We start from the raw sequence: 72,089 nt of genomic DNA, 5'->3' as shown, positions 1-72,089 counted from the left end.
TTTACGGATTTGAAGACCGATGTTACTTCGAGGGGGAGTTTGGTCTTGATTGTGCGTGCTTGTTGGATATTGAAGTCGGACATCCAATCCTAACTTTGAGGGGCAGAATGTTAGGGTGCAAAGTCACTCTTGGATGTATTTGTGTTTTACTCCTTTGTATGTGTATAATGAGTTGTCTTTCTTTTATAAAGAAGTGAGTGACACTCATTTTATGTAATGATCAATTTGGAGTGTTAGTCTAGAGAGAGAAATTTGTTCAAACTGATTGTATATCCTTTCTAGATCTAATATGAGCTTACACAGATTTATTTACTCCTTGTGTTATTGAGTTTACATGATGATTCATTAGATCTTTTCTAATTCGACATATGCCATCATAATAAACACCACTACAATATTTTTGAATTATCAATATAATATACTTTCAATAATAATTTAAATATCATGTTAAATTCAAAATATAATTCAAAGTATAAAATAAACGTAAAAATATCGGAAGACTATTTTTCGAATTATTTTTAAAGATTTAAATGTTATAAATGTAAACAAAATCAACATGCCAAATTAAGTAAAATATATCCAAAAATATTTTTTTATAATAATTTAAAATTCTCCAAACAAATGGTTTTTAAACTAATTAACAATAATAATAAAATAATACAAATTTATAAATTACATTACGTTAACTTACAAAAAAATATCAAATAAATAATTTTAAAACTAATTAATAATAACGTTAAAAGTAACATAAAATCAACCCTAGAAACTTCAGCCGGGTATGAAGTAATCGGTTCTAGGGTGTTATTCGATTCGTCCTTTTTACGTCTTCCCTAAAAGGGTTCCACCTCTATACCACCGTCGGTTTCAGTTGATTTCGTCTGCCTCGCCGAACACCACAACTCCTAGCTATTGAATATATAGTGTTTTAGATGGCGTCTTGATCGACAACTTTGTCCCTGCTCTCACCGATAAACCTTCCTGATCCTTCCATCATCACTAACCATCCCACCCCCATTGATGTAAGGAGCTTTATCCACTAATCTTTCTTTCACTTTCTTCTTTATCAGATTGATTATTTTTCGTCTTCCTCCTCTATATGAACCCACACACCGGCGAAATCGTTCCAGGTATGCATTTATAAGGGTATCATCAAATTTTCTTTGTCTGATTTCTTACGTTACTTATACACTTAGGGTTTCTCAAATTAGTTACAGTAGATTAAGCATTTCAGCATATCTTTTTATGTCAAGTAAAAAGAATTCCTTTACTTTGTAAAGTATATAATTCTATACATTTTCCTTACTGTAACAGCTTTTGAAGAATTGCATGCTTAATCGGACTTTCACCTTGATACATGTTGTCTAAGTTACTGTTTTTGGATTCTATATCTTCATCTGCAGTTATATAATTGACATAATCATTAAAATCTGGAAGGCAGGAGATTGGTTTGGAAGAAATACTCAGTTATCTTAGAAGCTTCGTGATGGATTTCAGAATGAGGACCTAGAAAATGTAGACTAGCCATTGACTTTTCTGAAAGTCTAATGTGAAGTACTTATGCGTTCTCACCTCCTTACTATAACAGCAAGCTGGCAGTCACTAATTAGTAAATTATAAGTAAAGAACTTTATTTTATGATTGTAAGCATACTATAATAAAGAATTGTGGTTTCTATTGTTTGTTTATATAAATTATTTTTGCATAATGTCATACTGTTGACATCTTTTGCATTCAGGGTTGCATATGATGTTAGCCTCTCTGATGATGGCTGGTCTCCTGAGATATTCGACATTATCTCAAGGAACACTTCAACCTCTTGGGAAAAGCTTGATGTGTATGTATCATATTCTAATAATTTGATTTGATAATCTCCTCCTCTTGAATTCAACAATCTCATATAATACATGTTATATTGTCAGTGGTTCTCCTCTGTGACACTCATTTGAGATAGAATCCAGAACAAATTCTGCCTTTTACAGCACACCTACTGTTATTACATTATGTGTCCCCACAAAGGCTCCACTACAGGTTAGAGTCACAGAAATATGAAGTTATTTAGTGTTATAAGAATAGTATTTTTTTTTTTTAGTTTTACAATCTTTTTGACTGTTGCAGGAGGCGTATTCAATCCCACTTCTGCCCCTTGAAATCCTATCAGATAAGCCACGCAAAATAATTTTTCAGCTTTAAAAATTATTCATTTTCACTTAATGATTTTTTCATATGGTTGATGCAGAATGTGAGGTTTCTTGCTTACTTTATAACCAAGGCTGGAGTGAGTGGTCAATTGGTACCCACAATAGGAATTCTATTATCCATACGACCACTCACTTATGAAAGGCGGTGCCATTAAAATTGCTAATATGAATTACGGTGGAAAAGTGATATCCTCACGGATTAATTAAAGAATATGTAAAGTCAAGATATAGCAATATACTTTTTCTGTTAACTCTGTTGAAATTTACTGTGTGTTGTATGCTATTTTGGAGAACTACACATAGCAATATACTTTTTCTATCAATAACGTACACGAAGTGACAAAAATGATCGGAGCTGTCTAAGTCTATCCCCGCAACGCGGGGCTTCTCATTTTGTATAACAAATTAGTAGAAAATTTTATTTTCGTAGTTAATATTAAGAACATAATTATTTTTTTAGATATACTTACAAAATTATAAGTATATATTTTTATTCTGTGCAACATACAAACATTCGCACCGTGTATAAGGGCTGGTTTAGGCTTGAGAAAAAAAAAGTTGGCAAGTCTGTTATGAGGTTTAAAAAAAATTGATAGCCGTTATATGATCTTCAAGAAATAGTCGATGACGAGGCTTCTCTATTGGGCTTTACTAGTTGGCTGAAATAATCAATTTATTTGGGCTGGTATAAAGGTTTACAAGAAATTGATTAATAAGCCCCATAGAGTTAACTATTATTCCGCTTTAGGAAAAAAAAGATAAAGTCTAGGCTTATTATTATTATTATTATTATTATTATTATTATTATTATTATTATTAAACAGTTAGCTAACCTACTATTAAATACCACACATGTCTGGTAAAAAAGTTGAATTCATGACTTCTCATTTAAAAAAAAAACACTAATCACTAGGCCTTGAGGCCATTATTTATATTTAGAAAAAGTGTTATGCAATTAATATAAAGTTTAAGAAGATCGGTGATTGGGAATCTCGTCTATGATAAAGAAGACTGACAGTTGATTCGATAAAATCCGCCAAAAATAACCTATTAGGGCTCATGAAAAAAAATCATGTAGTTTCTAGTTCTAATTGAGTAAATATAAAATTAATGTTACGGGAGTTCAACCAACATTACTTTCAAGTTATCTGTATTAATTTTTTTCATCATAAAAAAATAAACTCCGCATATTTTGTTTTAAAAGATTCTTATTTAAAAATTTAACAAACCAACATGTTCTTAATCATCAACAGTGCTATGACCTACCATTTCTCCATTTTCTTCTCCGCTACAACTCTCCCTCTCGATCGAAACCACTGTCACTTAGGGATGGTAAAAAGCCTCATATCCAATGGGGAACCTGAAACCCGCACCCGTTTTGACTGGGGAATCCCCAGGTTGACCGGGGATGGGGAATACCCGAATAAAAAAAGTGGGGATGGGGATGGGGATGGGATACCCATAATCCCCGACCCTGGACCCGCCCCTGACATATATTAATATATAAAAATAAATACAGAGCATATATTTATAGTATAGTTTATAATACATAAAATTTGATCTAAGTAACCTAACTCATTAGTAATTACTTGGTTGAGATTATATTTTTTGCTTTTTCTTTTATCTAATTTAAACTCGTGTATATATATATATATATATATATATATATATATATATATATATATATATATATATATATATATATATATTCTCTTTGGTTGATCTATTTTACCTTAAATATCAATATGATAATTTTTTTTCTACTTGATTTTTTATGTATGTATTTAAATTTGGTAGAAAATTTATTTATATTTTTTATGCAATTTATGGGTACTTATATATTTTATAAAATCTTTAAACTTATGCTGGTAAAACTAAAATATAGAGTTTTTTCTTACGTAAAAGCTTGCATGTTAAAAGAGAAAAAGAAATCCCCGTTTCCCCGTTGGGGATCCCCAGTCCCCACTGGGGGTGGGGATGGGGTTTATTTATATTCCCCGATGGGGATGGGGATTAGAATGAGGATTCGGGGATGGGGATGGGGATTGGGTCCCCTGTGTTCCCCGCCCCCGTTGCCATCTCTACTATCACTAATTGCATTACCGATGAAAAACAATCTGATTTAAGAGCACGACAAACCAAGCAAGCCTAGGGTTCGATACACAAGACCATGGGGTCAATTTCAATCAACAAAGCATTTTAATCGTCTAGTCGGAAAGAAGTTCAATCCAACACGAAAGACACTTATTTTGTACCTAGTTAACTGGTCGGTGTTCCAAACCCAAAATCGGTGTTATAGTCCTCTTCCCTTGATTAGCTTTCTAAATCGTCGTTCCTATCTTCCTTCAATTCAAATCAAGGTATGATCAGAGCAATTTTGAAATCGGTGAATATTCTGATCTCTGTCGCATTCCACAAGTGTTTGGTAACATAATCAACAATAACTTTGGTCCATCATCATCTGAGACATAAATACTATGCTTTTCTGGTGGGTAGTCACATGCGATCATGGATAACACCGTGTTTATCGCCATTAACGGTGGTTCTATTATTGGGTATATGTTGTATAGATAAATATTTCAACACCAAGAAGCACGCTTTCATACCTGAAAACACAAGTGACTGGATTCTAATGAACCAACTAGGTTTTGAGCCGGTAGAGGGTGATCCATAACTCATCCATGAAATACCCAATCCATAAATATCTTCCGATTTTGTCCTTTTCGGGTGTGTGGGTTTTTCTATAAACGCATCTCAAACACATAACCATCATCACTGATGTTTTATAAACCTAGAATAAGGTTCGTCCCTTAGCTACGGTGGTTTCAAATAAAGGAAAGTGGTATGCTTCTCTTATCTTTAATTTGCTTCGTGTGTATATGTTTTCACTACTAGAAACATGGGTTTTAGAGACGGAAGAATCCGTCGCTAAATGTTGTTTGCGATGGATCAGCGACGGATTCACTCCATAGGTAATTAAAACGTTGCTAATTTCTCAGCGAGGGTTTAGCGACGACTAGGTTTTTCCTTGCGACAAAGGTAGCGACAGCATATCCGTCGCTAAATGTCACTCAATACATTCCGTCGCTGTTCTGTCGCAAATTTCCGTGATCAGTTTTTTTTTTTTTTCGTAGCTAATCCCTTGCAAAATTCATATACTATTTTTTTTTCCATCGCTGATCTGTCGCAAACTTAGACACGATTTTTTTCCATAGCTAATCCCTTGCAAAATTCATACATTAAAATTTTTTTCTTCCGTCGCTGATCCGTCGCAAACTTTAGACATGATTTTTTTTCCGTAGCTAATCCCTCGCAAAATTCATGCATTAAAATACTTTTTTTTTCTCACCACGAACTTGTAATATCATTTTTTTATTATGATTCTAAAAGAAAAAATACTACAATCATCATATTATTATACTAAAGAACATCAAATAATGATACAACCAAACATTACAATACCAAAACTATCAAAGTTTACCAAAGTATCATTCAAAAAACATCCAAAAACAAAACTATCCACATAACATCAAACTCCCAACAGGTTAACTTCAAAATAACATTTTAACACCAAGAAATCCAAAGTATGCAAAAGAGATACAAACAAAAAAAAGTTTAACCTTCAAAATAAGCATCGGGAAATGAGTTTTCACAAAATAACATTTTAGCTGCTCTCTTCATTTCATGTCCATCCAATCATCTTCAGTTCTCATTCCTATAAAACATTATTCAAAACAATCAAAAACATTAACTACAAAAGGTTAACAAGTCGATCAAAAACATCAAATACTAATGGTTAACATCATATGACCTCTAATTTTCAATTTCCCATCATATTTTGCAAGGCTGCATACATTTTCTCCATTGCTTCACATTTTGCATCAATTTGTTGTTATTTGGCATCTATTGGTGTAGCTTTGGCATCCATTTCCTCACGCATTTGTTGATGTTTAGCTTCCATTTCTGCAGCTTTAGCATCGATTTCCCGATGCATCTCGTTTCGTACACATTCATAGATAACCTAAAGTACAATACCATGATATGAAACTTTGTAAGTACAATGCTATGATAGGAAACTTTGTAAGTACAATGCCATGATAGGAAACTTTGTAAGTACAATGCTATGATAGGAAATTTTTAAAAAGTACAAAATTAAACGAACCTCTTGGGATGTTATTCTACTAGATGTTCCTTCCAAAAAGCTCACTGGATCAGACACATATCTGAATCCATATATTCTTCCTTGCTTGACTCCTCCCGAAACATCACACCATGTTTCATTATCCAATAATTAATACTCAAACTTAGCCACCATAGCACTTTTATAAGCCTCCTATTATAGCAAAAAAAAATGAAAAAACAGAAAGATGAAATAAGGAATGGAATGGTTCATTCCATTCCATTAATTTCATAATCAAGGAATGGAATGAACCACTTCATAAGCCTCGTATTAATTAATACTTAAACCTTGCATAAAGTTGATTACTACTTACAAAACACTTAATTACAACTAGGCAGAGGATCAAACTTTTAGAGATAACAAAGTCATTAACAAAAGGATTGAAATACCTTAACTTTAGCTACCCTTGGTGTAATGTACTCTTGAGTAGACCGTTTTGTGTGCAACCTTGCATAAAGTTCAACTCCTGTAGGAGGGCGTTTAAGTGTTGCTTGCTATAAAATCCATTAGTAATACATTAAAAAACAAAACAAAAACTCAATAGTCTAAGTGGAAACTAAGGTGAGATGAAAACATCTTACCATTCTTTTCTTTTGTTGACGAATAGATATAGAACCCCCGGTATGATTGTGTAGAAAATGGAAAATACAGTAAAAAAAGAACTATGTGAATCTTTCTGAAATCATGTTACCAAAACAGAGCAAAGATCCATGCATTGGTGTCACTTGAAATGTTAAAAGATGTTCTAGAAAAGTCACTTGAAATGTTTTGAAAAAGTTACTTGAAATGTTAAAAGATGTTCTGAAAAAGTCAAACAGTAAAAAAAATGTTTTGAAAAAGTCAAACACAGTGAAAAAAAGGTTGTTTTGAAAAAGTCACTTGAAATGTTTTTTAATTTGTTTATTGTCATTTGTGCAGGATACGATTGGCTTATGATCGATGCATTGATGTCCAGGGGTAAAACAGTTAAAACTGAGAAAAGCAAACCAGGGCAAACAAAATAACATCAAATACATTTCAATTTTGATCAGAATGAAAAATATTAAAATTCTTTGAATTACAGATAATAATTCTTTGAATTACAGGTTCTTATTTCATGTCCCTTGATATTATTTTTTATATTAACAAACAACAACTTATTAATATTAAAAAAATTAGATTTCAGAATGGAAAGAGGCCATTATTACAGCTTCTTTACCCAAACTGCTCACGTTATCTCAGTCCAGATGATTTATCTTTATTAGATTCATCTATACCTTCTTTGCTTATAAAGGTAACTTTTTTATTCCTTTTTTGCCCCTGGTTGGAGTTTTTTTACAATTTTGTCCTATTAACATCTTTGTGGGTGGGACAAAAGGTGGCAACTTTTGTTCCATGTGTCTCAGTCAATAAGAGGGTATTTTCGTCTTTTTTATTTTTTACTTTTTGTATTTCTTTTTTTTTTTACTATAAATTGCAACTCAAAACTTTATCTGATTATGTCACTATGTATTATTTATGTCGTGTGTGAGTTGACTTTAAACTTGTACTACAATTAGTGTATTTTTATGTTATTAAATGTCTATTCTTATACATTCAATGAACATTTTTATGGTTAAGTATGACGTGCAAAAGCTGCAATTTTTAGTCAATTTAATAAGATATAAATAACGAAAAACATTTTTGAGCTAGGGATTATGAAAAAAAAAAGTTGAAAATGTAATTTTATAATCAGAAAACGAAAAACATGTTTGAATTGAGGACTTAAGTGTTGAAAACAAGAATTGTCAACTTATGTCACTGGAGTTTTAGTTAAATTACGGACAATTTCTTAATTAGAAATAATTTTTAGTATCATTTTTTTGTTCTTTTTTTTTTCCTGTAACGAGAGCCTACAGGAACTAGACTAAGAGTTAAGAGCCTTGCAAACTTTTAAATTCTTGTCCTGTAGTAAACTTTTAAAATTTTAAACTAAACTTAGAGTTAGTTGATATTGTTACTTTGGTAACTTATATGTTTTAGAAAATTACAAAAGCAGAAGACTAAGCAAACTTTTAAATTGTTGTCCTATAGAAAACTAAAACATCTTTTTCCTGTATTTTTACAAGAGCATAGATAAATTATATAGAATAAGCATGCAGGAACTTATAAACCAATCAAACAACTAAAATATACAACAAATCTAAAACCAAATAAATATTTGACCAAACTATTATAAAACTTAAGTGTAGAATGTGAAGAAGGGACATGTAAGAGGATAAAAAACAATCACACTTGATGTAGAAAGAAGAAAATAGAGGAGAACAGAACAGTTGCTTCTCTCTTGAGCTCTGGGTAAAGCAGGACTGGAACTTCTTCACTCCCACCTATTATTTAATAAATATGAAGAAACAAAATAATGTAAGGCACATAAAACATAGAAAAAGAAGCAAAATATTCTGATATGCAAGGGTTGTTTATCAATCATTGACAGTGTTTGACATTGAAATGTAAATAAGTTACGATTTTAGCCTTTCTTAGTGTATAATGTTTTACATTTGGCTAACATTTTGGGGCTCTTAATCAGATGGAAAATGGTGAGAACTCTTGATCCCAACTGTGAACATGGGAGAGTTTGAGCCAAACATTCAAGAGTTCATTGCCATCAATATGGTATTAGTATAATGTAAACTGTTAGCTGATATACAAGTTCTTTTTGTCGTTTGTTTGTTTATAACAAGTCTGGAATACCCGATTCCGATGTGAATCAGAATTGGAAAACTGGAGAAGATGATGGTGGGACAGATTCCTGGTTTTCTTTTTCTTTATGGGCATTTGATCTTATTCCTAGGTTTTGTAGAATCAGCAATGCTGATGGTGATGTTACTCATGTAAATAGAAGGGTAAAAAGGTCATCGAGACCAAAGGGTATTTTATATTTTTTCTGTTCTTGGAGTGTTGTTTGCTATATTATGTGTATTTTTAGGGGCATCTATCGAGTTACTAGCAAGATGCATATTGTGAAACAGTCATATGGTTTGGATGAAGGTGTAGTATGTAAATGTGTATAAGAAAACACAAGTAGAACATTAGTTGATAAACAACCCTTGCATATCAGAATGCATCGGCTCCATATTGCTTGAGATGCTAATTGAACTAGTAGTGACCATTACATCAGAAGAGCTTCTTGAACAATGGCATAAGATTGTCTCCTCCAAGTTGATAACTTACTTTATTGACAACTTACTTTTTTGATGAAGCATTTCGTCCTCCAAGTCGCAGAGCCTCTGGATGCATGTACAGAGATGAAAAAGATGACAGGAGAGCTTCAGGTTGAAGCTTTGATTCACAAAACTTATGCCGCTAGGATTATATATGACTAAAGCAACCAATCAAGCCCCAAATTAAGTTCTAATTCTAAGTATCAATTCTAATATAGATGCAATTGATATAAGCCTAAGAAATGGCGAAATTAAACCCTAGCATAATATATTGTGCAACTGAACCAAACCTAACCTAATATATGACTAAAGCAAAAAAATCAAGAGATGTACCTGAATCGGAAGTTAACGAAGAATAATTTCAGATTTTAAGAATGTAGAGGTTGTAGGAATCGAAAGCTGCAATGGTCCATGGTGTCGTCATCTGTTTGAACGAAGATAGTGAGATTAGGTTAAGCTGCAACTCGAGAGTATGCGTGTTCAATTGGAGTGATAAAGCAAATTTGGGAGGGAAGAGGGAAGGAAACTTACACAAACATCGTGAAACTGGAATTGGATTGCACCAATTTCAGCGAGAGATCGTCAATTGAAAAAACATAATGTGAGTATGCTCCGTCGGCATTCTCTCGCTAAACAAGAACAAGATGGCAAAAAGTAGACAAATTTTTTTCCCTCGTTGAACCCTCGCCAAATCCCTTCGTTTTCCACCGATTACCGAGGAATAATGGTACGTCGATAAATACTTTGTGAGATCCATAGTCGATCCCTCGCTAAACCCTCTCTAATATGCTATGTGTTAAATAAATAAAAGAATTGTCTAAACCATCGTAGATCTCTCGTAATTCACTCTCTATAGGCGTAAATTTTGCTACAGAATAAATCCCTCTCTAAATCCGTAGTTGAAAGTCAAGTTTTTAGTAGTGTTTAGTGTTCTATTTGGTGGTTTTGGCATGCAACTATGCAATACATTTGATCTATTCCATATAGAAAGGATTGGAATTTCTTGAAAACACTCTAATTTGATATATATATATATATATATATATATATATATATATATATATATATATATATATATATCAAATGTAATCCCCATGATAAATTTAGCCAAATACACTAATTACTTTGTGGAAAATAGCCAAAAAAAACCAAAATTGCATTTTTAGCCACAAAAATCGCAGATGGATTTAATCCATGCGCGATTTCGTCATGCCATCTATGAATGTACAAGTGGCTAAAGCACAAACGTGCTCTAGTCACTTGTACATTCGCATGTGTTTTTTTCGCTGTATATATATGTTGTTTCCAGGCTAAAATCGCAAATGAACAATGTCCATCTGCGATTTCCTCTCGTTTTCACCTACGATTTTGTGATTTTTTGATTTTTTTTTATTTTGATTACGAAATTGATAGTGTTTGGCTATGAATCAACCTTATTATATATAAACTTTTTCAAAAAACTTATCATTTTTGTTGTTATTTCATTGGAAAATTTGTTTAAAACCTCTCTAAAAAAATAAATGAATATTTGGTTTGTGCTGTAACTGGTGGGAGGTGGAAAAATTTTGAAACAAATCTTGAATACGTATGTCCATATGGAGGTATTTCTGAATTCGGTTTGAGATTTTATGAGTATATTAGTTATAGTGAGTTTGTATCTTTTGTGAGAAGGAAAACCCGTTTGTTAGACGAATATAAAATTAGTCTTCGTTTCCATCATCTTGAATTGAATCATAATATAGCTATGGTTGAAGACATGGATGTTATAATGTTAATCAATGTAATCAAATCGAGTGGAGGAAGGGTTGTGAAAGTGTTTGTGGTGGCTGATGAAGGTGATGCGGTTACGAAGGGTGGTGAGAGTGGAAATGAGCTAGTTTCTAATTTATACAACGATAAAGGGAGCAATAATCCAATAGGTACTTTCATGACTTTTAGTGTACTTCAATTTCATAGTTTTGCCGAAAATGCTAATGTGAGGTATTCACCTATTCACTATATGTGTGATAACTCAAATTTTATATATATATATATATATATATATATATATATATATATATATAATTAGATTATCATACATCATACATACTTATAAAGCTAGCATTTTTTCTTGAATCTCATGCATTTGAAACCCCCATTCTTTTTTCCTTTCACCACATTCATTTGAAACTCTCATGACTTTTCAATTTCATTATAATAATAATTATAATTTGGTAATTAGGTTAAATAAATATCAAATCTAAAGTGTATTCATATATAAACTAAATTTCAATATTAAAATAATATCTTTAATTCTACTTATAAAATTATGTTTTTTTAACTGTTAACATATTATACTTAATTTATTAGTTTTAATATATTATTGGATGTAAACTATTATCATTTTAAAGGTATAATTTTTGAACAATTTGTATAAAATACTTAAATTATTAATTAAAATATAACATTATAGGCTCAACTTAAATATAAATTTTATTTAACTTAAACAACCCAAAGATTATTTTATAAATAGTTAAAAGTGATAAATTATAATGTCTTTCTAATAATGAGTGTAAGTTAGTTAATAAGGTAAAATAAATATCAAACCTAAAGTGTAATCATAAATAGACTAAATTTCAATTTTAAAATAATATATTTACCTATATTTATAAAGTTATGTCTTTAAATTTTAACACATTATACTTAATTTATTAGATTTACAATGTTATTGCATGTAAACCATTATCAGTTTAAAACTACAATTTTTGAACAGTTTGGACAAAATACTTAAATTGTTAATTTAAATATAACATTATTGTGTCAACTAAAATATAAATTTCAGTTCCACTAAAAAAGCCAAATAATATTTTGTAAATAGTTAAAAGTGATAAATTATAGTGATAAATGCAAAAAACTAAATTGTAATATCAGCTTAACTAAAATATTTCCTAAATATATTTATATAATCATTAAAAACTTTCAAATAAGTAGCCTAAATTAACTTATAATAACAATAGTTAAAAATAACTCTATATAAATGATTATATTGTTACCTTTAAAATCAAAAAATAATGTTTGATGTTTTAAATAATTAAAATGATAGAAATTAAAACATTAAGAAAATAAAATTTAAAAAAATAGTTAAAAATAACAACTATAAATAATATTAAACCATATATAATATTTAATTTTATTGATGTGTAACTCGCGAGTAGAAGTCATTCAAAAGATTGAGATTATGATGTTATAATAGATTTATATATTATCATATAATTCAAAATAATCAATATATTATATCAAATTAATATACAAATTATTATATCAAATTTAACAATAACGTTAGTGTTATATTTTAAAAAAATATATATTTGTAAAGACTTCAGCTATATAGGTGTTTCTGTGCATTACAATGTCAACTCAAATATAAATTTCAGTTTCATTTAAAAAAACTAAAGAATATTTTATAAATAGTTAAAAGTGATAAATTATAGTGATAAAAGCAAAACTTAAATTGTAATCTCAATTTAACTAAAATATTTCTTAAATATATTTTTATAATCGTTAAAAGTTTCCAAATAAGTAGCTTAAAATAACTTACAATAACAATAGTTAAATACAACTCTATATAAATGATTATATTGTTAACTTTAAAAAAAAATGTTTGATGTTTTAAATAATTATAATGATACAAATTAAAACATTAAGCAAATAAATTTTAAAAAAAATAATTAACAATAAAAACAATTATAAATAACATCAAATCATATATTATATTTAATTTTATTCATGTGTAACTCGCGGATAGAAGTCATTCAAACGATTGAGATTATGAAGTTATAATAAATGTATATATTATCGTATAATTCAAAATAAACATTATATTATATCAATTTAGTATATACAAATTATTATATCAAATTTAACAACAACGTTATTTTTATATTTAAAAAATCATATATTTGTAAAGACTTCAACTATATAGGTGTTTCTGCGCAACGCACGGACATTTGCCTAACGTCGTTATGATAAAATAATTAGTTCAATGATTAATGAGTTAATTAGTAGATAGTTATGAGGTTTAATGTCCAAACCCGTCACCTTCTTTGGGGAAGTAAAATTCGAGCAAATGAAGGGGTTTCATCACTTATAAACTTTGGCATTATATATAGCTTGAGAAATCCAGTGAAACCCCTATTGGAATTGCAAGAAACGACTGAGATTCGAGGGAGAATTCGGGGGTAGAAGGTTGCGAAGACTTTCGAAATTTCTCTAGAAATTAAGGTACGATTCTTCGTTTTCAGCTTGTTATAATTGTTAGAATAGGTATATATGGTCGTACTACGTGTTTTGGTTCCATCTATTGTCTCTGTTCGAGCCACTAATAAGTTAATTGTTGAAATTTTGAAATACTAAAGTTTTGGTATAAAAATCTGGAATACATCAAATTTGAAGTTTATTTGCGATAATTGACTGTGGATACTTATTAATAAGAAGCAGAGAAAGTCGTTGGACATTTTATCTATATTTTTGGTCTTATTGTGAGTAAATTGAAAAGTACATAAGAATGACAGAAAAAAGAAAAAAAACTGAAAAAGGGAACGTTTGGGTTAAGAAGAAAACTATTTGGGTTTTTTTAACGTCTGGGTAAGTTATTTGGGCTAAAGTAATGTGATAATCTGATTGGCTATTAGAATTTACACGTAGGGCAAAAGCTAGTTTTTTTTTTTTTTTTTTTTTTTTTTTTTTTTTTTTTTTTAAACTAGGTGTAAGACCCATGTATTACATGGGTTAATTAAAAAAATTAAATATAAAAGTCTAAATATTTAAGAACTTTGGAATTATAAGAAAATAAGAAAATAATTAATTATTTAAATTGATTTTTTTATATTTTAAATTTAAACAAATAAACAAAATAAATTAATGAGTTTTAATTTGGTTATTTTGAAATAAGAAGGTAAGTACATTAATGAAATGAATATTCATTTATTACTACATTTATTGTAATTATTACATTAAAATATTATGTGAAATTTATTAAAATAGAAAAACCATAAAATAACATGTGGAAAAGAAATTGATTCAAAATAACCACAAAATGACATTTGACAAATTGAATGAGAATGTGATATGTGACAAAAAAAATCTTAATATTTATTAGAGTAGATTGAAAGTAACTTACAGTTTAAACCCTTAAAGTTTTATAATTCTGCTGATTATTTTAAGCTTATATAATTCAGACTAATTTCAGTTTACACCATACAGTTTTTTGAATCACATTTTCTTCCTAAGTTAAAAAAATTCATATACATATAACATATGTTTGCGTTGGATACTTTCTTTTCAACAACTCATAAAATACGGTGTTAACCCTTGTAATTTTGATTAATTGTACTTCTTCCCTTTTGTTTATGATGGAACGATTTTCGTGAAAAACTTTGGTAACTATATATTACCTTATAATTATGAAAACTTGGTTAGGGGGGAAATCGATAGATTTTTATTTTTATTTACGGTAACTATTTTTTTTAGTATATCAAATTTACAGGTGAAATATTAAATATGAATATGTAATTAATAAGATAGCTATTATTGTTGGTTGAACGAGACATATATGTGTTGCAACCGAAACTGATGTGTAGGATATTATTCTAGGATTATAGTCTTAAAAATATTTATTGGTGTAATGTAAGGTGTGGGTAGTGTGACAAGTTTCAGTTAAAACCTAAACCCAACAAGGTGAATTTTTCGTGTTATGTGGTTGCTCGCACATAAATGTTTATCATGTGGTTTATATGCGGTTTTTCAATTATTTATTCATAGTATATTTTATGACAAGTATGGTTGTGTGCAAATGTTATTTTGAATTGTTTACCTATTGTGCGTTTTTTTTATTGGGTGACATGTTTAGTGGGAACGGGTAGGGTGTTTAATCGTCGTGAGCATGACGGATGTGTGTGATCGGCAGTGATGAGAATTGAGAGTCATATTCATTTCCTTGGATATTTAAAATACTTGAGTACAATGGATGATAAGTTGTCTCAAGGAGAAAGGAAATGAATCTTTGGTTCGTTCTATGGATAATTAATCGTTCCCCTAAATTACGTCATCGGGTGATATATTTTGTTGTATGATTTGTTGAAACTATATGATAAAACTATTTTTTCAAAGTGATGGATATGTATGTGCAACACGAACTCACTAGGCCCTAGACTTACCCATTTAGAAACTTTAAATGTGCACAACCCATGAAACTATTTAGCTAGTGTAGAGAAAATCCAAGGAGGAGGATTGATCCAGAAGACTACAAAGGAATTCGGAAAATACATAACACCCGAAGTTGTACAATTGAAGACTTTATTTTATTTCATTTGCTTCCGCTGTATTTTAGTCTATAATTAAGTTCATAATTGATATTGGGAGATGTTGGAACGATTATTAGTTACATAATCTATATATGAAAATTGGGGTGTTACAATATGGATCCTGAGAATTATAAGTATGTTGGTGATGATGATGTTGGTATATATCTTAATGACGTGGGTGGTCGTTGTGTCAATGTTCCCGAACAAGAAGTTAAAGTTATGATTAGGCGTGTAGTAGATAAAAGTAAAAAAACAAAAAAAGTTATGATCCAGAAAGATGAAAATGTACATGCTTACGGGGATTATGTTGATGTTGTTGATGTAGCTTTAGATATAACTGACTTAGAAAGCAATTCTGATGGAGATGAGTTGGGTGATGAAGTTAAAGCTAAGTTTCCCGATAACCTTTTTTACGGTATGCCCCCTGTACCAGCATGTCCAGTTGATGTTAATGAAGATATCTCAACACAGATGATAGATATCAATGTTCAAAAGATTGAATGTCTTAGTATATTTAATAACAAAGAACTCCTAAGACGGGCGATTGGTAAAAAATGTCTTCGAGAAGGTTTTCAGACGAGGAAAAGTAGATCGACCAAATCAAGGTATGAGGTTGTGTGTGTTGGGAAAAATTATTCTTGGTTACTAAGAGAAAATGGAATTAAAAATTCTGGCGGACTTTTCTGTGACATCCCCATTTTTCACTGCCAGAAAAGACCGATTTGTTTATGCTCTGTTTCAAAATCAGAGTAATCGTTTAAAGAAAATAGTTGCGGAATTTGTTCCCAAACAAAATATGATAAAAATTTATCAAAACATTTCTCAAAGAGAATGTACTTTTCATTAATAATAAAACCTCAGGATGTCATGTTCCGATACAGACCAAAAGCATAAACAGTACAATTCGACCTTATAACAGTTATTTACAACTACTGGTCTATTATCCAAAATCTCTCGTCAAGTCCACCAACTTATACTCTTGTGTCATTACCTGTAGTACACTGAAAATTGAGTGGGTCAGGCTTGGGAGCCTGGTAAGCATAGAGGGTTTTCAACCTACAATGTTATATCATATATATATATATTAGAACTCACAAACATATACAATTTCACTCTATACAAGCAACTCTTATCCATACTCCCGGATCTAAAACTAACCTCTGTACCAAATCCACACTCCCGGATCTAAAACTAACCTCTCTACCAAATCCATACTCCCGGATCTACAACTAACCTCTCTACCAAATCCATACTTTCGGGTCTGGTATATCCGATCCATACTCCCGGATCTAAATTAACCTCTTGATCTAATCCATACTCCCGGATCAATAATTGTGCCCAATCCATACTCCCGGAATAGAGACAATTAACTATATCTAAATCTTGATCTGATCCATACTCCTGGATCAATAATTGTGCCCAATCCATACTCCTGGAATAGAGACAATTAACTATACCTAAATCCTAACCTGATCCATACTCCCGGATCAAAAACTGTGCCCAACACATACTCCCGGAATATGGACAATTAACTATACCTTAATCCGTAGCTACCAAAGTTCTTCTCTAACATGTGCTAGGTCCATAACTATCGATGTCTACTCATACCATCTTTCATCTCTCATCGTTCATCTACCCATGTTCTACCCAACATATTTTTAGATACACAATACATATACAGTTTAGCTCATTTAAAAACTATATAAAGCATCCATTCCACACCCATCTCATATAAACAAACAATATATAACACACAACACGTATTTCATAGCAAATACTTCATATTTATGTGTTAGAAGAAAGTGACTAAACACTCACTCATATCATATATCTAATACGTTCATCAATACTTGTATTATAATCGTGTATATGAAGTTTACTATGCACTCACTTGATCAGAAGATGATCGGAAAGTACTACGACTCTAAGAGTAGTATTCTTCGGTGAAACTAGAATATCTTCAAAGATCGGGCTTCTCGGAGGCAGAGTTTCGGCTCGGGAACTATTTTCTTCTCGGGATCTTCAGAACTTCGGGACTCGCTTCGGTCTCGGGATGATACTGGGGCTTGGGGGCACTTCTTTGCACGTAAAACGATGTAATACGGGAGAGAGGAAAGGAATTGAGCAACAAATCTCGGCTGGCCTTCAACTTCTATTTATAGGGCCATTTCTGTACTCACGTTGTGAGCTCACTAGGTCACTGCGTTCGTCATTCTTCCACTTGCGCTGGAGGGTGTCCAGTCTGTGCTCACGTCGTGAGCATTGTGCTCACCTCGTGAGCTCTGACACAACCTCGAAGTTTGCATTCTGAACTTCAGAAATGCATATCTCTCGCATACGAGCTCCGTTTTCGACGTTCCTTATATGCATGCGTAGGTGAGATTATGCTCTACGACTCTAGTTTAGACTCCGTCGGCTAATTTTGACTTTAACTTTTATTATTTTATTTTAGTAGGTCGGGACAGGAAAACTCCGTTAGAAAATCATATCTTCTTCATCGAACATCCGTTTTCGTCTGTCTTTTCACCGTTGGGCTACTATCGATGAGATCTTCGATTCTCGTTTAGATCGTTTCGGCTACAAATAACTCGATCTCATATTCGAACTTCGGGCTGCATACTGCTAAGCTGAAACTTAAAAAAATCATAACTTCCTCATACGAAGTCATACTTAGACGTTCTTTTTATGTACGCTCTCAGTTTAACGTATTCTACGAATTTCATTTAGATAGCTATGGCCAAATATCTCTCTAACTTAAATTCACTATTTACGTCGCGCTGTGTCGTGCCGGTTCTGTCGCGAAACTTCGACAGGTCATAACTTCTTCGTTATAACTCGAATTTCGGCGTTCTTTATATGTACGAAATCCTTGTAACATATAATACAACTTAGTTAAGATTAATACTTCTAAATAATCTTCCATAAAAAGTCATTTTTGATGTTTGTTGTCTCTAAATTGAATAGCCTGGATCTAGGGGCGTTACAATTATCTCCCCCTTAGGATGATTATGTCCCGGAATCATCAACGAAATAGGACTTGTATAATGATTCCATATGTTATCTTTCCATCCTAACTAATAACCGTAACTTCTATGTTTCCTCGAAAGAGTATATAACTCTAGGCTTCTTGACTGTAGACGATGCTCAATCTTGCATCTACTCTTCGTACTATGTTAGACTTTCAATCATAACCTTTAAGTTACAAAATAAGTCCTTATTATGGACTCCTTCTTCTTCTTAGGATAAATACTTCTCTTTATCTATTGTAACAGATCGATGGGTCATGTTCTAATGACCTCTCATCGTATGATGTAACGCTTTAACTCAAGTCTCTTAGAGTCAAATTCCAAAAATGGAATATACCTTCCTTCATATTCTAATGTGATATAATCACATTTTAACATGTATCATCTCTAGCTACTAACGAGCGAGATGCTATTGGTCGCACTGATTTCAATCTTCTGACTTAAGCCAGATGCTACCTCGAACTTGGTTCTCCGAACCACGTAACAAACTCATCGTAGTTGGACTCAATTCGATATGACCACTAGGGTCGGAATAACAACCATCTTACTAGTTATTATCGAAACAATGGTAATGACATACTTGAATAAAACGGAATCAATTACTAGCTTCTTGGTAACCTTGTGACTTTCCCTGATCCAAGCGTGAGTCCTGTGCTTCTAGTAGTATAGATCTCTACTACTATTCACACCTACTCATACTCATCCCAAGTATTGTCTCTGTAACACTCGTTTATTTATTAATTAAATAAATAAATTAATGGACGAATGGTAGCCTAATATAAATAATTATATATGAAGGGTGTTGGGTTCGAGGTAATTACTTGAATTTAATTTTAAAGTAAATGAGGTGGAAGGGCAGAATATGTCATAATTAAGATATTGGGGGCTGTTCGGTAACTTTTTTGTACCTAACTTGTAAGGGATTTCTCGGATTGGGGTTGAAATGGTAAAATAAGGACCGAGTTTGAAAAGAGATTGGGAAGGAGGACCGCTTATGTCGTTATGACGTAATGTTTAGTAACCATGGGTATAAAACCTTGCTTCACCGGTTAGCAAACCCTAAAACCCCCTTATGTGCAGCCATCACCCCACATCCCTCCAGCCGCCATCATTCATCTCCTTCTTCATTTCCGGCAACTCACCGCCACTGTTGAGACCGTGAACCACCGAAGCTACCCCCACGAATCTGTTGCTGCCTTTATCCTCAGTCCAACGCCACCACAAGCCGTCACTAGTAAACCGAGGAAACGGAAGAACGACGTCGGGGTTAGTGTGACTTCCTTTCCCAGCTAACGACATTGCTGCCGGAGTGTGCCGACAACCTCCCATCACCGTTGCTACCGCAGTTACCGACAAGGACGCAAGCAGGCGTCTTCTTTTCGTCCTGCCGCTAATGTTATCGTCAGGGGAGGGTTTTGTCATCGTCTCTGCCTCGCTGCTAATTCCTTCCATCAAGGGTTGCGCCTACCACCACCTTTTCGCCTCCTCTTTAGTCTCGTCTTCAGCCGCGACACGCCGCCGCAAGATGTCGCTGTCAAAACGTCGCTGTCGCCTCTCCGGGTTGCTGTCGTCGCCAACTGCCACCGAAGGGTGGCTGGGTCCTGGTGCAGTTAAGGAATGTGTGTGGGGGTGTTGTAGGGGTGTTAGTTGGCCGGAAGACGAAGAAGACGACCACCATGGCCGCCAGCCATGGTGGCTGCCGCCATACGCCACCGCTGGCCACCACTAGGTGGTTATGTGTGTATGTTTAGATTAGTTAGTGTGTGTATATGTGTGTTGCTTTGGTGTTTTCATTGTAAATTGTAACACACAAATGGAATAATGGAAAGAAATTGAAAACCACCACCTTAGGGTGGTGGCTTCCGCCTCCTGCCGCCATCGGCCGCCGTGTCGGGTGGCGGTGTGCTTATCTTGTGAGTTGACTCGATTAGGGATGCTTGAAACCCTAATGGGCCCAAAGAAACTCAAATGGGCCCAATGAAGCTTAATGGACTCTAATGTACCCTAATAAAACCCTAATTTGGGAAGTAATCGGGATACGCGGAGAACTATTTAATAACTTGAGGTATTAAATAATAATCATTGGCAAGAAAATTAATCCAAGCAATATTGGATTTAATTGATTAAGTCCTTAGAGGATTAAGTCCTTAATGGGTTAAGTAGGAAACTTAACCCTAATTGTCATTTTATGTGAAACCCTAATTTCACTTGGGTTTATTATTGGGCCTTTCTATTGGGCCTAAACGACTGAGATAATAATGGACCATCCAAGAACAAGCAATTGAACTAGGATAATTTAATGGGCCTGGGGTAAGGCCCATGTAAGGGATTTGAGCCCAATTTGGAATATTAGGCCATAGATGGGCGATATTTTGGGCCTTAACGATTATATAATGTTGGGCCTTAGAAGAAGACCATATATATGCTTGGGCCCAATTTGGAAAATTGGGCCATATGTGGGGTGTTGATTCCTAGTTGACTTTGAGCCTACGGATTGGGCCTTGGGCTTGAATAAGCCAAGCTTGGGGTAATGTAGCAATTAACCAAAGTAAGTGTTTATGGTTATGTAGGGGGACCCAATTATTAATTGGGTTATGTTTTGATATTGACAGATCATGAATCTGTCTGCTAGCAGCTGGGGTCGAGTCTGCGGGACTTCAGCAATTGTGGGATTGAGTCTTCGGGACTTCAGCAGTGTGAGGTGAGTTACCTTCCAGTAGTGGTGGGTCTACAGCCACAATGCCGGCCCACCAGTAGGAGTTGTATGTTAGATGATTGTCTTTGTGATATCATCTAGGTTTGCTATTATCTGATATGTTATATGGGATAGTATTAGAGTTCAGTTGTTAGGGCCGAAGGGTAGGTCAGACACCCCAGATATGTCTGACAATATGTGATGATATGTTTATATGCTGGCATGATATGTTATATGTGATTGTGGTAGTAGGAGGGGAATAGTCCCCAAGTTCGGTTGTTAGGACCGAAGGGTAGTTCAGACACCCTAGGTATGTCTGATAGCATGTTTGTGTTATGATATATGTGATAGTAGCTGAGTGTGGGCGAGGCCCGTACCTCAGAGATAGTGGAGTGTGGGCGAGGCCCGTATCTCCTAGCTAGCGGATTGTGGGCGAGGCTCGTATCTCCATGAGTGTGGGTGAGGCCCGTATCTCCTAGCTGTTCATTATATGATTTTATGGTATGTGGTATGATGGGGGAACTCACTAAACTCTATGCTTACGGTTTTCAGTTTTGGTTTCAGGTACTTCGTTTTCAAAGGAAATGAGTCGGCTCGATCACAGCGCATCACACTATGTTTTCCGCACATGAGATCCTTGGGGATTACGCTCTGATATGGTTTTATGATACTATGTTTTGAATTACTGACACCTGGGTTTTGACATGAGACATTATTATCAATGTTTTTATACTGATGGTTTTATGTTATAACATAATTAAAACGAAATTTTTGGCTTGAAAATTGGGATGTTACAGTCTCGCAGTCCCCAAGTCCTAAGATCACAAAACAATTTAACACATATGATTGTGTCCAATTAATCATACAAATTTTCCTAGACTCTACTAGGACTTCTTCCATGCGCATCTTCACTCATCAATTCTACCCCAACTCTGTTGGTGATGGAAATTCTAGATGATGGGACAACTTCAAGAATTACATCAATCGTTCCATCATCCTGTTAATCGAAGGTGTACTTCAGACGTACCGTACTCCTCTAAACGTTCCGTTAATTTATCAGACATATTCTAAAGGAAAGATACCACTCGTACGATATCTTTCGATAGGTGTCATTCACTATCATAAGCCTCTCATTTCATCCATTTACTAAATTCTCTACAAGTCTTCACCATGACCTTTTGTACACCCAAGCAGACATTCGATGTACCGGGCGAGAATTTAAGATAATAAAGCTTTATTTACGATAGACGTATAAATCTCCTTATCACTCTGAAACGTTTACATGCTAGTTCTAATATCGTAGTCATATGCTTAGAATCCTAAACACATAAGGTTTCCAGACCCGGTCGACAACAGACCATAGATCCGAACAAATAATATCATATATGGAAAACATATAACATTTAGCACATAAAAGCATTTTAGGCATCTTTCCTAAAATATACTAGTGCTCGTGTCTTAAAATATGGTAGACACTCATCTCACAATCATCGCTTATCATTCTAAGTTTAAGTCTAGAAATCCTACAAATTCCTAATTCGCTTAAATTAATGCTATGATACCAACTATGACACCCCCATTTTTCTCGGCCAGAAAATACCAATTTGTTTATGCTTTGTTTTAAATCAGAGTAATCGTTTAAAAATAACAGTTGCGAAATTTGTTCCCAAACAAAATATGATAAAACTTTATCAAAGCATTTCTCAAAGAGAATGTACTTTTCATTAATAATAAAACCTCGGGATGTCATGTTCCGATACAGACCAAAGGCATAAACAGTACAATTCGACCTTACAACAGTTATTTACAACTACTGGTCTATTACCCAAAATCTCTCGTCAAGTCCACCAACTTATAATCTTGTGCCATTACCTGTAATACAAAGAAAATTGAATGGGTCAGACTTAGGAGTCTGGTGATCATATAGGGTTTTCAACCCACAATGTTATATCATATATATATATATATATATATATATATATATATATATATTAGAACTCACAAACATATACAATTTCACTATATACAAGCAACTCTTATCCCACCCCATCGATCTTCACAACGAAACGATCCATACTCTCGTATCACAATTTACCTCCTTACCCAATCCATACCCACGGATCTAAAACTAACCTCACTACCAAATCCATACTCACGGATCTAAAACTAACCTCTTTACCAAATCCATACTACCGGATCTAAAACTAACCTCTCTACCAAATCAATACTCCCGGATCTGGTATATCTGATCCATACTCCCGAATCTAAATTAACGTCTTGATCTGATCCATACTCCAGGATCAATAATTGTGCCAAATCCATAGTCCCGGAATAGAGACAATTAACTATACCTAAATCCTGATCTGATCCATACTCCCGGATCAATAATTGTGCCCAATCCATACTCCCGGAATAGAGGCAATTAACTATACCTAAATGCTGATCTGATCTATACTCCCGAAACAATAACTATGTCCAACCCATACTCCCGGAATAGGGACAATTAACTATACCTTAATCCGTAGCTATTAAAGTTCTTCTCTAACAGGTGCTTGGTCGATAACTATCGATGTTTACTCATACCATCTTTCATCTCTCATCGTTCATGTACCCAACATATTTTTAGATACAAAATACATATACAGTTTAGCTCATTTAAAAATTATATAAAACATCCATTCCACACCCATCTCATATAAACAAACAATATATAACACATAACACGTATTTCATAGCAAATACTTCGTATTTAAGCTTTAGAAGAAAGTGACTACATACTCACTTATATCATACATCTAATACGTTCATCAATACTTGTATTATAATCGTGTATATGAAAGGGACTATGCACTTACTTGATTAGAAGATGATCAGACAGTACTACGGCTCTAAGAGTAGTATTCTTCGGTGAAACTGGAATATCTTCAAAGACCGGGCTTCTTGGAGGCAGTGTTTTAGCTCACGAACTCTTTTCTTCTTAGGATCTTGGGGCTTCGGGACTCGCTTCGGGTCTCGGGATGATACCGGGGCTTCGGGGTTACTTCTTTGCACGTAAAAGGATGTAATAAGGGAGAGAGGAAAGGAATTGAGCAACAAAACTCGGCTGGCCTTCGACTTCTATTTATAGGGCCATTTTATGTACTCACATCGTGAGATTTTAGTGCTCACATCGTGAGCTCAATAGGTCACTGCGTTCATCATTCGTCCACTTGCTATGGAGGGTATCCAGTCTGTGCTCATGTCGTGAGCACTGTGCTCACCTCTTGAGCTCTGACACAGCCTCAAAGTTTGCGTTCCGAACTTCAGAAATTCATATCTCTCGCATACGAGCTCCGTTTTCGATGTTATTTATATGCACGCGTAGGTGAGATTATGATCTACGACTCTCGTTTAGACTCTGTCGGCTAATTTTGATTTAACTTTTATTATATTATTTTAGTAGGCTGGGACAGGAAAACTCCATTAGAAAATCATATCTTCTTCATCGGACATTCGTTTTCATCTGTCTTTTCACCGTTGGGCTACTATCGATGAGATCTTTGATTCTCATTTAGATCGTTTCAGATAGAAATCACTCGATCTCATATTCGAACTTCGGGCTGCATACTGCTAAGCTGAAACTTAGAAAAATCACAACTTCCTCATACGAAGTCAGACTCGGACGTTGTTTTTATGCACACTCTCGGTTTAACGTATTCTGTGACTTTCATGTAGATCGCTAAGGCCAAATATCGCTCTAACGTAAATTCACTATTTACGTCGCGCTCTGTCGTGTCGGTTCTGTCGCGAAACTTCGACAGGTCATAACTTCTTCATAATAACTCGGATTTCGGCATTCTTTATATGTACGAAATCCTTGTAACATATACTATAACTTAGGTAAGATTACTCCTTCTAAATAATTTTCCATCAAAAAGTCATTTTTGATGCTTATCGTCTCTAAATTGACTAGCCCGGATCTACGGGCGTTACATGCATTTTCCAAGTAAAAAAAATTATTAACGTACACATATGTTCTTCAACAATTTTCCAACCTAATCATCGACAAGCAAACAAATATGTTTTGGGTGAATATCTTGTTGATGTTTTGGCTGAAGATTATAGTAGAGTATATCGGGGACAAGATATTATTAATGATATGAATGCTCAATTGAAAATCAATATCTCATACCATTAGGCTTGTCGAGCGAAGTAATATGCACTATTGTTGTTAAGGGGTATGAAATAGGATTCTTTTACCAAACTTCCAACTTATTTCCACAATTTGGTCAAACATAATCCGAGTACTGTGACTCATATTCAAATAGATGGTGATGATCGGTTTGAGTTCTTGTGTGTCGTACTTGGTTGCTTGGTTAGTATTATTATATATTTTTTTATTTTTTTTATTTTGGTGTATTTGAATAGATATACAATGTATTGTAGGTACACGCTTTTGTCAATTTTTGTAAGCTGACCCTTGTAGTAATTGGAGCCTACCTAAAGGGCGAGTTCAAAGGTACCATCTTAATTGCAGTTACTAAGGATGGAGAAAACCAAATATTATTGGTTGCATATGGTATATGCAAAAATGAGTGTACAGATTCTTGGACATGGTTTTTTCAAACACTACGTGATTGCATAGGCAATATGGAGGAGCTTACAATTATATCTGATAGGTCTCCATCTATAGTGACATCTGTTGCCAGCATTTTTCCTCACACTCATCATAGAATATGTGGTGTCAATTTGTATTTCAACATAGTAGGTAGATACGGGAAGAGTAATACAGTTAAAGGAATTTTTTGGGAGGCTTGTAGAGCATATACAATTGATTGTTTTGATGTTGCCATTGACCTTATGAAAAAGACAAAAGAACCGGTATGAGAATACTTAAAAAGTATTAATCCTTAAACTTGGTCTAGGGAACATTTTAGAGGGAATAGATACAATCTTGTGTCATCCAACAGTGTATAGTCTATAAATGCATTATCTAGACATGCACGTAAGGTGCCGATATTGATGTTGATCGACTTTTTTCGTGCAAATAATGCAACAGTGGTGGTTTCAAAGACGTAACTTTGTAGGTACTAAGTTTTAATATTAATGTTTTTATTAAATGTTATTGATCTCAATTGTATAATTTTGTCTATTTTTTAAGCGGAAGCAACAACAATACTCACCCCTTGGGCTAATGATATTGTAAAAGAAAATAAAAATTATTTTAGTAATTGGGATGTTTTCATGATCTCAAGTAACATATGCGAGGTAAAAATGGGGGCGCAAAACGTGATTGTTGATTTCCATCAAAAGACATGTACATGTAGGCATTGGCAACTTGGCGGCATACCTTGTGGTCATGTCATAAGAGCGTTAACAGTCAACAATTACCAAGACTGCTCGATCTTTGCATTAAATGCTTGCCTTACCGAAACATTGAGGAAAACATATGTGGAATCAGTAAAACCTTTGCCAAAGCCATCCGAATGGCAGATCCCCGATGATTTGATGATTGTTAAGCCACCTATAATGGATAAACGTCAGCCAGGCAGGCCAAAAAACACAGACCGCATTCTATCCCAAGGCGAGGGGTCTAATTAGAAAAGAGTGTTCTACATGCGGTCTAGCAGGACACGAGAAACAATTGGTCTGGAAGGGTGTCTGGTAGTGGAGCACGTCGCACGAGAATTCCTACTACGGAAACAACATTTAATATGGTGCTTCTGTGAGTTGCTCACAATCCTATCACGCCGATTTTGATATAAGACAACCTTAAATTGAGTATAGTCATCCCTAACTCTCATTTTATCTTCCAAACGATCCTTTTGCACCTTATGATGTATCATCTATGCGTACTTGTCAGCAAGCCATTTTCAGTCATTTTGATTGTCTTCTTAATCTTTTTTATCCATTCTTCATGCTCTTTGATTTTCTTTTTATTGAGGTCTGTCTATTCTTGAGCTTGTTTGCATTCCGATGCATTAACTTTACGATGTTGACTAAGAAGTCGGGATGCCTCTTTATCCTGTTTTTGTTGTTCTTCAGCCCTTTTCAATTCTTGAAAATTTTCATCCGACATATATGGGCTGCTGAAGAGGGTGTAAAAAAAGGGGTCGACTGGATCACAATAGTAACAATCTACTTCGTTGCATGAGCAAATTTCGAACTTTGGGGATGAACTCAAAATAAAGTCGAGATTATATATATTATTTTTAATTAGAAAAGAGTGTTACATGTCGTATTTATACATCCTTGTAATCTGTAAATCATAGTCCAAATTCAACCATTTCATAGTCAGAGTTGGAATTCATAGTCAAACTTTGAAACGATACACATAAATGACAAGTCACTATAGTACTTGCAAATCGTAGTCAAACTTCGAAAGGACAACACATAAATAATACACAGAGATTCCACTACACTTGTCAAGTCCATATTAACTCTCATTTTATGATTATTATAAATAGACGTGTAATCTATACGAAACAAACACCCATACCATCTATACGAAACGAACACGCATATTCAAAAATGTCATCGAATGTAGCAACTTCTTCGAATGCACTACCAGGTTCCAATTCTCCACGACCATGGACAACAAACGAGGTGTTGGTTGTAACACGATGTTGGCTTAGTGTTAAGGAGGGTGTAACGCCACTGGCTCCCCCGCATTGCCTAGTTGGTGATGAATGGACACGCATAACAACTTTGTTCAATCGTGAGACGGGAGAAGGACAACACCGACTACAATCAGATATTGTCAGTAAATGGATGGATGTAAAGGGAGAAGTCACATGGTTCAATCAAGCATGTAATTATGCGAAAATTACGAAAACTCGTTATGCAGACGAAAAAGAGTTTTTGGAAATTGTTAAAGATTTTTACATTTTGGAGGGTGAAGGTAAAGACTTCGAGTATGAGGACGTTTGGAAGCTTGTTAAGAATAATCAATATTTCATGTAGACGACTCTATTATTATGAAAATTTCATATGTGTAATGTTTTAAGTGTAATGCTTCATCGAATTGTTATTTGTAATGTATTGTAATGTATCGTTAAAAATAATCCAATGATTTTTCATAAATAACATTAAACGGAGGAGATAAATATAATACAGAAAAAATACATTTAAATAACCCAGTAAAAACATAATAGATAGAAATAGATATTAAATAAATGGGACATATTTCAACATATTCCAAGAGGCTTCATATTGGAATTCCAACCCATCACATAATGATTTGTATTCCTCCTTCGCGGCTTCCAAGATGACCTCCTCAGTAGCATTTAAACGGGCGTCGTCAATTTTGGTATAAAGTTCGTTAAATAATAGAATTTCAGTTTTCATTTCATACCATTTTGCTGCGATATCTAATTTGTCACGACCGTTTGCTGTAGTTGTTCGAGTTTCAACGTTGAAGATATTGGTTAAACGAGTCCAAGACATTGGATCGTTCAACTTGTTGGTCTCATATACATAAATAGATGCACGACTAAGAACCAAGTACTATTCATCGGTCCATGGAATTTGAAGTCATTTTTAGTGAAATAAAGAGAATAAATTTCCATGAAGAACTAATATATTGTTAAGTAAATTTTTATTTACTGCAAGTAATTTTATAGTAGTTTCTACACAAAATCGCAGTCAAATTTTTTAATTGGTCCGCATTTCATAGTCCAACTTAAGTAAAGAACTCAGTGTACGTGTTGACAACAGAAGAGATGACTGTTTGAGTTGACAAGCCATTGCACTGGCTGACAACAGAAAAAAAAAATACCGTTTGACTTTACAAAATAGTTTCAATTACAATAAGGGGCCACTATAAATAATTATTCATATCCATTTTAATTGTATCACATTACAACTTGTAACTGTGGAATCATCTATACCATTTAGATGGAGCAACGAAGAGGAGGTCGCTTTGGTTCAAGCTTGGATCGTAACTTTAGAGGAGGATTTTTCACCAGGTCCGCCTGAAGTTCACGCTGGATCATTTTGGTCTCGTGTCTGTCATTTGTTTCACCATCAAATGGTTCGTACTCAATATCGAAGAAGAAGAGATGTCAAAGCCAAGTTTCTTGATTTGAAAAAAAAGGTCAAGCATTTTCAACGTATTTACAACGAGCTGGATAATGAACATGTGAATATGGATGAAGACATTCTCATATAGGTGGCTATGGAGGTATACCATTTTGAATATGATGGTAGGGAGTTTACGCATGGGTAGGCATGGAATCTTTTAAAGAATGTCCCTCACTTTTAATATGCATGTTAGTTAAATAAGATTAGATGTAGAATGTTCGTTAGTTACGTTGTTTACTTTTTACGTGTGTTTTGTTACTCCTTCAATGAGAGTTGTTTCGTTAATGACAATTAAACATAAATTAAGAAAACACATCCATTTTCATTTTATTAAAACATTAACCCATAACTAGTACATAATAGAACATAAAATGCAACGGGGTACATGAATAACTACTACATAATAGGACATAAAATGAAAAGGGGTACATGGATAACTACTTCTATTTGGGACGTAACAGGACCACCCTTTCATTTGGTATTTCCCATTGCACATGTGATGGTATAGAATTCACCGTCTTAGATTCGAATGCAGCTCGATACACGGCAACAATCAACTTATAATATTCAACCATTTCGTGAATGGCTTAAGACGTATGGGTTCTTAGAGATGTTATAGTGTTCCCACAAGGTATACCGCTTTTTTTCCATTTCACACAACTACATACCCTACGTTCAAGTTGTACTTTGCTGGTGTCGAAATTGTCATCGACTTCAAATGTATCCCCAGAAATACGTCTTGCCTCCCAATTATAAGACATGGTCACATGCTTTTGAACCTTATTCTCAGCATAAGGGGTCACACCAACATAAATCCGCCTTGCAATATTTGTTAATTTATAAATAATAACACAAGAAAAAACAAACTATAACTATAAAGTTACCTGCTATTTCATCCCTTTCAACACTACTAGAAAAACAGCCTTTTACGACGCGCAATGCGTGTCGTAAAACACTCAGACGACGCGCAAATGCGTGTCAAGGAAGGCCCTGTCATAACGAGAGGCGACACGCTTTTGCGCGTTGTCTATAGACGACACGCTTTTGCGCGTTGTCTATAGACGACGCGCATTTATGATGCGCATTTACGATGCGCATTTACGACACACATTTACGACGCTCATTTACAACATGCAATGCGTATCAAGGAAGGCCCTGTCATAAAGGAAGACGACACACATTTGTGTGTCGTAACCTTACGAAGTGCATTTAGGACACGCATTGCGTATCATTATAGCTCCTGTTATAAATGAAGATAACACGCATTTGTGTGTCATAAACTTTAGCAACCATTTATAATATGCATATACGACGTGCCTTTACGATACTCTTTTATGCATAATACAAAAATATAGGGAAAAAATATATACCAAAACAATCAATTTCATGCAATAACATCATGTCAAAAAATTGTAATACATTGATATTAAAGGGATCTGATTGTACATTGTTATTAAAAGGTTTTCCCTAACTATATAACCTAATACTACGTTGTTATAAAGAGGCACCTTCATGTTTCATTAACTCATCATTAAGTTGTCTAAAGAAGCTCTGAAACCCTTCATGTATCCAACCAATCATCATGTCTCCGAGCTTCAATATCAATCCCAACTCTTGATAAAAAAAACAACACGGAAATCCTACACAATAATCATGTCAGTTGCACAATATCAATATCAATGAATTAATAATACACATGGTATGTATGAGAATGGCCTCAAGGGCAGCTCCCAAAGGATACTCCTTGCCTGTGCCATCTTCCTTTTGAATTGGCAGGAGAGTGTCTGGTTGTTCAAATCAGAAAAGAAAACCAACCAAACCATTACATTGCTGTGATTTGCATTTATCCCTACAATTTAACTTTAATGGCATTAAAAAAAATATGGATGAAATAAGTTATTATTTCACCCGATCAACCAACAGACCACTATGTTGCCTCACTTTGTCAACCACTTCCTGAGCTGCAGCCATCCTCAAATTGCATATTGACTTACACACAACAAGTAGAGGGTACATAAGAGCCTGAAATGGATTTTGAAACAGGTAAGTCTACGGTGTTTTATGTTCTAAAAGGGTAAAAAAGGAAAAACAGAAGAGACCTGTGGATAGCTTTGTCCTATGCAAACAAGAAGAGATTTTATCAACTCTCTCACAACATAATTATTTGAGTGGATTCTTACAATGATTTGTTTTTGAGGTAGCTCAATATAGCTTTGGTTCCTCGATCAAGAGGGGTAAAATGAATTTTTTTTAAATGAGGTAGTAGAAAGTAATATTACAATAGATAAATGAAAATATTCCGCTAGAATCGATTAAATGGAATTTTGACTCATATCAAGAATCCTTAATTTAGGTAAACTTTTTATGTCCACTCTCACTTCTGAAATATGCATCCTCCTGTTCAACAGAAAGTAAAACTTAATAAAACAAAAAGTCATTCTAATTAAAATAATATTAAAAAAAAAACTCACCTCGGATATAGGTCCTTGTAACTGCAGCAATGAAGAAAATGCAGTGTATTCAGGTAAACAATCTGCATTACCACTTAAATCTAATATATGAAGCTTGGAAGCAACTTCAAACCCACCTGATGGAATCTACAAATGAAGGAGAATGAGATAACAACATACAAAAAATGACCAATATACCCTTTAAAAAGTTCAACTTACCTGGTTAAGTGGAATATTGCCAAGTTTTAAACACACGAGATGTTGAAGTGACTTCAAGATTGCACTTGGCCACATTTTAATCTTGTTCCTTGATAAAATAAAAGTCTGCAAGAGAAAATAACCATTTAATAATTAATTACCAAAATGCCACTGATATTTTCAAATTTGGATTTAAAAGTGGACGATTTTAACCTCGAGGGAAGCACATGAAGAAAGTTCAACAGGTAGATCTTCAATTGTGTTTTTTGAAAGATCAACTTTTGTTATATCACTTGTTTCCCATACCACAACACTCAACCCATGCCCTCCAAAAGAAAGTTCCTGAAAATGATTTTTTTTTTAATTATATTTTCACATTTTGTACAAAATTATTCAAATTCTTTAATAATAATAATAATAATAATCTATTTGGATGAAAGAAGTAAGAAAATATATAACCTTTGAAGCAAGAGATAAACGAGAGGCCATAACAATAACTTTTTCTTTGCTCTCAGATGTTGTTCCACTTTCTGCATCGTTTTTAATTATATTAAATATTTTTTGACAAATTTAACTCACAACCATTTATTACAAAAACTTTATTAATTATATCATGAAACAATTATATCATAAATTAATATCATTTGATTTATAACAAAGTATCACAAGTAACAAATATTACTGTCAAAATATCATTATACAATCAACAAACTAAATATACATATCATTCAAACTTATAAAAGGACCAAATCTATAAATTAAAAAAAAGTGCAAATGAATATTGGGTACCTTCTCTTTCCTCTTCTAGAACATCATGTTTTACTGAACAACCCATAAGAGGTACTCCTTTAGGGACTTGATGAGGCTTAGATGGAACAGTATCTCCATATTCTTCATTCATTTTTGCTCCAAGTGTTTGTGTGATAACACAACAGTAAATAAAGAGATAAAAAATAAATAATAAATAGATATAAATATAGATATATTGTTATATACCCCGTATCCTAGTATAGTAGTCTCTGAAGCAACATGTTCTGCTTCCAAAGCCATTGCAACCCTATTTATCTTTGCCTTCTCAAGCTTGGGCAACATTGCAGAAGCTCAAAATTTGCATTTTTCTATGAATTTATGTTGTTTCAAGTGAAGTGTGTATATTACAAACAAAAGGGTATATTGTCATTTATATAATGTATAAGATAAAGCTACAGCAACATACCTTTAACAACTCAGTAGCAGTGGGACGTATACGAGGGTCTTTTGTAAGGAATTTTGCAATGAAATCATGGAACACAAGAGACCTGGAACATGAAACATTATTAAAAATATATATAAAAAACCAAAAATGCAAACACAAACACAAAATTAAAATTAGAATTGAAGATATTTAAACAAGAGAAAAGGACAAACCATTTCTCTTTATCTTCAAGCATAGGAGCTGGTTCAATGGAAATTATAAATAACACCTATTGCAGGTTAATTTTCTGAAACTGAATTATTTAAACATCAGAAATACAAATATGAAAATACAAAAAATATATAAGCACTATTACTAACCCTCATTGGACGCACATTTTATCTTGGAGGAAGGCCCTGAAAAAAAAATTATTAAATGAGAAAACATTTGATATTGAAAACCATGGTCTGAATTTTTTTTATGAAAAACATCAGTGAATACCTCAGCCATTTCTATTGCAGACACCCCAAGGGCCCATGCATCTACCTGGAAAAAGAAAGTACATTATACAAATGTCATAATGTTTAACAAGCTACTTTTGGAAACTTATATTCCCCATGTCAAATCATATAAAGGGTTTGATGTATAATTCTATATAACTATAAGTACAAATTCCATTATCACAAAATGGAGTGCTTGATCATGTTAACAGATTTTAAACAATAGCTATATACGAAAGACGAACACAATGAGTCACAAATAGATATAGGTAGCTAAAAAAATGTAAAATTTACCTTCCCATCATATCTGCTTTCCTGGATGATGTAACAGCCCGAAATCTCAGGTATTGTTAAATTATGTTTTTGGGGTGATTTAAGAGGGGACTCGGCGAGTTGGAGCCTAGACTCGCCGAGTAGGATCGCAGACTTGGTCGCGGGTTCGCGACTGGACTCGGCGAGTCGACGCTGTTCAGCAGAAACCCTAGCCGTTTGGTTTTGGAACGTATATAATGCACTTATAGGCCGTCATTGTCCGTCTTTAGTCGACTGAGAAGAACCCTAAACGGCTATGGGCATCTAGAGCAAGATTGAAGGATATTAGGGCTTTGAAGAAATTGTTGTGCAAGGAGGAGAAGAGTTTTGGCTAAAGGAACAGCAAGGGATTCGAGTTCTGCGGTTTGGGGACACAAAGAGTGCGTTATTCAGGTAATATTTCGGATCCTTTCTGTATTGTTGATGTGTGCATGGATTTAGGGTTTATGGAACCCATTTGGTGATTAGATGAATTAGTACCTTGTTACCCAAACGACTATAACCCTGTATTAGGAACTTTAGAGGTCCAGAAGGTCCCATGCTTGTGTATTTCGGGACAAAACTTATCTCAGGAAGCAGTTGATCGACTGCATGGCATGGACTCGCCGAGTCCGATGAACAGACTCGGCGAGTAGCTTGGAGATTCACTGGAACTCGTCGAGCTGTTCTTCAGACTCGGCGAGTGGAGTCGGGGTGGCCCCGCGATTCTTCCACGAGTAGAAAGGGAACATCAGGGGAAGTTGGGGAGGACGTCTAGACTCGCCGAGTCGTCATGGCACTCGCCGAGTCCGGTCGAGTTGACCGTTGACCGTTGACCAGAGTTGACCTAAGTCTGACTTCTTAGGAATAGTCACACTTAGAAGATATAAGTGTTAATGAGGGATATGTGATGTTATAGGGAGGTTGTAGCTCGTCGGATTGTGCACGAGTGATTTTAGGATTTGCTAGCTTTCAGCATTCACGAGGTGAGTCTTCTCACTATACTGTACCCGGAAGGGTTTGATTGTGTGACCGGAAGGTCGGATATGATATGTGATATGTATGCTATATGTGGTAAGTTATTTGTTATATGTTCTATGTATGTCATGGGCCGGAAGGCGATTATGTTATGGGCCGGAAGGCGATATGTTGTGTGATGGACCGGAAGATCGGCGTGGGTAGGACCGGAAGGTTTACCCAGCAGGGACGGAAGTCCCCTGAGACACATGGACCGGAAGGTTAGGGCCTGGAAAGGCGTATGTGCGTAAGTTGTATATTGGGGAACTCACTAAGCATTTATGCTTACAGTTGTTATGTATGTGTTTCAGGTACTAGTGAGGACCGTGGGAAGGCGCCGGCGTGATCGATACACACTGAAGGATGCTTTTATGATCTTGGGATTTAGACAGTTTGTATTTGACATGACACTTAAATTATTTATGCCTTGTTTTGAATGAAAATACTCTATTTTAAAATGAAAAAAAAAATTGTTTGAAAATTGCGTTGTTACAATTGGTATCAGAGCCTTGGTTTGAGGGATTCGGGTGCACCTTCGGGCGTAACTGAACTCAAACCGAGGATTTGAGGAAAACTTTTTAAATAAAGGCATAAACTTTTGTAAATGGTTTTGTGGTAAGCAAGAAAGAAGCAGTGTGTACGATCAGTCAGCGCCCGAACGGTAAAGATCCCCAAAATACCTTACAATATTATATGATATGAATTGTTATGCATGCTAGAAGACTAGGTATTCATGATAGGACTAGAGTGGCCTGATTTGTGATGCCTTAGTCTAGGGAAGTTTGCCGATATGAGATGCTTTGTTAGTGTGCGAGTAGATAGTGCATTACAGAAGTAGAGTACTCACTATCCGGGGTTTGGGGAGGAAGATTTGGGATGAATGCTGATGCGGTGTGGTCGGTAGTATTGGGCCCGTACTACCGAAGACACCGGGTCAGTGGGAGGCCCAAGTAAGAATCCCTGGATATCGGAGACTGAGTAGGGTTGCGTTATCGAGTGCGATTACACTCGATGGAGTCTCTGATAGTTTTATGTTGTATTTCAGAGACATCATGGTTAGACCACGCCACGGAGCGAGTTCGAGCGGTGTGAGTGACGAGGAGATTCGTCAGATGATTCACGAGGAGGTAGCGACGGCGATCCGAACTGAGATCCCGGAGATGTTTGGGTCTATTAAGACCACCCTGATGGAGACGTTTGACGAGCGGTACGCCGCATTGACTGAAGCTGTAGCCGCTGCAGCTACCGCAACTGTGGCCGCTGCCAAGCCACAGGGGGGTGACTCGTTGCTGTTCCGGGAGTTCAGCAACACGAAGCCACCTGAGTTCGATGGGACGCAGGATCCGATTGCTGCGATGAGGTGGATCGCGGATATAGAGGGGTGCTTCTACACTTGTTCATGCCCGGAGCACCTGAGAGTACGGTTCGCTTTGAACCAGCTCCGTCTGGGAGCGAAGGACTGGTGGAAGTTCGTGACGGCGAACTTCACTCTGGCAGAGATTACAGCAGTGACATGGGAGGGGTTTACTGCTATGTTCAGGGACGAGTACGTTCCCCCGGTGGAGAGGGAACGATTGGTTCAGGAGTTCTTAACCCTCAAGCAGGGTACTGATTCTGTTGCGGTGATCACGCGGAAGTTTCATGAGAGGGCGATGTTCTGCCCCGAGCTGGTATCCACTGATCAGACTCGGATGAGCCGGTACTTGGGTGTGTTGAGGAGGGATATCCGGGAGTTTGTGTCAAACTCCACCTACCATACTTTTGCTGAGCTTCAGGCAAATGCCAGGAAGCGCGAGATCGAGTTGGAGACCCAGGCCAGGGAGGAGGCCGAGTCTCAGCGGGTGGACCGGCGACCGGTTCAGTTCCAGCCGGCAGCCAAGCGGATAAAGTCCGCCGATTCGAGGACAGGAGGTTCGAAGGGCCACACTTGCGGGAAGTGCGGCAAGAGTCATGATGGGGTATGTCGATCTGGTGCTTGCTACAAGTGTGGCAAGGAGGGGCACATTCCTAGGGAGTGCCCCAAGGGGTTTACGGTTTGCTTTCATTGCAACCAGACAGGCCATCGGAAGGCCGAGTGCCCTCAGCTTCGTCAAGGATCTGCACCTACTGCCGGGACTACTGAGACTCGACCGGTAAAGGTCGAGGCCCCGAGGGCTCGTGGGAGAGCCTTTCAGCTGACTGTGGAGGAGGTCCGCGCTGCGGCCGATGTTGTGGCAGGTATGCTGTAATTCATGTATTCATTTTTTTTATGTTGAGATGTTATGCTTATGTTATTATATGCGTAGATACTTTCCTTGTGAACTCTATGCCTGCCTTAGTGTTATTTGACTCGGGTGCGAGTAGGTCCTTTGTATCTTTAGCCTTTAGTCAGCATATCAGCGTTAGTCGTGAGTCGTTCGACCTTTGAGAGTTTCTATAGCTGACGAGAAAGTGATTTATGCCACGGAGGTTCTTCGGGGATGCGTGCTAGAGATTTTCGGGGTTGAATTCCCGATAGACCTGATTCCTATTGCGATGGGTGACGTCTGTGTCATCGTGGGCATGGACTGGTTGAGCCGATTCGGCGCTGTCATCGACTGTGAGCGTCAGCTGGTGACTATACGAGACCATAGTGAGGGAGTTCTTTCGGTGTACGGCGAGGGTACCCGTTCGGGATCTGCTTTTTGTTCGGCCGCTAGGGCGAGGCAGTGTATACAGCAGGGCTGTAAGGGTTTTGTGGCGTATGTGATGGATACGCGGGAAGTTTCCGAGAGACCGAAGTCAGTGGAGGAGGTCCCAGTGGTGCGTGAGTTTCCAGATGTTTTCCCCGAGGAACTGCCGGGAGTACCTCCTGTGAGACAAGTAGAGTTTGGTATTGACCTGGTTCCGGGGGCCGCGCCTATTGCTAAGGTGCCTTATCGTCTTGCACCTCCAGAGATGCAAGAGTTGTCCTCGCAGCTCCAGGAGTTGTTGGGGAAGGGATTCATTCGGCCGAGCAGCTCGCCATGGGGAGCACCCATTCTGTTCGTCAAGAAGAAGGATGGTTCACACCGGATGTGCATTGATTACCGGGAGTTGAACAAGTTGACGGTCAAGAACCGTTACCCGTTACCGAGGATCGATGATTTATTCGATCAGTTGCAGGGAGCATCTTGGTTTTCCAAGATCGATCTGAGGTCAGGGTACCATCAGGTGAGAGTGCGGGATGAGGATGTCCAGAAGACAACGTTTAGGACGCGTTATGGGCATTATGAGTTTGTGGTGATGCCTTTCGGGCTCACCAATGCCCCGGCGGTGTTCATGGATCTCATGAACAGGGTATGCAGGCCGATGTTGGATCGGTCAGTGATTGTATTTATCGACGACATTCTGGTGTATTTGAGATCTAGAGAGCAGCATGAGGAGCATTTGAGGGAGGTCCTTGAGGTGTTAAGGTCGGAGAAGCTTTATGCAAAGTTCTCCAAATGTGACTTCTGGTTGCGGGAGGTCCAATTTTTAGGACATGTTGTTAATCAGAAAGGGATATTGGTCGATCCGGCCAAGGTTGAGGCGGTGATGAGTTGGGAGGTGCCGAAGTCACCCTCTGAGATCAGAAGCTTCCTTGGGTTGGCAGGGTATTATCGGAGATTCATTAAGGATTTCTCCAAGATCGCAATGCTGCTCACCAGATTGACCCGGAAGGGTGTTGCATTCTCATGGGGACCCGAGCAGCAGACCTCCTTTGAGACACTTCGCCAGAGGTTGTGCGAAGCCCCGGTATTAACTCTCCCGGAAGGAATGGAAGATTTTGTAGTATATTGTGACGCATCGATTTCGGGACTGGGTGCAGTGTTGATGCAGAGGGGTCATGTGATAGCGTATGCGTCGAGGCAGCTGAAGCCTCATGAAGTGAGATATCCCACGCATGATTTAGAGTTGGGGGCAGTAGTATTCGCTCTCAAGATTTGGCGTCACTACCTGTATGGGGTTCGATGTACGATATACATGGACCATAAGAGCTTGAAATATTTGATGGATCAGCCCAACCTAAATATGCGTCAGAGGAGGTGGTTGGATGTGGTCAAGGATTATGATTGTGAGATCCTGTACCACCCAGGCAAGGCTAATGTGGTAGCCGACGCATTGAGCCGCAAGGCGGAGAGCACTCCATTGCGAGATGTATGCTTGAGACTGACTGTGATGACTCCAGTATTGGACGCTATTCGTGGGGCACAGGTCGAGGCTGTGCGGCCAGAAATGCAGAAGAAAGAGCGGATTGTGGGGTTAATTTCAGAGTTCGTTAAGGATGGGCGAGGGCTTATGACGTTTCAGGGTCGGATCTGGGTACCGTTCGTGGGCGGTACGCGTATTACTTTGATGGAAGAGGCTCATAGATCGAAATTCTCGATCCATCCCGGTGCTACAAAGATGTATTTGGATTTGAGGAAGGAGTATTGGTGGCCCTGTATGAAGAGGGACATGGCATGGTTCGTTGAGAGGTGCTTGACCTGCCGTAGGGTTAAGGCCGAGCACCAGAGATCGCATGGCAAGTTACAGCCATTGGAGATTCCTGAGTGGAAGTGGGAACAAATCACTATGGACTTCATCACCAAATTGCCGAGAACTGCCAGGGGAGTTGATGCAATTTGGGTGATTGTGGATAAGTTGACGAAGAGTGCACACTTCCTTGCCATCAGCGAGAGTTCTTCAGCGGAGAAGTTGGCGGAGATATATGTGAGAGAAGTAGTATCTCGGCATGGAGTGCCGATCTCGATTGTTTCAGACCGTGATGTGCGCTTCACTTCCAGATTCTGGAAGAAATTCCATGAGGAGCTGGGTACTAAATTGCATTTTAGTACCGCATACCATCCCCAGACAGACGGTCAGAGCGAGCGGACGATTCAGACGCTGGAGGACATGCTTCGAGCGTGTGTGTTAGACTTCGGGGGTAGCTGGGATGCGTATTTACCCTTAGCAGAGTTTTCCTACAACAACAGCCATCATTCGAGCATTGGTATGCCGCCTTTTGAGTTGTTGTATGGTAGGAGGTGTCGGACCCCCATTTGTTGGGGAGAGGTGGGACAGAGAGTGATGGGCAGCACAGAGCTCGTGCTTCAAATGATAGAGCAGATTCAGCAAGTTAGACAAAGGTTATTGACCGCCCAGAGCCGACAGAAGAGTTATGCAGATAGGCGCCGATCCGAGCTTGAGTTTCAAGTCGGCGACTTCGTTCTCCTGAAGGTCTCTCCTTGGAAGGGAGTGATTCGATTCAGGAAGAGGGGCAAGTTGGGGCCCCGGTATATTGGGCCATTTCGTGTGATTGCAAGGATAGGCCGGGTAGCCTATCGGTTGGAGTTGCCAGCGGAGTTGGGACAGATCCACGACACCTTCCATGTGTCGCAATTGAGGAAGTGCATAGCCGATGAGTCGACAGTGGTTCCATTAGAGGACATTCAGGTGGATGCGAGCCTGAATTATGCCGAGAGACCAGTGGCCATCAGGGATCGGAAGATCAAGGTTCTGAGGAACAAAGAGGTACCTCTGGTGTTGGTCCAGTGGCAACACCGGAAAGGTTCGGAAATGACTTGGGAGCCGGAACGTGAGATGCGGGAGCAGCATCCGGAGCTATTTTCAGAGTGAGACTTCGAGGGCGAAGTCTAATCCTAGTGGGGGAGAGTTGTAACAGCTCGGAATCTCAGGTATTGTTAAATTATATTTTTGGGGTGATTTAAGAGGGGACTCGGCGAGTTGGAGCCTAGACTCGCCGAGTAGGATCGCAGACTTGGTCGCGGGTTCGTGACTGGACTCGACGAGTCCAGATATGGACTCGGCGAGTCGACGCTGTTCAGCAAAAACCCTAGCCGTTTGGTTTTGGAACGTATATAATGCACTTATAGGCCGTCATTGTCCGTCTTTAGTCGACTGAGAAGAACCCTAAACGGCTGTGGGCATCTAGAGCAAGATTGAAGGATATTAGGGCTTTGAAGAAATTGTTGTGCAAGGAGGAGAAGAGTTTTGGCTAAAGGAACAGCAAGGGATTCGAGTTCTGCGGTTTGGGGACACAAAGAGTGCGTTATTCAGGTAATATTTCGGATCCTTTCTGTATTGTTGATGTGTGCATGGATTTAGGGTTTATGGAACCCATTTGGTGATTAGATGAATTAGTACCTTGTTACCCAAACGACTATAACCCTGTATTAGGACCTTTAGAGGTCCAGAAGGTCCCATGCTTGTGTATTTCGGGACAAAACTTATCTCAGGAAGCAGTTGATCGACTGCATGGCATGGACTCGCCGAGTCCGATGAACAGACTCGGCGAGTAGCTTGGAGATTCACTGGAACTCGTCGAGCTGTTCTTCAGACTCGGCGAGTGGAGTCGGGGTGGCCCCGCGATTCTTCCACGAGGATCTCGTCGAGCCAAGAGGGATACCCGACGAGTAGAAAGGGAACATCAGGGGAAGTTGGGGAGGACGTCTAGACTCGCCGAGTCGTCATGGCACTCGCCGAGTCCGGTCGAGTTGACCGTTGACCGTTGACCAGAGTTGACCTAAGTCTGACTTCTTAGGAATAGTCACACTTAGAAGATATAAGTGTTAATGAGGGATATGTGATGTTATAGGGAGGTTGTAGCTCGTCGGATTGTGCACGAGTGATTTTAGGATTTGCTAGCTTTCAGCATTCACGAGGTGAGTCTTCTCACTATACTGTACCCGGAAGGGTTTGACTGTGTGACCGGAAGGTCGGATATGATATGTGATATGTATGCTATATGTGGTAAGTTATTTGTTATATGTGCTGTGTATGTCATGGGCCGGAAGGCGATTATGTTATGGGCCGGAAGGCGATATGTTGTGTGATGGACCGGAAGATCGGCGTGGGTAGGACCGGAAGGTTTACCCAGCAGGGACGGAAGTCCCCTGAGACACATGGACCGGAAGGTCAGGGCCTGGAAAGGAGTATGTGCGTAAGTTGTATATTGGGGAACTCACTAAGCATTTATGCTTACAGTTGTTATGTATGTGTTTCAGGTACTAGTGAGGACCGTGGGAAGGCGCCGGCGTGATCGATACACACTGAAGGATGCTTTTATGATCTTGGGATTTAGACAGTTTGTATTTGACATGACACTTAAATTATTTATGCCTTGTTTTGAATGAAAATACTCTATTTTAAAATGAAAAAAAAAATTTGTTTGAAAATTGCGTTGTTACAGATTACCTCTGGAGCCATCCAATGGGGAGTACCAATAAACTGAAAAACAAAATATGGCAATAAATTAATTTACTCTTGAAATATAAATGTTAATACTTAATAGTGCTATTTGGACTTTGGAGAAGTCAACTCACCTAATCATCATCAAAAGATGAAGAATACATGAGACTAATTTAACTAACAAGGACGAGTTTATGAAAAGATGAAAACAGAAAAATTAACCAAAACGTAGCAATCTAAGAGTTATTTAAAGCTATTATTACCATATTAAGTTTGGACCATAGTTACACGGAAACGGGATCGTTCCGGTACGTGGAACGAAAACGGGACCGAGGATCGGTAATCTATAAAATTCGGTACGAGGGGGGTAGTCTTCTCCGGAAGACTATTTCGGTAAGTGGAGCGGTGTACCATGTAATGTAGTATTATGTAGGATCGATAATCTAAAGAAATTGTTGAGGAACTTCAACACTTTCTGCATCGCATAGAACTCCATCTTCATTATCAAAACCAGTCTAGGAATAAAGAACTTAAAGAATGGAGGAGTAGAGGACTGAATGTTTGAAGATGTCGAATAGGATCGTGAATATGAAAGAGGGTGACAGAAATTAATGGGTCGACGGGATTATTCTCACCTGCTGATTTTTTTTGTTTAATATGCAATTTTGTCATCACACTCCAGAAATTAATGGATCGTCGTTCCAGAAATTGATGTGCCCACGAATTTAGTAGATTGAAATCACGTTCCATCCTGTAACAGGATCGACATTTCAAGCAATTCGGGGTCGGTGGATTTTATGATTGGGTCGCGATCTAGGAGGCAACTGGATGGCAATTGGTCCCATTTTTGGATCGTCCGATCCGGAACGGAAAACATAAGGGGGGAAGCGATCCTAGTAACTATGGTTTGGACATTGTTCTTGTTAGTTGTGCAGCAACACCAAAATCACCTGTTGATGATGTGAAAAGTGAAAACAATTTACTAAATATAAGAACTTACCAAACTTCACCTCTCTTTGTTAGTTTTAACCTGAGTAATGATGGCAGTACAAGGACCTGCAAAAGCTGCAAGAATCAAATTTGCTTTTGTTCCAATTGACTTTGTGTTGTATTTAATCTGATACAATCTTTTAAAGTAGCTGTATCCATAAAAGTATACAAATTGTGCTATAAAAGATTGTAAGTTCTTTGTTCCAAGGCCTTGATATAATGATAAAACTCGACCACTAGATACTGCTTCTAACAACACATCTGATGGTTTCCTGTAGGTAAAAAAATTATGGAAGAATCCTTAAACATTCTTGTTAAGGATTTGTTTCTTCAACCTGAGTCAAAACTCATTATAATATTAGTTTTCTGATTATTTAGGGTCAAAATAGTTAGATTTGTAGAAGCAGATTAGGAGTTCTTGCAAGAAAACTGATTATGGATATACATGTAAATTCCCTTAACTATCCTTAGCACTTACCACAATATCAAATACAAGATTATTAAGAAATCTCCCAAGATGATATAGTAATCTTCTAGTGTAACATGGTTTCCATCTTCTACTTTTGTAGAAAACCCAATCTACCATCAATTTCATATATTTTAAAAGCATTTTTTTACAAATCAAATGCAAAAATAAACTAATAAGTTCAACATAAAAGGTGCTAAATTTAGAAAAATACTAAGATCAATTTTGATCTTGCATGGCTGTGAAAAATCAAATCACGAAATTCAATTATTCAATAGATCACGAACACCCATATGAAAGTAATCAACAAGATAACCATATAGAAATCAATCAATCAAGGTCAACAACATAACAAGAATCAGATCACTCAAAGTAGATGAATTTAGGGAAGTTCAAGAACGAAAATTACTTGTATTTCTGTCGGACATGAGAGCGAACCTCGGCCTGATACTTAGCTTTACAGGTGTCAAGAGGGTACAAGATGGTTGTGCTCAAACAACTCCAATAGCTCCTGATGTTGCCTCCAAGATAGATTCCAGATCAATCGAAGACATCTTTAATCACAACTTCTCCTCAACTCCGATTACATGAAAAATATTTATAATTAAGGAAACAAACAAGAAGATGATGAATTGATTGTGGTATCAAGCAATCAGAGAAGTGAAGAAGTAAAATTGAGTTTGGTAGAGGTGATCTTGTTTTGCGTTGTCAATACAAGCATACAGTGGGTACACCAATTTTGACAATCAGTAGGGGATCTAGAATTTCAATATGTTGGGGGCTCCAAAGTATCAAACAAAGGGTCAGGTCAAAATTATTTTAAACAAGATTTCATGATTGGGTTCTTTTCTTTGAACCAAAGAATTGATATTGAAAATAAATAGTTTTTGAAGCTTGTAAAGACTCTAAAGATAATCTAACATTAATAAGCATTATATCTAAAACTCCAAAATAGAAGCTATTAAGCTAAGGTGATAAATGGGAAAGGAAAGCATTATTTCATTCAAATCAAAATATATTGCATTGTTGATAAACTGGTAAAGAAAGAATCATGAACAGAGGAATGTCATTCCATTAACTAGCATGTTTTTCATTCCATGTCTCCAAGGAATGAGAGTTCCCATTTTACCCTTTACAAATTACACCATTTTACCCTTTATAAAGTACACAAGCTTGTCATCAATCTACCAAAATAACCTTCCAAATCACTTTTATGCATCTATTTAAAACAGATTTGATAATCGATATTAATGACCTAATCAATTTCAAGCGCATTGGAGAATTGATGATTTTTTTACAGTAAGTCATAATTTCTAACCTAGTATTCTTCAACCATTCCTCAACATTAATACATTAACAATTCATAAAGAAAACCTCAATCGGAAATTATATTAAACATTTTTATGAAGCCTCAATCATATGACCAACCTGATCTCTCGAAGCTTGATTTTGAGTTGTAGCCTGTAGGTCGAATCATGCGCTTCAATTTCAAGTTTCTTCCTTTCGATTTTTCATATTTTATGGTTTTCTTGAGTAGTTGAAGGGAGATTGAAAACTGATTACATTCTAGGGTTTTAAGTCTTTATGGTTTGACAAAACTAAAAAGGAACGACATAAAAGAGTAGAAGATGTTGTTGAAAGTTAACAATTAAACCCCAAAGTGGGCTTAATTTGTTTTCAACTTAAGTCTGGTGCCCCCGACTCTCAAAGTCCAATAGCTTTAGCCTGATTTTTTTGGGGGCATGCTGTATCAAGAAGAACAAATAACTAGAATTTAAGACTACTCTAATAGAAGAAATTTCAAACCGTTGGGTCCACCTCGGTTGACAACAACAAGAACAGATTAAAGAGTAGGGGAAATATTGAATGAAAAAGTTACCTTGAGAAGCTCATAAATGTAATACTATCAGTCTCTTGATTACCATGGTGTTAGATATATCCGAATGACAAAAATCTTCCTTCACAACTGTACCCATCTTCTTCTCTTCATCCCTGCAAAAAAAACATATGGAATGAACCAGAATTCACAATCGACCAACAACATCTTTTTTAGTGATATGTGTGTGTGTGTATAAGAGAGAGAGAGAGAGAGAGAAAGAAAAGAGATGAAGAAATAGAGAAAGACCATTATCACAGACCTTTAATTACATAACTTAAACTTTGACTGTTTTCTGAGTACATCCACGATATGATTGCCAAGACTTGCTACTCAATCGTTATAGTGTGCACACAAGGTATACCGCTTTTTTTCCATTTCACACAACTACATACCCTACGTTCAAGTTGTACTTTGCTGGTGTCGAAATTGTCATCGACTTCAAATGTATCCCCATAAATACATCTTGCCTCCCAATTATAAGACATGGTCACACGCTTTTGAACCTTATTCTCAGCATAAAGGGTCACACCAACATAAATCCTCCTTGCAATATTTGTTAATTTATAAATAATAACACAAGAAAAAACAAACTATAACTATAAAGTTACCTGCAATTTCATCCCTTTCAACATACGCCAGTTGTATCGACTGATTGATTAACTCAATTATTGTTGTTATAGGTAACTCATGTGTGGAGATGGATATATTTTTTACAATTTGAGGAATATCAATCAATTTAACATTGTAACTTACTTTATGGAAAAATGCTCGTGCCCGTTTTGAAATTGCTATATTGTCAAGCCAGAAAATTGGACTCCTAAGGAAGGTGCAAAAAGGTGGATTCCTACATGCACTTTGCAAGCTTTCCAAACACAAGTAAAATTCATGAACACTATATGCATTACATGACTTCCAAAACAACGTTTCGACTTCTTTATCATTATGTCCGACAGAATCTCGTATTTTTCGAGTTATATATTTAAGAGAATACCCATGATACAAATCTGGGTAGACTCTCTCAACAACAAACTATTTTATCACATAGGTTTCTTATGAAACCAACCTCTGTATCATCACCTAAAAATTATTTTAACTTCATCATGAACCATTCCCAAGATTCCTCACACTCTAAGGTTCCTAAACCAAATGCTAAGAGTATGGGTTCATGGTTTCCGTCCAAAGCCACCGCAAAGTACATTATTGTCAGATAGTTGCCAAGTAGGGGTAAATAACCCAAATATGTTAACGGTATCATGCACCTAAGGAAGGTACGGATCTGCATAAAAACATATTTATATTAGTGACAAGTAAAATCTAAACGAGGTACATTACCTACAACTATTAACTAACTCAATAAAATAAAGATGTCATACCACACAACCTAAAGCCACGAAAAAAAATTCAAAGCGGTTAGTATCTGTTTTCTTGTTGGCTGTAAAGGTATTAGTATTTATTCTTTCAAGATTATGAAAGAATATTTATTGATGACAAAAGCTTCTTTCAGTGTAAGTACTCATTTTCACAAGCAATGAAAATGTTTTACAATCATCACACGAATCAAATTATAAATATACACAAGTTGGTGCTTGTCTGCACTTCATAGAAAAAATTGAAGGATTAATAGTCAAACCATATGATTTCATAGTCAAACTTTACTAATTTAAAAGACAAGACAGTGTACTTTTCTGCACTTCATAGTTCAACTTGAAGGATTCATAGTCAAACAAGATAATTTCATAGTCAAACTTTACTGATTAACAAGACAAGGCAGTGTACTTGTCTGCACTTCATAGTTCAACTTGAAGGATTCATAGTCAAACCAAATGATTTTATAGTCAAATTTTACTGATCCACAAGACACGACATTGTACTTGTCTATAGTTCATAGTTCAACTTTTTGGATTCATAGTCAAACTTTAATGATTGACAAGACAAGGTAGTGTACTTGTCTGCAATAAAAATTCTTGTATAAATGGATAATACTCACTCCATGAAAATAATCTGTGAAGTTAGTCATATTTGATCAAATTAATAAGGCGAATGATATACTGAAATTGAGGAGGTGAACGTATCATTAGGATACCGGGTACAGCTAAAAACCCAAGAAGATTATTTTACGCTTGCCCATATATGGTATCATGATCTTTAGTTCTTTAATATTTATGCCCTCATATTTATATGATAACTATTGTTCTTATCTATCTTTAAATTTATAGGGACCAAAATACGGGTTTATTAGTTGGGTTGATGAAGAGAATGACCAATCTTCTATGGTAATAACTAAGGTAGCTAAGTCTAATAAACATTTCCAATCAGAAAATAAGAAGTTGAAGATAGCCTTCGTTTATAGTTGGGTGTTGTTTTTGGCAATTATTGCTTACATGTTGTAAGCTTTTTAATTTTTTTGATAAGTTTGAAGTTGTAACGTCACCGAACTATTTGTATGGTTCGGAAATAGACGTTCCGGGAATAAACATCTTTTTTTACTACTAACTTTTTTTTTCTGAGACTTTTTTCCCAATCATCTTGGGATACACACCAAAATTAAACCCGGTTATCAAATAAAACTCTTCTGGGCCATAAACCATTTTCGTATCCCTCAGTCTAAAATATAACCGTTTTATGCCATCTGGAGATAAAACGGCGTCCGACCGTAGCTAATGAAGAAACATTTTATGGAATATCAACCCATCCCCTTATAACTGAGGAACGTCTAACAAGTAACCAAACACGGTATGTCTAAAACTTTCGCATTGTGCACCATGTAGCGCCTCCAACACTTCCCAAATGTTGCACCCCGATCCTTTTAGGTTGACAATATCTTTAACATTTAAGTTTCTATAATCATACTGAAAAACAACAACATATTAGAAAACTAAACAACTATTTTCTTTTAAAATATTCGTATATTAAATGGAATAAATAAATGAGCATTCAAATTACAACCATAATAATGCGTAAACCAACATTCAAATTTATATAATCATGTTGAAAAACAATAATATATTGTAACCATTTTTTCATAGCAACGACAAGTAAACAAACACTAATTAATTTAAAAAAAACTAAACCGCATGTGGACTAAAAAATGCAAATATAATACCACATCAATCAAGAAGAATCATTATCTTATTAAAAAAAGTCATTTCACTAAACTTATTAACAAAAAATTACCAAATGTACAACAACCCAATGTACACTTTACGCATTGCATACTTTTACATTCATACAATCACTAATCAAATAGCATCAAAACTCCAAGACTACTAATAAATACTACTATATCTATCAAATACAACAAAATTACCCAATAACACACAATATAGTTTGTATTTTTTTTCAAAAACTAATATAATAAATCCTAAATAAACAAAACCTACACTTAATAAATGTTGATTAAAACAAAAAATGTGTTAAGATCTTACCATATTTTCGGGATTGTTGAAGAAATCGTCAACGACGGCTCTAAGGAAATCGTAGAGAGAGAGAGAGAGAGAGAGAGTTTCTCAAAGAAAGAGAGTGAAAAATGAAGTAAAAAAACGTTTTTATACTAATCCATTACAAAATCGCAGATGGACCGAAGGAAATTGCAGATGGACTGTTCCATTGCGAACGTACAAATGCCTAAAGCATATCTGTTCTTTAGGCACTTGTACATTTGTAGATGGAAATGCGAAATCACAGATGAGCTTAATCCATCTGTGATTTTAAGGGTTATTTTTGTAATTTGGATTTTTTTGGCTATTTTCCACAAAGTAATTAGGGTTTTTGGCTAAATTTGTAATTTTCTTTAAGAAAATTTGTAACACATATTTTAGAGGTGACGATTGCTATTTATAAAACTACTAAAGAATCGATAACCATTTTATTTTAAAAAATGGGTTTGTTTTATTTTTACTGAAATAGTCAAAGTGCATTTTAAAACATGAACAAGGAGTCGAAAATAGAAAGCATGTGACTTTTGTAGTGGGTTTGAATTTTCTGTATTTACTGAATGATTTACATGTTATAGTATAACATAGTTGGTTTTGATTTTGTTAATATGGGAGTGGATATGAGAATTAAAGGATATGTTTTGGGCGTCACAGCTAGCTGATAAACTAGCTTATTTTGCAAGCTTTTTTATGTTGTCGTGTTTGGTAAGCCAAAAAATGGCTTATAAGCTAGCTTTTTGAAAAGCTACCTGGACTAGTTTTTTAGGAGCTTTTTTAAAATTTTCTAAATACACCCTTTAATTAATTATAAAAACACATATTTTTACATGTCATTTTATGTAATTTTATATATTTCAGCTAGTTTTACTAAACATTGATTTTAGTTTTACTAAACATTGATTTTTATCAGCTAGTCTCGGCTAATACGCCAAACATAACCAAAGTCTTGACAAATTCTATTCATTAGTCAATAGGTACACAGGTAGTTTACACATGGCCTCCGTAACGCCACATATACATGAATTGGTAGTGGAAATGGGTTAAAATGAGTCTTAGGTTCTTAATAATAGGTTAAAACGGATTTCATGCCCTTAGAATGTGAAAAAACGTGAACAAACTTTTTAAAATAGAAAATGATAGTTGTTTGGGGTACAATGAGATTAACCCTAAATAAATCACACACGTCCGTCTTGCGTGCCCTATTTTAACTCCCTATTTTACAATAAGTAAAATGTAAGGAAAAAAGAAAAAGGAAATCAATGTGTTCAAGAGTTATATGTGTGGAATTGAACGAGCTTTAAGTCTGTTTTGGTTCAACAGTTGCTTCAGCGTGAGCAAATTCTATTTGAGTAGTACTCTTTGGTATATCATCTTCACTTGCACTAACCATTCCAATACTAGTAGTCGTCGACACCATTTCTGTCTTTAATAGTTCATCATCTTCTTTTTTGTACTTGTACTTTATGGCTGAAAGCAAGTAAATTGCAAAATTTATCAAGCTCAACACAGCCAACAACCAATAAAACAAATTCAAATTGTTGTTGTCCAAAATAATCCCATGAATCCATCCTCGTTTGCTTGGTGACACTCTCTTTGTAACAGAATTTACAATATTCACTAACACCGTACTTAGGAAGTACCCAAGAGACATAGATATCCATGTGAAGGAAGTCGCTAGTGATCTCATCCCTACAGGAGCCTCTTTATAGAAAAACTCAAGCAAACCCACAAATGAAAACATATCGGCAATCCCAAAAATACCATATTGGAAAGAGAGCCAGAAGAGGCTAATGGGCTCAAGTGGGTTGATTCTTGATTGGTTTCTCCTTTTTACCTCTACGATTCCTGCCACTCCCATAGAGATTGCAGAGAGAACAAGCCCCACCCCAACTCTTTGTAGTTGAGTAATTCCTTGAGGATGTTTGGTGAACTTTTTTGCAAAGGGTACAAAGAAGTATTCATAAATAGGAAGGAGAGCTGACATAAAAACAAGCGGAATTACAGGAATTGACCCTGCAGGGAAGTCAACGCTTCCAAGTTTTTTGTTCATGAAGTTTCCTTGGGCTTGTGAAAATGTTTGTAGTTGGGCTAAGCATGTATTCATGACAACAGTGCTTAGTATTATAGGAAGCATTCTTATGAGGATCTTTACTTCTTCGGCTTGTGTCACAGTGCATATCTCCCATGGTGCAAGTTCACTTGGTTTTGAATCATTCGGAATAATTGCTGCCTTGTCCAACCAACTGCACATGCACACTATCTATCTTAGCGCTTAAGTGTTTTTTTTTCCTATTTTTTTTTTACTTATGGAAAAATACAACTCAAACTCAAATATACCTAAAAAACAATATTTAATTACGTTTCCAAACATGGTCTATAAATATACATACGTGAATTCACCCGTACGAAAGAGATTTTTTCCCATCAAGGCCTCATTTCTGCCACTCTCATATAATTCTTCAGTAACTTCTGGTAGTTTTAACTTTCTGTTCTTCATAGCTACTATAACCACCTGCACAAAGTTATGGAAGTTTGCATTAACAAAAAATTCCCGTTAATCATTACACATTAATATTTTTCATGTTTCTCGCACCAATGAGAGAGAGAGAGAGAGAGAGAGAGAGAGAGAGAGAGAGAACCCGGATAATCGTTAGAATCGGGCTATTTTTAGGAACTTGAATGAGGTAAAATGGTTTCCCCATTAAAAATAATGTAAACCCTAAGAAACTAGAAATGGTAGCCAAGAAAAATCCCCACCACCATCCATGATTAGTGCTAACCCACACAAATCCCATAACACCCACGGCTGCACCCAAGGTGGTGCTGAGCACAAGCCAGTTAAAATATGTTCCTTGGGCCTTGAGTCCTTTTGGGTTTGTTGTGTCAAACTGATCTGCCCCAAAAGGCGTAAGAGCACCTCTAACACCACCCGCACCTAATGCTAGCAATGCTAAGGAGGTGTAGAACATTAATCCTATACCTCCTTCCATGCAACTCTCCTTCAGACCACAAGGTTTTGGATGTAGACTTGTGTCATGTGCTTGAATTGTCACAATCATGAAAGCCTGCCATCAATCATACATGATATTATTGATTAGTTGTTATATGGATCTTATCTTACTACAAGCTTGTGCTGGATGTTTGCTTACCACTATTTCAATCACTCCAAAAATAAGACAAGTATGGAATCTGGAGATGTAAGTATCAGAAATAAAAGCACCAACAATTGAGAGGAGGAATGTTGATCCCATGAAATTTGTCACTGTGTTTGCAGCTCCGGGAATGTTGAAACTCAAATCGTTCATAAAGTATAAGAACATTATCAATATGTTTGATATGAATCCCATGTTCTCCAAAGCCACCAAACCTGTAAATTTATGACGGTATGATAGAGATTTTGATCGGTTACACAATGTATAATAAAAGAAACCAATGATATCCAAAACATCTCTAATTTAGAAAAGGCAACTTGTTAAATTTCGCGATTAACACATTGTGTTTTGTTGAGACTTGTTCTTATGTATATTTGCAAACGATAAAGCTTTTGATGTCCCATAAAATGTTCATTTATTTATTTTCATTTATGTTCGTTTACAATCATTCGTTTATCTTCGTTCTTTTATGTTTCTTCACTTACTTTTGTTTAGCACCTTAATGAGCGAACATAACGAACATGAACAAAATAATTTATTAAACAAACGAACATGAACAAAGAAATTCACTCGTTTATGCATTCGTCTTGGTTCATTTGTTTGCTTAAATTTAATCGAATGAACTTGAACAAACCTCGTTTGTGCTCATTCGGTTTGTTCATAGCCTAAAGATGAGTGTTAAAAAGAAAGGCTTTTTGCTAGAAGGGCATTATTTGTTTCATTATTGTTTTGATAAAACTGAAAGGATCCCTCTCAATCAGGTATTAGTTTTATGTATGATCATTCACTCATATGTTCTTTCTCAATTTTACATCAATTTTGGACTGGAGCAAGTTTCGACTGTGGGAGCTCGATCAAATAATGCATGTATGGAAGAAATGGAAGGTGGAATGAAAAATTTACAATTGATTTTGGAAAAATGTGAGTTGGTGATCCAAGCGATGCAAACTAATTTTGATTCGTATCAATGGAAGGAACCTTAAGCGATCATGAAGCAATTAACTAACATCAATGAAAATCTAAATTATTATGGATGAGAGTGGATAGAAAACAGGATGGATTAAGATCAATAAATCACAATAGAAATGCATAAACGAGATCATTTTTCATGATTAGTGGAAGTAAGCTATAGATATCGACATTTAATGGTGTGCAAGAGAAAGTTAGAGATGAACTTAGAAGGTAAATTGTGTGAGCAGTTTAATGGTGTCCCACTCAGGTCTCTAGATCTTCTTTAGAACGTACATTATGTAAGCAATTCTTACAAGCTAAAAAAGAGGAATAGTTGATGATTAGAAACAAATTTTGTGTCTTTAGTAACTCCATTAGAAGTTATAGCCGGTGAAATCTTTCTAAGCTAATTCCTTAATGGTGTGCAAGAGGAAATTAGGGAATGACCTAAGACTTCTAAACCCAAAAGGGTTAAGTTAAACTATGGTTGTAGCTGAAAAAGGTGTAATAAAAATAAACTAGAGTTGTTTAACAAAAAACCAATAACTAATATAGAAGAAATATAGAAGGTGATAGAGAGGATAAACTTAACACAATGAAATATATAAGTCAACACCAATGGAAAATAAAAGTGGAAATCAGTTTAGAAAACTATTTAATAAAGAATTGCATCTAAAAAGAATCCAAGGTCCATGTTATCAATGCGATGCATGGTATTCTCCATGACACTGATGTACAAATTAAGAAGGAAATAAAGTGGTACTTCTACAAGATTAATAGAAGAAATTGATGATGAATATGGAGAACCTAGAGAGGATGCATAATTAGCCAGTGTGATTAAGAAAATTAATAGAATTCTCATTTCATTCGGTAGTTGGATTCACTACTCCACGGACAATGAAATTAGAAGGCTTACTCAGAGCACAAAAAGTAGTTGTAAAAATCACTTCATATAATTTCATATCCATAGAATTAGTGGAAAAAATTAAGAATTACTCTTACCAAAAGGTAGAATATAGATGTGGGGAAGAGGCGTCCATTGGTGGTCAAGATGTTTGCAAACAAGTGACTATATGGAATGACCAATTGTGGGATCGGTTTTGGTTGCGTGTTACCAACCAGTTTCGTAGGGGTGTGAAATGTCTTGACACTTACCGGTCACATGACCAATGTAACATAAAATAGGCTAATATTAACAATCTTGTTATGCCTTAGAACGAAATTTACACTAACTTTCAAAACCATTGGAAAACCGGGGAAACGAGTCCACCTTGTTAAAAAAACTCACCTGACTTTCCAAAACGACATGGTAAAGCCTTTTAAATTCATACATGTTTAGGAAGTTCTCAAAAAAAGTTTTAGGTGGAAAGAAACTGCAACATTGGAAATTTTTCCAAGTCTAGTAAGTAAAAAAAATCATATTCGAACTCACAATAAAGGCCATGGGATGGTCACATCTGCGTCAATCTTAATATTGACAACAATGACATTGAAGAGATATAATTGTCTCCTCCTCCCATGGGAAGGGACAAAGCAAAAGTAAAAAGGAAATTAAATATGAAATCTTCAAATTTATCGGTAGGTAGAGCCGATCCAATGAAATGATGTTGCAAATGACAAAATTAAATATGAACTTTGATAAGCATATATATGAAACTATCCGACTCACAAAAACGATGTTGTTAATGCAAAAGCGGCTTTAGTGGTCAAAACGACAATTAAGGCTAAATATAAATTGTAAATTTTTAATCTACAAATTAACTTATGTCTTTTTGAATTTTTATTTACATAATTTTAGTTTCTTGTTATTTTCTATTTTTAGTTTTTATTTATATAATTTTCAATCTCGTGATTAAAGAACTTTAGGTTTATGTTTAAATTAATATTCATGGTTTTTTATAAAGGTTATAAAAACGTTTTTACTAGTCGGTGGACTGGGGTTAAGGAATTAATCGTTAGACGGACACTAATCAGGACTTTAATTGCTAAAAAATTAAACATAACTAATATCATAACAAAGTTCATAAATATAAGTAATATCATAACAAAATATATTAATATGATTAATACAACAATTTCATAAATAGTTTCTATTGAGATAAAACTTATTCAAAATGTTTTTTTTGTTTGCTACTGTTTTGCTTATTGGATAGGCATGGATTAAACGCTAGACACATTCTAGTTGCCCAAGGATCACCTAAGGACTAATAATAGATTAATCGGTACATAGTTGATATTTTTACAATACTAGTTATTATAAAATGCTATATTTTTTTATTTTGAAAAAAAAAATAAAAAAAAAAACTTGAATGACATGGATGACACCAAACCTACTTAAAGGCAAAAAAATGATAAAAATGACAAATATGTTTATATGGGGCCTATATGCCACCAAATATTGGTAGACATGGATGACACCACACCCTTTAGGTAACATATATACCAACAATTTTAAAATTGTAAATGTAACATCGGTATTTTAAGGCTCGAATTTGTCATTTTTGATAAAAATAAGTATTTTGAAATTTTTTTAAAGGTTATCAGCAAGTTAATGTTGGGTTAAAATAAAATTAAATAATGGAGGGACTAAAATGGTAAACTTTGTAAAACACGATTTCACCTCGCCTTAACTAATATTTTGGACCAAAATGTTCAGGAAATAAATTAGGCAGTGTTAATTCAGAAAGATTAGAATTTGGATGGTTGTTTGACATAATTTAGTGGTTAACCTTGAAGAATGAGAAGTTGAGGGTTTAAAGTAGCTAAATGGCAGAGCCGAAAAACATATGAACACTTCCCTCCCTTCATTTGAGCATATAGATAGAGAGAAATTTTTTAAGGAGGGAATGGTGCCTTTAAGCTAGAAGAAGTATTAGAAGAGAACATAATATTCAATTGAAGAAGTTAAGCTTGTATATAAATTTAGAACCTTGGAAGGTATAGTCCTTCCATACTTCTTCTAGAAATTTGTCTAGTGTTTGGGGATATCCCTAAGTAATAAATTTCATTATGATTAGGATGTTCTGATGGTATTTATGTACTAAATTTTTGATTATTCGGATTTTAATACATCTTCATACTACTCTTTTATCAATTGATTTTAAGTTTGCATGTAACGATTAAGGTTCAAGTAATTAGTCTTTTTCCCATGGAATGAAATTTCTTTGCAAAAGGGTCCCTACGTATGTTAGGCGTACATAGGTGTATGCTTAGCGTATCGGGGGAAGTTGGTTGCGGGTGTGCACCACGCACGCAGGGCGTACCAAGCATTATGCGGGGCGTACGTGATTCAGGACTAAAACCATAATATTCGGACTTGTGACCTATTTTAACATTCTTAAGTCATTTGGACCTAAACCTAACCAGCCTCCATCACTCTCTAACATCCCTAAAACCCTAAAATCCTTTGTGTGTGCCTCTTGAGACCGTGAGTGCCTCAAATACCTCTTTTTTGTTGTTCTAGGAAGGAGAAGGAAGTGGAAGTAAGCCTTACACAAGGAAAAACTTTTGGATCCTACATTCTGAGCTCATTGGGAAGCTTGTAGAGGTAAAAAGCTCAACCTTGCCATCTCTTTTACTAGGTTAAGTTAGGGTTTTATTATGAAGTCCATTTTTGGTTCTTAGACCCTCTTTTGTGTGTTGTGCAACTCCAGAGGCTAGGATTGTTAGATCTATGCTCGTTCAGCATCGTTGATGCACAAAGTTTCCATCTTCAAGGTTGTATTGAGACCATGCATGAGTCTAAGATCTCGAATGTGGTCTTAATTGGAGAATTGAAGTATTGGGGGCCCATATGGCATGCAAGGGCATAAAGTTGCCAACTTTATGCCCTAGGACATCTTAATATAATCATATTTGAAGCTAGACGTTGAAACCTTAAGCATTAAGCATGTCACAGACTTTTATGCATGGGCTGATGTGGTACGTTGGGCGTACACACCATATGAGAGTTAGGCTTCGTTGGGCTTGCAATCTTATTGGGCCCTATTCAGCCTTAGGCCTGGTCCCATTTAGAATTAATGGACTATTGTTCTTGTTGGGGCATTAATGTCGTGTTAGGGCCTTAATGCGCCATGTGGCCCATTATAGTTGGGACTTTGATCTTCGACCCATTAATGTAGGTTAGACATTTGGGCATTGATGGTCGGCCTTAGAATAAGATGTTGCGTCTTTATCTAAATTTTGACTCAGTTCTAATTAAGGTGTTTTCTATATTTGTTCAGTATAAGATTTTGGGCTAGTAGTCGAGCAACTTTTATGTCCAGCATCTGAGGTAAGACTTCTCACTATAGCAATGGGTCGAATACACCAATATCGGCCCATTACTTGATGTGAAATCTCTATAAATGATTATGCAATGGTTTGTTATTTGGTGTGTACTGATATACGTGAAGACCATGGGGGTCGCCCATGGCATCCCGGTTGAAGACCATGGAGGGAGTCCATGGTTGTTTTATGTGTATATGTGCATAACATTATATGATTATGTGATTTATGTATTTGGGGAATCTCACTAAGCGTGTGCTTACAATTATGTTGGGTGTTTCAGGTACTTCTGGTTCTAAGGGCAAAGGCTCAGCTTGATGGTGCGGCGTGCACTCTCTTGTATTTCGCACTAGTTGTTTTGGAGACTCTAATCTTTTGAACAATATGTTATGTAATGGTATTTTGGATAACAAACATGAATGTGATTTCTAATTATTAAATGAAATTTTTTACCTATGTTTTTGAGTTGTTACAAGTTGGTATTAGAGCCTTGGTTTGAGGGATTCGGGCATACTCTTGGGTGTGTCAGAACTCAAACCAGGGAAATGGTAAAACCCTTTTTCAAATAAAAAAACAAAAAATACAAAAAAGGTTAAAATTTGCTTTAAAACGGTTTTCATAAGAAAAAGGGGAGAGTGAATTACGCCTAATCGGCGGAGCTCAAGTAAGTGTTCCCAATGTGCTAGCCATGCTATAGTTATATTTGGAAATTGATGTTGAATTGATTATTTGCTAAGTGTATGCTTTCAAAGTTATATATGTCTAGGATTGTACAGCCCTAGAATGATGGATTTTGCCTTATTTATTTTCCTTATTTGGTTTTGGTTTAAGGTAGAAGCTTATTTGACAGTCGATGTGATTCTATTTGTGTATAACTTACATGCATAGGGCAACTTACTATGATTGATTTAAGTTTCTGGTTCGGTGAGGATGAGAAATCCTATAATAATCTAGGATTTGAGTTCATGATATATTATGTGGGGGTGTTATTTTATTTGGGTGATCTAGAGGTATCAGGTATGACCTTGAGGAAGGTACAGGTAGGTGTGGAAGGTAGTATTGGGCCCGTACTACTAAAAACAAAGGACATGTACCCCAAAACAATGTCAGACCTGGAAGCTCTAAGGGTTCCAGTGAGGAGGAAGCCCCCCCCCCCCCCCTTGAACTTCCTTATCAATTTGTATTATTTGGTATTTTTCAGTTGAGAATGGTGATGATCACGCGAGGTTCGGGTTTAGGATCAGGTTTAGGCTCTAGTCCAGAGCCCATTGATGAGAGGCTATCCGATCTCATTGCGGAAGAGGTTACTCGTGCATCCTTGATGCTACCACGGTGATCTTTGGTACTGTCAAGGAGGGCATCATGGAGATCATGGAGGAGCGACTCAGGTCTTTTCGAGCCGAGATTGTTGCAGCCAGATTGGGGCCCAAGATCCCTCATTTCGGGAGTTCAAGGCCTGTGGTAAGCCTGAGTTCTTTGGGCTCAGGGATCCCATTACTAGTCGACGATAGGTGGCAGACATGGAGAATGCCCATCGCACAAGCTTTTTCCCCGAGGTGGCAAAAGTGGGGTTCGCATCTTGGATGCTGAGGGACCGAGCACCAGACTGGTAGGAGGAGGTTACCCGTGAGGTGGGATCAGAGGGTGTGGATGAGATGACTTGTGAGAAGTTTGTAAGGAGGTTTTATTGGGAGTTTGCACTGGCCATTGAGGTACAATGTTTGGTGAGAGAGTTACAGGATCTGCAGTAGACTACCAAGACTGTAGGCGGAGATCACTGCCAAGTTTTGGGAGAGGGCACTATTGGTTCTGCAGTACGTTGCGGATGAGGAGAAAAAGAAGACAAGGTGTCATTTCATACTGAGGGATGATATCCGTGAGTTTGTGAGCTTTTTAGGGGCCTGATTCTTTGTTTGTTTGAGACAACCGAAGATTACCGAATCAGTGTGGCAGGGTTTGGGTTCCGACATTTGAGGGAGTGAGGCAAAAGGTTTTAGAGGAGGTGCATAGATCCAATTTTTCTATTTATCCAGGGCCACAAAAATGTACTAACACCTGAGACAGAGCTATTGGTGGCCTTGCATGAAGCGGGAAGTTGTGTGGTTTGTTGAGCGATGTTTGACCTGCAAGAAGGTCAAAACCGAACATCAGAGAACACATGTCAAGGTTCTGCCGCTACCCATCCCCATGTGGAAACGTGAGGAGATCACCATGCATTTTATCACGAAATTGCCCAGAATGGCGTAGGGTGTTGTTTCCATTTGGATTATTGTGGACAGGTTGACCAATAGTTCTTATTTTATTCCGATTTTAGAGAGTATCTCCTCAGAGAATATAGTAGCTATTTATGTGCGGGAGGTGGTGGTCAGGCATGGAGTGCCGGTACTTGTGGTCTCGGACTGCGATGTTCGATTCACCTATAGATTCTGGAGGAAGTTTCACGAGGAGTTGGGTACTCAGCAGCTTTTCAGCACAACTTACCATCCTCAGACTGATGAGCAGAGCGAGCAAACGATCCAGACACTTGAGGATATGCTTCTGACATGTGTTTTAGACTTTGGAAGGAGTTGGGATACTTACCTTCCACTAGTAGAGTTTTCATACAATAATAGTTATCAAGCTAGTATTGACCGACCCCCGTTTGAAATGTTGTATAGTTGGAGGTGTAGGACTTGATTTTGTTGGGGGAGGTTGGGAATCGGGTCATGGAAAGCACCGAAGTAGTGCTTAAGACCACCGAGTTAATTCAGTAGTTGTGCGACAGGCTACGAGTCGCGTAGAGCCGTCAGAAAAGTTATGATGACCGACGTCGTTTGGATCTCGAGTTCCAAGTGGGAGACGTTGTTTTGCTGAAGGTATCACCTTCCAATAGTGTCATCCGGTTTCGGAAAAAGGGGCAAGCTAGGGCCCCGACTCATTGGTCCATTCAGGATTGCTTCCTGGGTTGGTAGGGTTGCTTATTAGCTAGATCTTCCTGATGTGTTAAGTCAGTTCCATAACACCTTCTATGTGTCTCAGCACTAGAAGTGTGTAGCAGATGAGGCTGTAGTTATTTCTTTGGATGATATTCAAGTGGATAGGATCCTAAAGTATGTGGAGAAGTCCATTGCAGTTTTGGATAGAAAAACTAAATCCCTTCGAAAAAAAGTGTTGAAGCTGGTTAGGGTACAATGGCAGCACCTGAGGCGCTCCGAATAGACTTGGGAAGCGGAGGACAAGATGAGAGAGCATTAACCAGACTTATTCGCTTTAGTAGACTTCGAGGATGAAGTCTAGTTCAGGTGGGGGAGATTTCTAACGATCAAGGTTCAGGTAATCACACTTTTTCCCCTGGAATGAAATTTCATTGCAAAAGGGTCCCTACATACGTTGGGCGTAGATAGGTATACGCTTAGCATACGAAGGGAAGTTGATCGCGGGTGTGCACCACGTACGTGGGGCGTACGTGGCTCATGACTAAAACCCTAATATTCAGACTTGTGACCTATTTTAACGCCCTCAAGTCATTTGGACCTTACCGTAATCATCCTCCATCACTCTCTAACATCCCTAAAACCCTAAAATCCTTTCTGTGTGCCCCTTGAGCTTGTAAGTACCTCAAATACCTCCTTTTTGGTGTTCTAGCAAGGATAAGGAAGTTGAAGCAAGCATTAGATGTGGAAAAGCTTTTGGATCCTACATTTGGAGCTCATTGGGAAGGTTGTAGAGGTAAAAGGTTCAAACCTTGCCATCTCTTTTTCCAGTTTGAGTTAGGGTTTTGTTATGAAGTCCATTGTTGGTTCTTAGACCCTATTTTGTGTGTAGTGCAACTCCAGAGGCTAGGATTGTTATATCTAATCTCCTTGAACATGGTTGATGCATAAACTTTCCATATTGAAGGTTGTATTGAGACCGTTCATGAGTCGAAGGTCTCAAATGTGGTCTTAATGGGAGAATTGAGGTAATGGGGGCCCATGTGGCATGAAAAGGCTAAAGTTGCCAACTTTATGCCCGAGACATCTTAATAGACTCAGATCTGAAGTTGGATGTTAAACCTTAAGCATTAAGCACTTAATAGACTTTTATGCAAGGGCTGATATGGTTCGCTGGGCGTACGCACCACAAAAAGTTGGGCTTCGTTGGGCTTGAAAGCTTACTGGGCCCTATTCAGCCTTGATCCTGGACCTATTCAGAGTTATTGGACTTTTGTTCTTGGTGGGGCATTGATGTCATGTTTGGGCATTATTGGGCTATGTGGCCCATTGTAGCTAGGACTTTCATCTTAGGCCTATTAATGTAGGTTAGGCATTTGGGCTTTGATGGTGGGTCTGAAATTAAGATGTTGGGTCTTTGTCTAAGTTGTGAATTAACTCTAATTAGGGTGTTTTGTATATTTGTTTAGTGTGTGGTTTTGGGCTAGTAGTCAAGATTTTATGTTCAACATCTAAGGTGAGTCTTCTTAGTATACTGATGGGTCGAAGGCACCATTGTCTGCCCATTACTTGATGTGAAATCTCTGTAAATGATTATGCAATTGTTTTTTATTTGGTGTGTATTGATTTGCGTGAAGACCATGGGGGAGCCCATGGAACCTGGTAAAACCATGAGTGGGAGCCCATGTTAGTTGGTTATAAGACAATGGTGGTAGCCCATGGCATCTAGGTTGAAGAACATAGAAGGAGTCCATGACAGTTTTATGTGTATATATGTGCATGACATTATATGATTATCTGATTTATGTATTTTGGGAAACTCACTAAGAACATGCTTACATTTTTGTTAGGTGTTTCAGGTATTTCCGGTTCTAAGGGCTTGGCTTGATGGTGCGGTGTGCACTCTCCAGTTTTCAACACTAGTTGTTTTGGAAACTCTGATATTTTTTACAATATGTTATGTAATGGTATTTTGGATAACAAGCATGAATGTGATTTCTAAGTATTAAATGAAAACTTTTACCAAAGTTTTTGGGTTATTACACTGCATGTTAATTTGGAGCTTGAAATCCTAACTATGGTGGATTTCGATTTTAAATGTTTTGACATGAAATTGATGCTATTTTTATCTTTATTTTAAACTTTCAAAACTCTGCTTGAACTAAGGAATTCATCATATTTTGATATTTTCACTTATGGGTCTAATGGAGTTGTCATCTTTTCACATGAAATTGATACTAATTGAGGTTTTGAAGTTTACTTATGGATTTAATGACGTTTTCAAGACGTATTAATGACATGATGCAACTTTTGTTCATTAAAACCGATGTAATGTCATTAACTTACATTAGTAAGTAATTTTCTAACACATTTGGTGATAATCTAGAGCTATTAATGGTATTTGAGAAATTTCAATTTTCATATGATTTCTATGGAACTTAATAAAGTTTTAATATTTAAAATCATTAGATAAACATATTTTTATCATAGATCTTGGTGTAATTATAAAATGGTTAAAACAAGATTTTGATGGGTTTGGACAACATTTGAACATTTCTCTCAATATTGTGCAGATGTTTTACTAGACTTGGTCTTGTAGGTGCCAAACATAGCTCCACTTATTCGTTTAATATCCATATTTTTGTCAAATTTGGCTTATATTGCTTCTTCAGCTTCCTTATTACTTCTTATATGTTATGCAATGATTAAAATTAGATAATTAAGGTTGAAGTTCATGATTAGGCTAAATTTTAACTATTTTATCATCGATAAATAGTGTAATTGTTAATCATAAGTATCTACTAATTGCTTAATCAACCCTAGAAGGGAAGTGAAGTGTTGGTGAATTGTTTCACTAACTGTATTTAAGTGTAATGGATTGACTTTTTGACCAAAATTTATCTTGATGAATACTAACCAAGTGAGGAAGGGACATAGTGCATATTTGTTTAAGTTTATTTAAGATTCAAAGTAGACTTTTATGTAGGGAGAAGCCCCTAAACAAACGGGGGTTCGGAGGGCAGCGACCCTATGAGTGGGGTCCAAGGGACATATCCCCGAGTTGGGGTCGAGCCGAATGAACGGAGGTCCAAGGGTAGCGCCCGTTGGAGCAGGGTTGAAGGAACAGAGCCCCTGGATGGGTTTGAGTTGAGAGAACAAAGTCTGGGGGAAGCGACCCTAGGAACAGAGTAAAAGGGAGAAAACACATGGCGATGTCTAAGGGACAGAGCCCGTAGCTGGGGTTGAGCTGAAAAAACAAGTGTTTGTGGCAGCGGTGAAGCTATGTTGACTATATGTTATATTTTGAATAGAACTCTAAACAAAAGGAGTAAGAATACTCCTTATGAACTTTGGTGTCAAAAGGTACCAAATTTGAGTTATCTCAAGGTTTGGAGTTGTAGAGCAGTTGTAAGGCTCACTGAACCCAAAAGGAAAAGATTAGGTGAAAGTGGTATAGATTGTATCTTCATTGGATATATTGAGCACTCCAAATCTTACAGATTTTATGTTTTAGAATCTAATGACTCTGTGTATGTAAACGTTGTTATAGAGTCAAGAGTTGCCATCTTTGATGAATAAAGATTTACATCTATAGCTAGACCAAGGGATATGATTCAGAAATCTTTCAGCAAGAACACAACTCAAGCTGAAGATGTTTCTAGTGGTACAAATTTTGTGCCAAAACATCGAAAGAGTACTAGAGCTAGAAAAGCTAAATCTTTTAGATCTGATTGTCACCTTTATTTAGTTGAAGGAACAAGGGATGAGATGACATTTAAATCTGAATATGTTTCTGGTGGTACAACTAATTGTGTTTAAGTGTAATCAATTGACTTATTGACCAAAATCATTCTTGATTAATATTAAACAAGTAAGGAGTGTGAGGAGTGCATACTTGTTTAAATTAATTCAAGATTCAAAGTAGACTATCATTGAAAGGAGAAGTCGGTGGGGTCGAAGGGGCAGAGCCCCTGTCTAGGGTCGAGCTTTGAGCAATCATTATCTGGTACTCACGAAACCCAAATTCTTGAAAATGAAACAAGTTTTAGACCTTTGATTTGACCTTATTTAAATATTCAGTTATGATAGTTTATGACTGTTGCACACTGTCTTGTGACAGTTTGGACAACTTTGAGACAAAAAACTGTTTGTGACAGCTTTCAAACAAAGGTGGTTTATAACCATTTTTTGGTCATCATAACCCGGTACTCACAAAAACCATATTTCTGATTCTCTGTTCTTGTTTTCAAAAACTTCCGAGTCTTATCCAGTTAAAGATTGGGGAGTACCATCCAAATACTTTCTTTTGAAAGTGTTAATCACGATTCTCAGAATTCCAAGTGCCATTATATCCCAAATGTTAGTGGTAAGGCAAGTTAAACTTAGAGTACATATCCTTAAACTTATTCTAATGCTTTTGATTAGTTGATTTCACATAATTTAATTTTTTTCTGCAAGTGAATACTAAGTATTTTTTGCATTCATAAAAACAATATTTCAAAGACATTTACACCGTTTTTAAAACAGTTTATTTGAGATGAAACTATTTTGAGCATTCTACTTGTTCATTGATTTAGGATGGGTTGAGACATCTATGTAATGCAGCTGCTATTGAATCCAAATAAGAAACTTGCAAGTCTTGTGAGTGACTTCCAAACTAGAGCTTCACATGCGAAAGTATCAAAATCTATGAAAGATTACGGGTTAGGTCTTGCAAGCTATTCACGTGGTACTGTTTCCATTGTTCACTTGTACAAAGCATGATATTTCTCGAGCCTCTATGAAGGGATTACACTTTGTCTTATTTCTCTATATATCTTTATAACCATTATCACCTTGGCATATTTGCCTCGGGATTACCTTTCAATGAGCTAATTGACTTGTCAAATGTATTGATTATATATCAACTTGGGGTTTGTGAGTAGTTGTATGTTGTATTTGGGAGCAGTTGTATAGGCAGCACATACCGCTTTTGTTGTTGAGACTTGTTATAAGTTAACTTTATAATTCATTTATGTTGTGATGTTTTCCAAGCTTATAACCTAAGATCTTCTAATGCTTTGAAAATTATATCTAGGGGTTTAACTTTAGGATTAGATGATACTCATCCTTTTCCCTTGAATACTTGAACCTAATAATACTCCTTAAGCTTTACAAATCTAACACTTGTATTGTGACGTACTCAGATTAGGAATGACATAGAAGACTAAAGTTAGAGACGACAAGGAATTTGTAATAGTCATTTAGTGATGTAGTTAATCATTTAGACTTATGTGTTGGTAATAAATGTTAATTAAGTTCTTGTGCGTTCACAAACATTGTCAGAACTTTCTCATTGACTTTATTCTTACGGTAATAGCAAATGCACTGGCCACTTTTCAATCCTTAATGATTTATATATTTAGGGTGTGTTTGGCTTAACTTTTGAGATGACAAAAGTCGTTTTATAAAAAGTTGAAAAAAGTTAGGTTTATCTGACTTTTTCAAAAACTTCATTTTCCTTATATCCAAAAATAGTTTTTTACACGATCTGTTGCTTTTACCAAATATCTTTTAGTTTTTTATCTTTTCCTAAAAGCTAAATGATGTTTTAAAAGATAAAACAAACACCCATTTAGACCCGTTTTTGAGAAAACTTGTGTTATTTTTCTTTGATGACATAGTATTTATAGATATAACAACTCTAAGTATTGTGAACAACTCCAACAAGCCCTATAAAATTTTAGCGGTCTTATTTTTTATTTTATTATTATTATTATTATTATTATTATTATTATTATTATTATTGTTGTTGTTGTTGTTGTTGTAAATGAAAAGAAACGTGAATTTGGAAAACACAAAAATGGTTATTTTGAGAATATATAATATCACACGAAGTCATGGCGATGAATATAGTTCAAAAGTTCAAGCAATTTTGTAATAATAATCGAAACCAAACCAACATCACACAAGTTAGAGGTTTTTTTTTCTTTGTCTTAAGTGGGTATTACAAAAATTTTATGTTTTTAGTGTATATATATATATATATATATATATATATATATATATATATATATATATATATATATATATATATATATATATATATATATATATATATATGGAAAAGTTCAATAGAGAAACATAATTATGGTTTCTTCAAGAAACGAATTTTTTTTTTCAATTTTTAGAGCTTATTCTTTATCGAAAAAAAAATATAAAAATATCTAAATTCATATATTAACATTGTGAATGTGAAAAATATTTTTCGGATTCACCGTATGAATCCAGATTCACGTTGTGAATTTTTGAACATTCACATTGTGAATTTGACGTAAAAAAAATCAAATTTTATATCATTGGAAAAATGATAAAAAGTTATGAATTTCTGTATTTTTTTTTTTGTTAAAAAATAAGTTCTAAAAGTTGAAAAAAATATTGGTTCCTTGGTTCCTTGGTTAATTATGGTTATCTATTGAAACTCAACATATATATATATATATATATATATATATATATATAATGAATTTTGTATAACGAATTTCTGTATTTTTTTTGGCAATTTAAGTACTGTTTTTATTGATTTAGTTAGGAATTTATATATAAGAATAGCAGCTGTAAATTGATTTTTTTTAAATACTCTTTAGTGTGTATTATTTAAAAATTAATAGGGGCAATATGTCAACACTAAATTGTTTAACCGGGACATTTGTCACTTGTAATACTCATATTTTTTGTAGTCTCTATAATTATTTAGAAGTTTTAAAAAAATTGTATAAAGGTTTGAAACTCTTTTACAGACTCTTCTATCCTAATAAATGAAAATGACTTTGTCACATGTCATTTTCTCATAAAATTAGTCACATGTCATTTTGTCATAATTTGAGATATATTTATTTTCCACTTGTCATTATTTTAATTTTCATTTTCAATATATCATTAATTTAGTTTCTATAAATTAAACCTACCATAATGACTATTAATTTTAAATTTTAAATTTCAAATTCAATTTCAAATAAATTTATAGTTTAAACCTTTATGTTTAACATTTTGTTATAATTAATCCGTTTAGTACACTAAACACATGATTTTAATTTATTTATCTTTTGCATGTTTTTTCTCATAATTTTCACTTATTTCAATTTCAAATTCAAAAAAAATTTCTATTTAATTGTTCGTACTTAACATTTTGTTTTAATCAACCCGTATAATATACGGGTCTCACAACTAGTTGCTTAATACTTGACAAACTCAACTTGTAGTTTGTGTAAAGATGTTTTTAAGAAAGATATATGGATAATTGATATGTGCATATTTTTTCATGAGAGATTGGTTAGAAAAAACCAAAAAAAATAAAAAAATAAAAAAACGGTTTTCCTTTGATATGCAAATAACTACATATATATTCATATTTATATGGTTTTGTATCTCACATGTGCCTCTTAACTAAGACCCATAATACCTGGTCCAATCTCCTCTCCCTACCTAATAAAAGAGTAGCACATTTGCCACGTGTCAATCAATTAGAGCTTCATATTAATTATTTGCCACTTGTCATTCTAAGGTTTTTCCTCATTAATTAAATTTCCACTAATTCACTCCTCCATTTTACACATATCAAACATGTCAACAAAAAATTTATTTGTAATATCTATTTATAATTTATTAAATTATTAATTTTTTTTATCATTGCTCAATAATTACCTTATAAATTAATTAAAATTATTTTTACCTTTCTAATCTGTGGTGCCCACGGGTTATAAACTAGTTTTTAACAATAAAAAGTTAAAAACTTATAGTTTGATATTAAGGGCTATTAATTTTGTTGTTTTTGCCCCTCTACTAACGTATATATTCGGACCAGCTGCGTGAGGAAATAAGAGAACTAAAATATATTAGAGGTTAATCACGTAAGCTTTCCATTATTTCAACCACAATCTCAAAAAAAAAAAAAATAAATAAATAAAAATTGGTGTATGTAATGTTACTGATCGTATTGAGGTGTATAAGACGTTTGCCTTTTAATATTCACTAGTAACTATGTACAAACAAGTAATGATTTACCAAAGATGAAACCAGAAGATTTGAAGCCACCCTTTTGACCATTGGGCTTCAAGCTAAGGCCGCTATGTAATTTGTAGCCTGTCTTCGGTGTCTCCTCAACCTGCGAACATGGAGAAGTTCACATGGAATATATATGAGCATGACATCGATCGAGTTACCATTAAAATAATTACACGTACACACAAATGTGTGTATGTGTGTGTTATATATATAGAGATAGGCGTCATGACTTACCATGGCGGTATAATGACAGAGAGTGAAAATGAGAAAGCTTCGAATTTGGAAGAAGAGATGAGAGAAAACCTTGTGTGTCTTGCAGAATAAAGAGTGACCTTTTATAAACAGATGCAATTAACGATCGAAAAATATTGTACATAATGTTGGAAGCTCAGACATTCAATTATTCAAATAGACCGAGTTAATTTGAGGGTATTGTTTCTTTCCCCCATGACTGCATGGACCCTTGATATTTATTTATTTTTCTGTTTGCCTACAGCATTTGCGCAATCGTTTTCACAAAGACTCCATTCTTCACGACAAAAATCATTAACGCATAAACAACCTCATCCAAGCTTTCCTTTTCTGTTTTGACAATACCCAAGTGTTTCACTTTTTCTGTCAATTATAACTTTGTAGACATCTGAAATTCTAAATTCATTAACAAAAAAGTATTTTGATATGTTTTAGTTATTATAGCATCCTAATTAATTTTTCATTATATTACTTATTACCAAATTATATCCATTTAGACAAACTGAGAGCCAAATCACAAACCATCTCCTATTGGCCTAGTTGCCACGAGTGACCCAAATTCAAACCCTCTCGTGTTGGCCTAGTTGTGATGTACAACGGTGTCTTAGCATATTGCCCAAATGGCGCGCATTCTAATAATCCCCAATGTTACATTATGTTTAGATAGAAATGTTATTTATGACAGAACTTTGTAGCATACAGTTAAAGATCTGGACGCGAACATGATGCTTACATTTGTGTGTGATCATCCAGGTTTATCCAAATATAACAATTTAGAAAAGCACACCTAAAAGAGCATTGGCTAAGAGGGTTAAGGCCAATCAGTAAAGTGTTAGGATAAAAGATATTGAATAAAGAGAGTATAGACCCAAAATGTAGATCGATTTAAAGCCATCAATATCTTCAAGAGTTGGCTTTTATATTCGTGAAATGAGCTTCATGTTCTTTTCCGTCATTAACCTCCTCATGTGGTTCTTCACATTTTAAACATATCCTCATTTGGTTCAATAGTTAATTCACTTTGTTCATGGTCACCTTGAATTGTAGATCTTTGGCAATTCATCTTTACTTGCGCCGACCATGGCAACACTTGTACTTATTGACACTGCCTTCAATAATTCCTCATCTTCGTTTTTGTATTTGTAATTTATGCCTGAAAGTAAGTAAATTGTGAAATTTATCAAGCTAAACACAACTATTAACCAATAAAAGGAATTCAAATTTTTGTATACCAGCATCCCATTAATCCAACTTTTTTGCTTGACAACACTCTCTTTGTAACAGAATTCACAATATCTACGAAAACACAACTCAAAAAGTACCCAACCAACACTACAAGATATCAAGATGAAGGAAGTGGCGAGTGATGTCATCCTTGTAGGAGCTTCTTTAGAGAAAAACTCAAGCCCACTAGTGTGAACATATCTACAATACCAAAAGAAAAACTCAAGCCCACTAGTGTGCACATATCTACAATACCAAAAATACCATACGGAAAAGTAGGGTTAACAAACGGACAATAGTAACATATTTTTAGCTAACACAATTGACAATTTTTTATATAATACGAACACACCGCATGACCTCTTGTTTGACTTTACTAACACAAAAACAAATGGACAGTAGTGTCGTATTTTTAGTAATACAACAATGACAATTTTTTTATATAACACAAGCACACGACACGACATGACGTCTTGTTTGGCTTTACTAACACAAAAACGACATTATTAAAACACGATAATAAACGGTCAACATGATAAACATGTAAAAAGCCTTTGATGTAATTTAATTTATAATTTATCATACAAAACACGATAAACACGAGAAACATGATATAAACTACAAAAAAGTTAATATCATGTTAAATTTTGAACATGACAGACATAATGTTAGATATTTTATACTTGAAAAAAAACATTAATTTAAAATTTAAATTTGACTCAATTTCATTTCGTATTGTGAATATATTTCACAATATGTCATGGATTCTCACCCATCCTTAAAGAGTGTCAAAAGAAACTAATATGCTTAAGTTGATCAAGTCTTGATTGGTTTCTCCTCTTTACTTCAATAAAGCTTGTCACTCCCATCGAGACTGTAGAGAGAACAAGCCCAACCCTAACTTTTTGGAATTAAGTAATTCCTTCGGGATGTTTGATGAATTTACAAGAAATGGGTATAAAGGAGAACTCATAAATAGGAAAAAGAAGTGACGTGAAGATAATAGTATTACACAAATTGGGCCTGTAGGGAAGTTAATTTTTCCTCGTTTTTTTGTTGATGAAGGTAGGCTCGGGCTGCCGAAAAATGTTTGTAGTTGGGCTAAGCATGTGTTTGTGACAATGATGCTTAGTATGATAAGGAGTATTCTTATTACGATCTTATCTTCTTCAACTTGTGTCACGATGCATATCCCCCATGATGCGAGTTCAATTGGTTTTGAATCTTTATTGTATTGTTCAACTGTATATAGCATCAAACTTAGCAACTATTAGTGTTTTTTGTGTCTCTATATAGAAAAATACAACTCGAACACTTGCATTTTTAAATCACTTTCCAAATATGACATTTAATATGTACGTGAATGGAGCAATACAAGAGAGTTTTATCTCAATCAAGGCCTCATTTATGATACTTTCGTATTAATGTTCTAGGAATATTTTATAGTAGTTTTAGGAATATTTTATAGTAGTTTTAAGTTCTTACTGTTCACGGATGTTCCTAGAAAAATACTAGAAAAATACAACCCGACTTTATTTTTTGTTTCTCATTTGACATTATAGTTTAGAAAACATTTTATTTTCGGGCCTTTAACCGGTCACCAACTAGTCATGATGGTGTGTCTGTTTTGTATTTTTCTCGGTTTACATTTTTACCCCAACATTTGCGTATGTGTTTACATTTAACCCCAACATTTACGCATGTGTTTACATTTAGCCCCAACATTTTTATTGTTCACCATTTGCCATTACTTTTTAGGAAAAAAAATTCATTTTAGCCCTTGCACTACAAGAAATATCGGTATTAGCGACGACAACGGCTATTAGCGGCGACATGTAATTGACATTTTACATGTCGCCGCTAATAGTTGGTGTGCCGCTAAAGGCGTCGCCGCTAATGATGCTACAATGTCGATCCGCGTCAAATCAACCATGTCCGTTCGATCTGCTTTTCATCCAACGGTGGGAAATGAGGAAAAAGGGCGCTATGTTTTCCCTCCAGGGGTGTCGCCGCTAATAACCTATTGCCGCCGCTAAAACC

The 72,089-nt window shown here is 35.7% G+C and overlaps 1 protein-coding gene and 1 long non-coding RNA gene across 4 annotated transcripts; one reads left to right on the top strand and one right to left on the bottom strand.

Annotated features, from left to right (window-relative positions):
* Window positions 1-764: 764 nt before the first annotated feature.
* Window positions 765-2,528, top strand: LOC145077174 (uncharacterized). 3 transcript variants are annotated; one of them, XR_013693002.1, is made up of 5 exons: window positions 765-1,127; window positions 1,312-1,640; window positions 1,736-1,834; window positions 1,920-2,028; window positions 2,116-2,528. It is a non-coding gene; the product is annotated as an uncharacterized LOC145077174 (long non-coding RNA). The 3 variants fall into 3 exon arrangements; XR_013693001.1 differs by having other exon boundaries at window positions 767-1,127; window positions 1,401-1,617; XR_013692999.1 differs by having other exon boundaries at window positions 767-1,127; window positions 1,401-1,640.
* Window positions 2,529-50,362: 47,834 nt separating this feature from the next.
* LOC145073430 (protein NRT1/ PTR FAMILY 4.5-like) lies at window positions 50,363-68,907 on the bottom strand. Its single transcript, XM_079019980.1, has 6 exons — window positions 68,808-68,907; window positions 68,574-68,673; window positions 52,399-52,616; window positions 51,889-52,314; window positions 51,640-51,761; window positions 50,363-51,492 (listed from the first exon to the last, which is right to left on the bottom strand). Exons 1-6 carry the CDS (start codon window positions 68,808-68,810, stop codon window positions 50,547-50,549), a joined length of 1,815 nt encoding a protein of 604 aa, XP_078876106.1. The 5' UTR covers window positions 68,811-68,907; the 3' UTR covers window positions 50,363-50,546.
* Between the last annotated feature and the right edge of the window lie 3,182 nt (window positions 68,908-72,089).

The sequence above is a fragment of the Lactuca serriola genome, chromosome 9 (genome assembly GCF_051521515.1).
Source record: "Lactuca serriola cultivar US96UC23 chromosome 9, Lser_US96UC23_V15, whole genome shotgun sequence".
Taxonomy (NCBI): Eukaryota; Viridiplantae; Streptophyta; class Magnoliopsida; order Asterales; family Asteraceae; genus Lactuca; species Lactuca serriola.
The sequence above is the reverse complement of the archived record's forward strand: the minus strand, read 5'-3'. Positions and strand labels throughout refer to the sequence as shown.

What these genes read in the sequence shown, in the direction of transcription:
- LOC145073430 (XM_079019980.1), bottom strand. An exon ending in TTGGAGTGATTGAAATAGTG is followed by an intron (nt 52,315 to 52,398) that starts GTAAGCAAACAT and finishes GATTGATGGCAG; the next exon opens with GCTTTCATGATTGTGACAAT. An exon ending in TTTCGTACGGGTGAATTCAC is followed by an intron (nt 51,493 to 51,639) that starts GTATGTATATTT and finishes GTGCATGTGCAG; the next exon opens with TTGGTTGGACAAGGCAGCAA.